General features: G+C 40.2%; 1 protein-coding gene across 1 annotated transcript; it reads left to right on the top strand.

The window, feature by feature from the left end:
* Positions 1-24,320: 24,320 nt before the first annotated feature.
* Positions 24,321-60,597, top strand: SLC30A8 (solute carrier family 30 member 8). The gene is made up of 8 exons (XM_061122842.1): positions 24,321-24,391; positions 33,146-33,345; positions 44,022-44,168; positions 47,347-47,500; positions 51,589-51,739; positions 54,087-54,192; positions 59,032-59,166; positions 60,452-60,597. Exons 1-8 carry the CDS (start codon positions 24,321-24,323, stop codon positions 60,595-60,597), a joined length of 1,110 nt encoding a protein of 369 aa, XP_060978825.1.
* The last annotated feature ends 11,492 nt before the right edge of the window (positions 60,598-72,089 follow it).

Here is a 72,089-nt window from a genome sequence, read left to right as displayed (position 1 = left end):
TTCTCTTGGTTCCTTTTAGGGAACTTACTTCTTCCCTTGTGTACCCTTCACCCTGGATCCTTCTGGTCACACCCCCAGGTCTTTCAAGAGCCTTGTACTATTTTTAATAGCAGTATGTGTTCACAACATATGTATTCTTTCATGATTGTTGCTTTCCTTTGCTCCGCAAGTAGGCATTGAGCACCTTCTAAGTGTTAGGCAGAAGACAACGTCCTTTCTCTCCCTGAGATTCTTTTTGGGCAAGGGAAACATATGCCAAATGAATAAACAGATGAAATCTTTTCATTAGCAGCAAGTAGAATGACAGTGATATGGCTACAGGACTGAAGATGGGATAAGGGTTGGGAGTCAGTTTCTAGAGTGTTGGGGAAATGCTCATTGAGGCTGTGGGAGATGAACTGAGAAGTAAGTGATGAGAAGGGGCCAGGCGTCCTACAATTTGGAGAAAATCCTTCCACACAGGAATGGCAGGTGCAAAGCCCAGGACACTGCTCCCTGTCCCTACTGCTTTGTGGATTTTAGGCTCTCAAAGATTAATGTTGTGTTATTCTAGAAATGCTTAAGGAGGGTGGGATGAATTGGGAGAGTAGGATTGAGACATGTGTACATTACCATGTGTAAAATAGATTGTTGGTGGGAAGCTGCTACAAGGCACAGGGAACTCAGTTTGGTGATCTGTGATGACCTAGATGGGGGTGGGGTGGGGGTGGCAAGGAAGAGGGTGGGGACAGAGGCCCAAGAGGGAGGGGGTATATGCATACATATAGCTGATCCATTTCATTGTACAGCAGAAACTAACACAACATTGTAAAGCAATTATAGTGAGAGTGAAAGTCACTCAGTTGTGTCCGACTCTTTGCGACCCTGTGGACTATACAGTCCATGGAATTCTCCAGGCCAGAATACTGGAGTGGGTAGCCTTTCCCTTCTCCAGGGGATCTTCCCAATCCAGGGATTGAACCTAGGTCTCCTGCACTGCAGGCAGATTCTTTACCAGCTGAGCCACAGGGGAAGCCTGTAAAGCAATTATATCCAATAAAAAAGGAATCACTCCCCCTCAAATAGAAATGCTTAAGATTCACAAAACAATGAAAAACAATTTTTTAGCTATCATCATGTTTGTCCTCCTAGAAGGGTTTTCCTTTGGAGAATTTCTCATTCATGTGAAACAGAAAGGTTCTTCTGAATAACACAAAACATAACAGTTAAAATAACAGCCAGCACATAGTGTTTTCTGTTTTCCAGACTCTATTCTGAACCCTTCATTCATATTGACTTATTCAGTCCTTGCACAACCATGTGTAGTGGGTAGCTGCTCAACATCATTTTATGAATGAAAAACATGGAGGCACTTATGTTAAATTCCAACACTTGTAAATTGGTGGATAACCTGGGAACTCTGAATAGGTAACATCACCTCCAAAGAGTTTCAGACATGCAGTCACATTCCAGAGGATAGGATTTATTAATAACTAAATTCATTTCTGCAGAATGTGCCAACGGCTTCCATTGTTTGGGAGGAGGATGCCTTATCAAGAAAATTTATTCTCGATAGAGAATGCTATAAAGCCACAGAGAGGTTTTTGACTTTTAATTATTAAACAGTGAAATAGAATTTCAGATGAATCCCTCAGATGTAATTTATATTGTAATGTTTTATATTGCTTTATGTACAGATGTCAGGAAAGATGGCTCTAAATGAATTTTATAAGATGAAAAGGAGAACCAGAGGTCTCAGCTTAGAGATGAAGACCCCTCTGGCTTTATCTCAGCAGGGAGCCACTAGCATATCAAGAACCACGATGATGAAATCTTCATTGAAACCTAAAAAGGCCAGAGGAAGAAGGAATTTCAACCTAAATATTTGGCTTTTAAGGTAAAATTGCAAGTTAATGCTACCAGCGAGGTATCTCTCATTTTTCTCTTTTTATTACATTTGCCGTTTCCTTATGAACATGAACAAGAATTTATTTGCTGCTGCTGCTGCTAAATCACCTCAGTCGTGTCCGACTCTGTGCGAACCCATGGACGGCAGCCCACCAGGCTCCCCCGTCCCTGGGATTCTCCAGGCAAGAACACTGGAGTGGGTTGCCATTTCCTTCTCCAGTGCATCAAAGTGAAAAGTGAAAGTGAAGTCGCTCAGTCGTGTCTGACTTGTGGCGACCCCATGGACTGCAGCCTACCAGGCTCCTCCGTCCGTGGGATTTTCTAGGCAAGAGTACTGGAGTGGGGTGCCATTGCCTTCTCCGATTCATTTTGCTAGAGATTACCAAATTGTGTCACTACTTTTATCCTACCTTTGTAAAGAATTTTAGCTCTTGCAAATTTAACTCAGAAACCTTCTGGGTCCAGATATTGTACCCCCTCTCCCTTTTTTCTCTCTTTCTCTCACAAAAATAAATAAATAAATAAATAAATAAAAACCTTTCAAAACAACAGTTGCTCACAAATAGAGTAAAAGCAACTGCCCATCTGTTATTATTGGTCTTAGAAAACTATAAGTTGTCTTTATAATTTCTCTTCAACTTTTGACATACAACTCAAAACATATTTTCACAGACAGTTTATGTGGTTATTTCAAATACTGTCTAAAAGCTCTATAAAGAGATTTTATTAAATTCAAAGCACAGACAACTGATACTCTTAAAATAATTGCTGCCTTAGTGATTCAACATGTGAGCCCTGCCATTTATTACACTTTTAAGTGAACTAATCTAAATTAAAATCTTCTAAGATCAATAGCTCATTTTTTTAAACCTCAGAGCATTCTCAATGCATTACCAGACTGGATAAGTCATATTTTCAGAACTTGAAAGCCTACAGCAACCCTCAAACTAATGTAGATTTGGAGTGGTATTTCACTACACATTCCCCCTCTCTTTTTTTGTGCAAACATATTAAAAGAGATCAGTCAACCAAAGTGTAAATGTCTCCAAACATATCCTGTTCATTCTCTATGCACACCTTCTCACTTGAAAGACATCATCATTTTCTTTTGATGTGTGAAACTATTTATCGACCTGGTCTTTTATTACCTGAACAACAATTTAAGTCATTCATCTTTTCACTGCTATTAGGCGATGATAAAATTCTGGTGAATTTATGTAGAGAAAATAGTGAAACAATTCAGTTAAAGTTGAAACTCACTCAGAGTTTGGAAATCAGGCAAGTACCTCTGAGGACCAAAGTCATGACAGGCCCAGTGGGGGAGTCAGAAATGGTAGAAGACAAGTATGGCCCTTCTCTTTGGTTTCCATGGCAAGTAATAATGAAGCCTTAACTTTAAAAGGACAGATCCAGTTTTGATCACCTTTATCGGTAAGAGTGTTCTGGAAAAGGTTCCAGGTAGGCTCTATTTACAAGCTAAGACACTTTATGCCAATGAAACATTTGAGACCAACCCTGAGCTGGAATTCTTTGGGAGTCAGTTCACACTGCTCTTTTCCATCTTCATGATTTTTATTTATTTATTTATTTTTATTTTTGGCTGCATTGACGCACTTGGGATCTGGAGTGTGTGAGCTCAGTAGTTGTGTTGGGTAGGCTTAATTGCTCCACAGCATGTCAGTTCAGTTCAGTTCAGCTCAGCTGCTCAGTCCTGTCCAACTCTTTGCTACCCTATGAACTGCAGCACGCCAGGCCTCCCTGTCCATCACCAACTCCCAGAGTTTACTTAAACTCATGTCCATTGAGTCAGTGATGCCATTCAACCAGCTCATCCTCTCTTGTGCCCTTCTCCTCCCACCTTCAATCTTTCCCAGCATCGGGGTCTTTTCCAATGAGTCAGTTCTTCATATCAGGTGGCCAAAGTATTGGAGTTTCAGCTTCAACATCAGTCTTTCCAATGAATATTCAGGGCTGATTTCCTTTAGGATGGACTGGTTGGATCTCCATGCAGTCCAAGGGACTCTCATGAGTTTTCTCCAACACCACAGTTCAAAGCTATCAATTCTTCAGTTCTCAGCTTTCTTTATAGTCCAACTGTCATATCCATACATGACCACTGGAAAAACCAAAGCTTTGACTAGACAGACCTTTGTTGGCAAAGTAACGTCTCTGCTTTTTAATATGCTGTCTAGGTTGGTCATAACTTTTCTTCAGCAGCATGTGGGATCTTATTAATACTTTCATAATCAGGGATCAGACCTGTGTCCTTAGTATTGCAAGGCAGATTCTTAACCACTGGACCACCAGGAAGTCCCTCATCTTTAGAATTTAGACTGAGTTTGCAAATAAGAAAGAAGACTCCTGGCCAGTGTTAGGGTTTTGTCTGCTGAAGTAACTCTCTGCATTTGTAACTTTCACTTTAGTCAAAGAGGAAGCTAAGGGAAATGTGAGGAGAATATATTCTCTCAGGAATTGTTCTACCATCTTAACCTGACCACCCATTCAGCCCTTCTTCCTTCCTTTGTATTGCAACCTTCCCTGCTCCCCACTCTAATATCACATTATCTGGTCCTAAGTGAGGTCATTAAGCCTAAGTTTCATTCTGCATGGCTAACACCCCATTCTTAAGATGCTCTCAGGAGGCCTAGTGTCTTGAGAGGTGGGAGAAGCTACAGTACTAGGAAGGCATGGTGCTATATGAACATAAAATATCAGGTGTTTTTATAGCATTGTCTATGGTATGTGGGCTTTTACTAAAATGGAAAATAGGGTATCAGAATTGCATTTGCATTTGATGCTGCTTCATTGGGTGTTTATACTCATGCTAGTTACTTTTTAGTAACTAAGGCTTAGAAGCAGTGATAAGACTGGCTTTTGTGTGGCCTACATACTCTAATTGGTTTACAGTAGGGTCTTACTGTGGGGGAAATGAGATCAAGAGACTTATTTGCAGCTGCAAAGATTGGACCCTGGCATCTTTAATAACAGGTAATATATCTTAGGAATTTGTAACGAAGGTCCATCTAGTCAAGGCTATGGTTTTTCCAGTGGTCATGTATGGATGTGAGAAATGGACTGTGAAGAAAGCTGAGAACTGAAAAATTGATGCTTTTGAACTGTGGTGTTGGAGAAGACTCTTTGAGAGTCCCTTGGACTGCAAGGAGATCCAACCAGTCCATCCTAAAGGAGATCAGTCCTGGGTGTTCATTGGAAGGACTGATGCTGAAGCTGAAACTCCAATACTTTGGCCACTTCATGCAGAGAGTTGACTCATTGGAAAAGACCCTGATGCTGGGAGGGATTGGGAGCAGGAGGAGAAGGGGATGACAGAGGATGAGATGGCTGGATGGCATCACCGACTTGATGGACATGAGTTTGAGTAAATTCTGGGAGTTGGTGATGGACAGGGAGGCCTGGCATGCTGTGATTCATGGGGTCTCAAAGAGTCTGACACGACTGACAGACTGAAATGAACTGAACTGAGGCAATATTCTAAGTACTGTTCATACATTATCTCATTTAACAGTCACAACAATCCAATAAAAATTTGATTCTGTCATAATCACTGACATTTTACAGCTACAGACTTTGATTATACCACTTGCCCAAAGTTACTTAGCTCACGCAGGGCAGAACTGGGATTCCAAGCCCGGTTTTCTGCTCCTGATTCATTCCCTTAACCACTGCCATACAGCCTTTCCTTGTCTGTATCATCGTAGCCTCTAACAGCTGGGCTCACCATCTCTGACTCTTCATCAGAGGTCTGATACCCACTAAAGGCCCCAGATGAACTCATAGTTGAGACAGGAAAATTTGAAGACTTTCATGCTCTCATTTAGTAGGACTTGGTATTAGGTTCTACACAACACTTGATCTCTATGTGCTTTCCTGAAGAGCTGTCTGATCATTCATGGAAGCCCAAGTCTCCCTTCTGACAAGTGTTGAACAAAGAGCCTTGCAGGGTCCTTGTGTCCTTAATGATGATCACAGTCTGCCTTTATTCCATAGAGGACTTCAGTCTCCATTCCCCTCCACAGAGCTCTGCTCCTCTGTACGGGAATCCTTGAGTCAGTTGCTCCCTAAATCATGACTGAGATTGCCAGGGTTTCTGACACTGTCCCGGGCGTTTGTCTCTACAGTCAGAACACATACTGTACAGCGTAGGAACTGCTGGACGTGGTCACCGCTGCTGCATCAGCAGTGAGCATGTTGCTCGGCACAGAGTTGAATTGCAACAAACATTTGTCAGATGAATGAAAGAGAAGCGTTTGCATCTTCTGTTTCACCTTAGAGGGCAGGCTCAGGTCAGGCTCCATCTCCTCCATCTTCACTATTTACTCCTTGCCCCTGCATACTTAACCACCCTCTCCTGGGCTCAAGTTTTAATATGCGACAATAGAAATGATGAGCCAACTTTTAAGCTTTCCTATTTACTCAGATGACACAGAGACTAAAGGTCTAGTCCCTTGACCACCAGCCTTCATGTTTTAAAAATAAGGCTTCCTGATTTTATGCAATGAATAAACAGACATCAGAATGAGATGAATGATATTTATATAAACAGACCATCAATATTAAAATAACATGATGGAATCTTTAAGTGTAAATTAATTAGAAACCTGAACTAATTTCATTATTAGCCACTAATACCTTGGGGACATGATCATACTTCTTGAAATACTGAAATAAAAGTTTATGGTATTTTTTGTGTGTAAAGCATCATGAAAATTTCATAACATAGAGCAGCATTTGGTTTTCAAAATTCTGCTTAAAGAAATCACATATTTCACTTCATCATGTTTAACAGATTGTTTGAGGTATGATTTATTACTTGTTTTATGTGTTCACTTCAAGGCTTTTTAGTACATTTATACAGATATGCAATATAGTCCCTTTCTATTTTAGAACTTAATGTTTCATTCTTAATATGCCTTACCTACAAGATAGTTGCTTATTTTAATTTCTCAAGTCACTTTGAGATGTAATAGTATAGACCACTGAATGGACACTGAAGACACTGGGAACTATCGATGGAGAAAATGAACAAAGAACCTGCGTTGGGTCTTATTGGCCAGTAAACCTGTATACTGACTTGCTGTGGGGAAACCTCCCTTCTGTTTATGCTTGAGAATCAAATGTTTGGTTAGTTGCAACTTGATAGGCTCTTGACAAGCAATGTCCAAAGCAGAGGCAAAGCTTGGGAAGCCAATGGATGGGCAGAATGATCCACTAATTCCCATGAACAAATCCTCCAAAAATGATGCATTTTCAGGCCTTGAGACTCAGAGAGAACATTGTCAAAAGGTAGAAACTGTTTTTGGTGCTCAGTCCCCTGAGAGTAAAATATGGTATAAGGGGATGTAGTCTTTTATTGTAGGGAGAGGTAAGTAAAGGTTGTGCCAAGCCTTTGTGATAAGAACACTGTACAGTAAGCCCCCTGCATATGAACCTTCAAGTTGCAAACTTTCAAAGATGTGAATGTGCATCTGGTTCTAGCAAGGCACCAGAACCTGTGCCATCAATGTCAGGTATGAGTGAAATTACACTTTGCCCTCCATCTCCTATTGCTGACCATATACTGTCTCCTACCTCCTCTCTTTCTTCCAGTCAGTAACTCTTCTTGCTTGTTCACCTGATGCCAGCCCCTGTATGCTAGTTGTTGTGCTATACTACTATACTTTTCAAGGTACTACTCTGTAAGATTTAAAAATGTTTTCTTTATTTTTTGTGTTTGTTTTTTATGTGTTATTTGGGTGAAAAGATCTTCATGACCCAGATAACCACAATGGTGTGATCACCTACCTAGAGCCAGACATCCTGGAATGCGAAGTCAAATGGGCCTTAGGTAGCATCACTACGAACAAAGTTAGTGAAGGCGATGGGATTCCAGTTGAGCTATTTCAAATCCTAAAAGATGATGCAGTAAAAGTGCTGCACTCAATATGCCAGCAAATTTGGAAAACTCAGCAGTGGTCGCTTTTCCAGGACTGGAAAAGGTCAGTTTTCATTCCAATCCCAAAGAAAGGCAATCCCAAAGAATGCTCAAACTGCCACACAACTGCACTCATCTCACACACTAGCAAAGTAATGCTCAAAATTCTCCAAGCCAGGCTTCAGCAGTACATGAACTGTAAACTTCCAGATGTTGAAGGAGGATTTAGAAAAGACAGAGGAACCAGAGATCAAATTGCCAACATCCGTTGGATCATCCAAAAAGCAAGAGAGTTCCAGAAAAACATTCACTTTTGCTTTATTGACTATGCCAAAGCCTTTGACTGTGTGGATCACAACAAACGGTGGAAAATTCTTAAAGAGATAGGAACACCAGACCACCTAACCTGCCTCCTGAGAAATCTGTATGCAGGTCAAGAAGCAACAGTTAGAACTGGACATAAAACAACACACTGGTTCCAAATCGGGAAAAGAGTATGTCAAGGTTGTATATTGTCACCCTGCTTATTTACTTATATGCAGAGTGCATCATGTGAAATGCTGGGCTGGATGAAGCACAAGCTGGAATCAAGATTGCCAGGAGAAATATCAATAATCTCAGATATGCAGATGACACCACACTTATGGCAGAAAGTGAAGAAAAACTAAAGAGCCTCTTGATGAAAGTGAAAGAGGAGAGTGAAAAAAGTTGGCTCAACATTCAGAAAACTAAGATCATGGCATCTGGTCCCATCACTTCATGGCAAATAGATGGGGAAACAGTGGAAACAGTGTCAGACTTTATTTTTGGGGGCTCCAAAATCACTGCAGATGGTGACTGCAGTAATGAAATTAAAAGACACTCCTTGGAAGAAAAGCTATGACCAACCTAGACAGCATACTAAAAAGCAGAGACATTACTTTGCCAACAAAGGTCCGTATAGTCAAAGCTATGGTTTTTCCAGTAGTCATGTATGGCTGTGAGAGTTGGACTATAAAGAAAGCTGAGTGCTAAAGAATTGATGCTTTTGAACTGTGGTGTTGGAGAAGACTGTTGAGAGTCCCTTGGACTACAAGGAGATCCAACCAGTCCATCATAAAGGAAATCAGCCCTGAATATTCATTGGAAGGACTGATGCTAAAGCTGAAACTCCAATACTTTGGCCACTTGATGTGAAGAGCTGACTCATTGGAAAAGACCCTGATGCTGGGAAAGATTGAAGGTGGGAGGAGAAGGGCACAAGAGAGGATGAGCTGGTTGAATGGCATCACTGACTCAATGGACATGAGTTTGAGTAAGTTCTAGGAGTTGGTGATGAACAGGGAGGCCTGGTGTGCTGCAGTCCATGGAGTTGTGAAGAGTTGGACAGGACTGAGAGACTGAACTGAACTGGGTGAAAAGTATTATAAACCTATTATAGTACAGTACTGTTTCGCTGATTGAGTTAGTTGGACTTACAAACATGCAGAACTCGTTGTATGTGGGGGACTTAACTGTATAAGTTAGAAGAGGCCAGGTAACGCTGCAGAAACAAACAAGCCGTGGATCTCAGATGCTCACAGCAGCAAAGATTGGTTTCTCCTTGTTTTACAAATCTCGTGCAGGTCAGTAGGAAAGCTCTGCTGATTCCTGTCATCTTTCAGACACAAGGCTGAGGCAGATTCAAGTTATACACAGGTTTTTATGGATGTCACAGCAGGGCAAACAGTACTGGGGGACCTCACACTGGCCTTTCAATATCTCAAACAGAAAGTAATTCATGTGACTTTCAACCTCAGCCCATTACACTGAATTATCATCCAGTCTCAAGGGGGCAGAGAAGTCTACCCATGTGTCCAGAAAGAGAGAATCAAATATCAGGAAATGACAGTAAACATCACCACATATATAGCATTATTTAATGAAATGAGAGGGGAAATATTGTAATACTAAAATTCTAGCATCAGAATTACATTCAGTAAGAAAATTCTTCTCATTTGGGAAAATACCTCAATAAGCATCTCAGCGTGAGGGCTGAGAGCTGACTAACCAGGCAACAGAAAATAATCCCTGGATTACTCCAAGTGTGATAAATTTAAGAATTTGGTATGATTCCATGAGGAAGAAGAGAAAAGAAAAAGAATAAAGAGACAGATGTCAGCAAGATGCAGAGACAGATGAGATGAGTAAATGTTCATGGAAAACCTTAAACCCTTTAGTAAGATAACTGAAGTCATGAGAACAAGATGACTACGGTTCCAGTTTAGATTTTTCACATGGCTGCAATTTAACTTCCTTCATCTTTATCTTCAGTTTTCAATAAGTCTGCCACCTTCATCTATGCACTGTATGCACAGATTTCTTCTGTGAAAAAATGAAGGGGAGTTTCTTTTCTGGTTTAACACAGAAGCAGAACCTGAAGGCAGACATTCTCCCATTCTTCCTCATGCCCTTTCTGTTCCACAAAAAGTTGCCAAAATAAAGGGAAGATTATAGATTTCCATTGGCTATGGAATTTGGGGTTAAAGCCAAATCTTTCAAGGAGCCAGGACATTCCTGGTTGGTTATAACCACATAAACTCAGGATTTTATCAGGATAAAAAATGTGGGTATTTAAGAAAGCTTTTTGTTGCATATATTGAGATTCTTGGATCTAGTCCCCAAATCTAGAAATGTAACTTGGTTTCACGGGTTATAGTTCTTTCTGTTTTACTTTTTCCAGCCTCTTAAACTTTTCATTATTCTTCTCCACTTCACAAGAAGAGACACTACCCCAGATTTTCATGATTCTAATGTGGTCCAGTGGAGCAACCAGGAGTTTATGCCACCATTTTTTCATCATTACTTCTGGAGTCTTAGATAACAGGTATATTTTAGGAGTTTCTTTTCAGTTCAAAAAAATTCACCAAATGCTGGTGTAACTGGGTATGCACCTGGAAATTGGGTGCCATCAATGGAGTGGCTTTATGGAGTAACAACTTCTATCACCAATGGTTCCCAAAACTTGGGAAAACAGTTTGGCTAGGACACTTGGAAATGCAAAGTGCCCTGCACCAGATTTTGGCAGATAGCCGTGCCCTCCTTTAATTTCAGCTGCAATTATAAGGATAATAAAATGGAAAAGCAAGTATTTGTGCAATGAATGGGAAAAGCCAATTAGTTTTGCACCAATGAGAAATAATGCAGAGTTCCTCATGTCTTATTATAAAATTAGCTCTTTCCACGTATATTTTTAAGATGTGTATATACTGTCCAAATGTACTTAGAATTTAAATAGCACTGGTATAAAGTATATTCTATATGTTCTTCATGATCTTCTCTTCCCTCTGTCTCCATCTTATCCAAAGAAAGTATAGATACATCTAAAATTTACCAGCTAGCAGTGCAATTTCAAGTTTTAATACAAGAATTGATGATTTTTAACTGTGGTGTTGGAGAAGGCTCTTGAGAGTCCTTTGGACTGCAAAGAGATCAAACCAGTCAATCCTAAAGGAAATCAGTCCTGAATATCACTGGAAGGACTGATGCTGAAGCTGAAACTCCAATACTTTGGTCACCTGATGAAGAACTGACTCATTAGAAAAAAACCCTGATGCTGGGAAAGATTGAAGGCAGGAGGAGAAGGGGGAGAGGATGAGATGGTTGGATGGCATCACTGACTCAATGGACGTGAGTTTGAGCTAGCTCCGAGAGTTGGTGATGGACAGGGAAGCCTGGCATGCTGCAGTCCATGGGTCGCAAAGAGTTCAACACGAATGAGTGGCTGAACAGAACTGAACCCTTGCCAGCTCCAATTGTTTTTTTTTAAGGCAGAAAAGTCCACTGTATTGTAGCTTTTTCCCATCCTAGTTGAAACTTGACAACTAGATTTGAAAGTACTTTGCGATGTTTTTTTCCTATTTGATAAGGCACAATTGCCTGATTACAGGCTGATTTTACATATGAAGAATTAATATGGATATCCTTTGTTTACTGAGCAATTACTATTAGCTTTATATGTGAAATTTGTTTATGATAAATAATTGACTTTAATCTTTATAACAGTCCTATGAGAAAAATTTTATTGTCCCCATTTTATAGATAAGAAAACAAGTTCATAAGGGTTATCATAGCCTGGCTAGTGAGTAGAGAGATACACAAGTCTACATGAGTTAAAAAGGTTTACTCTGGGATCGACATGTACACACTCTATATTTAAAATAGATAACCAACAAAGTCCTACTGTATAGCACAGAGAACTCTGCTCAATGTTATGTGGCAGCCTGGATGGGAGGGGAGTTTGGGGGAGGATGGATACACGTTTATGTACGGCTGAGTCCCTTTGCAGTTCACCTGAAACTATCACAATATTGTTAATTAGCTCTGCTGCTGCTGCTAAACGACCCCATAGACGGCAGCCCACTAGGCTCCCCAGTCCCTGGGATTCTCCAGGCAAGAACACTGGAGTGGGCTGCCATTTCCTTCTCCAATGCGTGAAAGTGAAAAGTGAAAGTGAAGTCGTTCAGTCATGTCCAACTCGTAACCCCATGGACTGCAGCCTACCAGGCTCCTCTGTCCATGGGATTCTCCAGGCAAGAGTACTGGAGTGGCTTGCCATTGCCTTCTCTGGTTAATCAGCTCTACTCCAATATAAAATAAAAAGTTAAAAAAAAAATAGCAGGCAAGCAGAGTTCCCAGAGATGGTATCATGTAAATTAATTTTAACTTCATCATCACATGAATAAAGAGATCCCTGGCAAAGAATCTGCCTGCAATGGAGACTCAGCTTTGATCCCTGGATCAGGAAGATCCCTTGGAGAAGGGAATGGCTACCCACTGCAGTATTCTTGCCTGGAGAATTCCATGGACAGAGGAACCTGATGGGCTACACTCCATGGGGTCACAAAGAGTCGAACACGAATGAGCGACTAACATATTACTTTCAACACTTAAAAAAAAAAAAAAAAAGGTTTACTCTGAATCACAAGTAATTACAGTACTCTGAATGTAATTCTTACTAGTATCTTTCATTCATCCATCCAGCTATTCATGCAATCATTTATTTTTTCACTCATTGATTTCTAAAAAATCTTATTATTTACCCACTCTCCCACGATATACCAGGTACCGTGTACCAAGAATAGGGGATACAACAGTGTGAAACAGCAAAGTCCCTGATTCCCCAAGAGCGTACATTTCTTGTAGCAGTAGATGGGAACTGAAATAGAAAACAAAGAGGGTAACCCGGACAGTGAGAAGAGCTCTGAAAGGAATGAAGAGTGCACTGTGAAGCAGGGAGGTTAGATGTGGCTGAGACCCCACTGCTTTTCACTGGAGGTCTGAGAAGGGCTCTCTGGAGAGGGGCTGACTGAGCTGAGACCCTCAGGATGAGAAGGCAGCATCCACGTGCATGGCCAGAAGGAGGAGTGTTCCAGAAGAGCAGGCAGGGCTGGGGAGGTGTCTAGGAGGGCCAATTCCAGGCAATGGAAGCTTATTCTTATGAGTGCCCATTTAAAGATCCAGATAACTAGTTCAATGGAAATTATCCACAATCAATTCTAAACCATGCTCTTTCCTAGAAGACAGGTCACTGAATGTGTCCTCTAGTTTTTGTTGATTAAATTAAGACCACCATTACATCTTCAGGTGTTCAGTTTAGATAACTCTCAAGCCTATTTACTGTATGTACCACATTTATTTTTGAGATCTAAGAGAAACGAGCCTCATGTGGGAGTTCTTAGGGGAAAATAATGGGCAAGTCACACATTTAATTAGTTTTTTCACATTATTTAATGTCTTTGTTACTTTTTTTTGGTAGCCTTCCCATTTCCTCTCATCTACTGAATAATAAGTTGCTGAGTGTTTGTAAACACTGTGATGAAGAGTAATAACTGAAATTCTCCATAAAAGAGATCTGCAATGCAGAGTGACAGGATAATTTTGCCCTCAGGGTGTTGGAAGAGATACTGTATCTTGTGCACTGTCATTACTTCCACAATTAGAGGAAGCCAGACAAGATTCACCTTCTTGTGACATTTCCCTGAAAGACAGGAAAATATTTGGATTCATATGACAAAAAATAAATGTTTCATTTTAAATTGTCTAACTCTTTCAGAATAATGTTATAAACATCAGTGTCTGTCATTTCAGGCTCTAGAGAGAGATTTTCTTTTCAGAGCTGTGAGCAACTGTAAGATAATGCATGATGTGTGGTATTATTTTTGACTGACAGAGCCAGATCTGATAATCCAAGAGGCTAAGATAAGAGTTGCTAATTTTTAATGTTGGTGTACAAAATGACTGGGGATGGTGATATTCACTTTAATATTCACTCTGTTCGGGTTTTGTGGAGGAGTATTTTATATATATACATATATATATATATATATATATATATATATATATATAGTTAGTTAGTTAGTTAGTTAGTAAAGTCTAATGATATATATTTATATATATAGTAAAGTCTCTCTGTTGTGTCTGACTTTTTGAAACCCATGGACTGTAGCCTGCCAGGCTCCTTTGCCTATAGGATTCTCCAGGCAAGAATATTGGACTGGGTCGCCATCCCCTTCTCCAGGGAATCTTCCTGCCCAGGGATCTAACCCGTATCTCTTACATCTCCTGCATTGGCAGGTAGGTTCTTTACCACTAGCACCATCTGGGAAGCCCATGATATATATATACATACATATATATATATATATATTTTTTTTTTTTTTTTAAGTATAAATATGTCCTGGGATGTGTTTGCTGGTTTGTAATGACTATGGTATGTCACCCAGTACTGGACCAAATGGATTGCTTTTTTAAAAAAACTTTTCTGATGTGCACTGTTTTAAAAGTCTTTATTGAATTTGCTACAACATTGCTTTGGTTTTATGTTTTGTTTTTTTGGCTGATAGGCATTGGGATCTTAGTTCCCCAATCAGGGATCAAACACACATCCCCTGCATTGGAAAGGGAAGTCTCAACCACTGGACTGCCAGGGAAGTCTCTGGATTGCTTTTCAAAGGCAGTTCTCCCCTAGATTATAAATTCTTAGAAAGCAGGAACCATGTCTGTCCAATTCACTAGAGCTTAGGATGAGCTTGGGGCTTAGCCTTTAGCAGCAGAAGTTTCATCAAGGCTTGGGAGGAAGAGGAGGATGAGATGAATGTCAGCTGTTGGACTGAACAAAGAACTGAGTTGTCTCTGGGGGGCTTCTGGCTGTCTTCTTTCACTCTTCTCCTAATGAAGAGCAACTGCTGTGAACTTTAGCCTGTTCACTTTGCTTGTAAACAAGACATGAGGTGGGACGCGGAACTGGACCTGCTGGCTCGTGGAGGTTGTGGGACAGCAGCCACAACCATCAGATTGTCTTGGTCCAGTAGGGACAGGACAGGCCTGGGAGTCTCCCAGCAAGAGCAAAAGGAAAGACAATAGCTTTATTATTGATGTAACCTTAGGATTCACCAGATAGCAATCTCATAAAAATCGGGTGAATTTGGTTTAGAAAGTGTGTGTAGGACTTCCCTGGCAGTCCAGTAGATAAGAATCCACCTGCCGATGCAGGGGACATGGGTTTGATCCCTAGCCCAGGAAGATCACACATGCAGCAGGAAAACTAAGCCCCTGCATTGCAACTACTGAAGCCCGTGAGCCCTAGAGCCCTTGTTCCACAACAGCAGCCACTGCTATGAGAAGCCGGGCACCACACCAAGAGAGTAGCCCCCACTCACTGCAACTAGAGGAAGTCCAGGTGAGGCAATGAAGACCCAGGGCAGCCAAAAATAAGTAAATAAATACATACATACAAATATTAATTTTAAAAATTAAAAAATAAAAAGGTGTGTGTGAAAGAATTTTTAGGTCAGTAAAACTGTGTATGTTACTATAATAGTGGACACATCCCATTATACATCTGTACAAATCCATAGAATGCACAACACCAAGAGTAAGCCCTAATGGAAACACTTCAGGTGTAAAACAGATGTACCACTCTGGGAGGGACGTTGAGAATGGGGGCGGCTTCTCATGTGTGGGGCAGGGGTATACGAGAAATCTGCACCTTCCACCCAATTTCTCTGTGAACCTAAAACTGTTGTAGAAAAGAAAAAAAAAGTGAAGTGAAAGTGTTAGTCGTTCAGTCACGTCGGACTCTTTGTGACCCTGAGGACTGTAGCCTGCCAGGCTCCTCTGTCCTTGGAATTCTCCAGTCAAGAATACTGGAGTGGGTAGCCATTTCCTTCTCTAGGGGATCTTCCTGAACCAAGGATTGAACCCAGGTCTGCACTGCAGGCAGATTCTTTACCATCTGAGACATTAAAGAAAAGAAATTTTATTAATAATTAAGAAATGACATGTAAATAATCAACTGCTGACAAGCTTATGTCATTCCTCAAATACACATTAATTTGGACTGCAAAAAAAGTTTATGTATGTGTGCCCATAAATGCACAAAAAATTCCATGAAGATATTCAGAATATTCTTAAACTTGGTTTATTCCCTCCTTCTTAGCCTAGGATGTTAGGTAGGAGGATTTACCATCCATTATCAATCTTCATGAATTTTAAAGATGTTTTGCTGTGTATATATATTAAAGTTAAAATATGTTAAAATTTTTATATAGGTGGTTATTAACTTCTGGTATGTTTTATTGCTTTTATCCATAAATGACTTCTCAATATTTAATGTATTTAACAATATTAAAAACTGTGGAAGTGTTTCGTTATCTCTGAAGGAAGAAGGGGATTATTTTTACTCAGAAGAGTCTTCTGAAGTGGCTTAGTACTATCATTCAACATTTTCTGGCTAGGAAATTGGGGTAGAAAGGAGCAAATGTATTCACTGACACACAGAAAATTTGCAAAAAGGATAGGATGAGAACTTGCCGCAGCCAAATTTACAAACTGGGTGCATTCAGCACAACAATATGGTCAGTGTAGCAGTGAAATCAGTTAAAACTGGGTGGCAGGGCTGGATGCAGGTGTCAAATAAGCTAGCCCTGAAGGGCAATATCTTCTCAGAAGAGGTTAATGCAGGTGAGTATATCTTACTGTCTAAGCCATTCGGTAGAAATTAAATTGCATCTTCAAAGCAAACAGTTTGAATTAGTAGGAAATGACCAAGTGAGTTACAGTGGGATGCCCGAGGCCTGTAATCTGATCAGCCGATATAGGAAAGAGTATATTTAGGCAGACAATGACTCCACTGCGTTCAAATATGAGAACTAACCAGTATACCTCATTTTGGTTGGGGGGGCCTGGTCTTTATCAAAAAGGAGAAATGACTATTTCATATTGTTGTTTAGTCGCTAAGTTGTATCTGACTCTTTTGCGACCCCGTGGACTGTAGCACACCAGGCAAACCAAACAAAAATAAGCATATCAATACAGAGAACAGAGTTTTGGTTACTAGAAAGAAAATGGGGTCAGGGAAGGACAGAATGGGTAGAGTGGAATCAACTATATAGTGCAGAATGAAAGCTAAATATGGGACAATAAGCATGCTATAGGATAGGCAGAAATAAAAATATAATATTAGGGGCTTCCTTGATGGCTCAGTGGTAAAGAATCTCCCTGCTAACGCAGGGGACACAGGTTTGATCCCTTGTCCAGGAAGATCCCACATGCTGTGGAGCAACTGAGTCCCTGCCCCACACCAGCAGAGCCAGTGCTCTAAGGGCAGGGAGCCGCAACTACTGAGTCCATGTGCTGCAGCTACTGAAGCCCTGGCGCCCGACAGCTCATGCTCTGCAACAAGAGAAGCCACCACAATGAGAAACTCATGCACCACCACTAGAGAGTGGCCCCTGCTCACCGCAACTAGAGAAATGCTCATGCAACAACAAAGACCCAGCACAGCTAGAATTAGTATTAACAAAATAATATTAAAAAATACAGTATTGTACACATGAAACTTATATAATGCTTAAACCAATGTCACCTCAATAAAAAATAAATTAAAAAAGAACTATTCCCCATTTGCTGACAGCAGCATCCATAACAATGACGATTCTAAGAAGTGATGGAGAGTTAGTACTCATTGGGACATTACATTAATCATAGAAGACATTTCTCCTTCTGTTTCCTTCAGTAGAAAATGGCCAAGGGGCATCTGAGTTTACTATTTACCAGCTCTCTTGGAAACTAACTTGTGACTAGGAAATGCAGGTTATGACAAGTTCCATTCTAACCAACTTCTATCAAAAATTCTTCAGACTGTTTTGCCATATTGATTTTTGTTGCATACATAAAGCTTAAACTATAGAAGAACATTAATTGCCATTGTCTTTGCCTTGGGTATCATTTCTGTAGCAGTTTAATCTGAATGTTTATAAAGTTTAAAATGAAATGCTTATTCAGTGAATGACGAATTATCACAATTTTGGTGCAAACTCAGAGAAAAATCTTAGTTTTAGATTCTGAAGGCTAAAGGAGAATATTATCTTAGGCACATAAAAATCTGCTGCTAAAGACAATATTTTTCAATGATGTGCTATTTGTTAGCTTGTTATAATTATATATTTTTTCTTCTTTTTCAGAGTTAGCTGACTGTGAAGGAAATGGAAATTCCCATCGTTTCTCACTGACAATATTTGGGTGAATGAATAGTGAGTCTTGGGGTGCAAAAGGTAATAGGATGCCTCAGTTGCTGTACTGGATGCAAAGTCAAAGTACTCCCACCCTCGCGATGGTGGTGAGCTTTGCTACAATTGGATTAGAAACATTTAAAAATGTGGATTCACTGCATGCAAATTCACTAATACCAAAAGAAGAGATGAGTTAGCTGAGATGCCCTGTAGTTGCGCTTCCAAGCAGAAAACCCAGCTGCTGTCCCCTGATGCACTTTGAGTTTGACGTAAAAAGCGATGGCTCAGTCTTTCAGGGGAAAGCTTTGAGGAGGCTTTTGTCTTGTCTCCTGGACTATCTCCTGAGAGGCAGGCTTGTCAGCCTTGAGTGAAATAAATCCAGGCTTCATGATTTGGAGGAGAAGATGAGTTATGCCTTTGCTCTCTTGGCATTCATCTGGGGACTTGCTGTGAAAATCCTTCTCCTAGGACGAATTATCAGCCCCTCAAGACTTCACTAACGGAAAGTAAACTGTACTCATGAAAATTAAATGGAGACATTCTGGATAATCAAAGAGGGCTCTCTTTCTTCTCCCTCTCTTTTTTTAAGATTCAGGAATTCAGTGCTTTGGTTTTCAGTGATGATCTGTGCATTTATAGATCAAGGAGCTGGAATATTAGGAAGCATGCTTTTGTTTGCCTTTCTTATTCCAACACCTTAAAATCACGGCTTAGGTCCTTGGGGCCTTCTCTTACTTGCCAACACAAATAAAATAAAGAAGAGAGACATGCACTGTGATGAGAATATGAAGCCAGCAGAAAACCGCCCCAGAGTTTGCAAGACACAATCATATGTGACTTGGGAGATGTGTTTAAGGGTTAACTAGTATAAGTTGCAGAAGACTTGGAAAAGGAAGCGTGAGACATGTAGACTAATCAATAAAATATACACTTCGTAAACATTAAACCACCTAGCCTCAATATTTCTCCCCACTAAAACACTGCTTGTTTATTTTTGTATCATTTATTTGCATCTATTACACTTAATAAAATATTTCTTTTATTGTTTTAGTATCAATATTTTATCAAGCCTTTTTTTCCTCAACAAATACAAGTTGCATTTGCACTGGAATATTGCTACAGCTCATCTCTTTAAAAATAAAAATGCCCGACCCCCTCCCCTGCCCAAGGAATTATATAGTCCCAATTTATCAAGAAAAAAAAATAAAACTCAGATGGCTTTCAGTACATTTTCAAGTAAAGTATGAAATATTGGCAGATGCTTTTTATACATGTTCACTTTAGAGTAAAATGAAAATTTCATAATGTTCTTTAAAATACAATCCAATTAAATTTCCAGTGTGTTTACAAGCTCCTGGATGGAACTTTTGAAAAACTCACACTGTAGTAATAACCATAAAACCACCTTGCTAAGAAAATGCTACCCAACTTAGAAATAATACCTTCATAGTCTGTGTGGGAATGCATAAGTCCAGAATCTTTAGTAGGTGATTATATTGATGGAGTCTGCATTTTCTCTCCTATTGTGTCCTCTTTATTGAGGACACATCCTGAATGGCACTCTACTACCACATGGGAAGGATAGGCCAGGCACAAACCTCTTATTTGAGAAAGTTCATGCTTGAGAATTTGAGGCATCTACTCAGAGTCATCCAGCTAATGGCAGGTTCAAGTTCCCAGGTCTTTTCCCCAGAAACCTCTACTTCCATTCCTTGAGTTATTCTTGGCCTCTACTAAGACTGGGGTCAATTTCTACTGGACAGCCAAGGTATTATGATTAGACATGGCCAATTACATAGCAGCTCACATCTAGATAAAATTGGTTACATGGCAGATACTACATGGAGTACTGTTATACACAGTATCTCTTTTACTCTTCATAAGAACTCTGTAAGATAGATTCTAAATAATGTCCTCATTTTACAGATGAGAAATTGAAAACCACAGAGGTCAGAAAACTTGTTCAAGGAAAGAAGAAAAGGGTCAAACCAGAAACCGAAACTAAGTCTGTCTGTACTTTTGAATAGACAGAGGGGCCTGGAGGGCTACAGTCCATGGAGTCACAAAGAGTCAGACACGACTGAACCGACTTAGCACGCATACATTTGAAAGTCCATACATTAAACCAATCTGATGCATGAATCCCCAAAACATTATGTTGAGAGAAGGAAACCATATACAAAATATTGCACACTGTCAATACCATATGATTCCATTTTTATGAAGTTCAAAAACAGGTGGAACTAATCAATGGTGACAGAAATCAAAGCTATTGTTTCTGTGGGGTAGGGCACTGTCTGGACAAGGGGACAAGAGAAATTAAAAAACAAACAAAACTACTCTATTCCACTGCCTCTACACACAAACAACAAGGATACAAACAGAACAAGAATCCACATTTGTATTTAAAAACAAGCACATTTTCATATGTCTTTGTAAAGAACAGTTATATGCAAACAATGAAAACATGAAATGTTCCTGAAATAAGAATTTAAATTTGGGGAATGCAGATTGTGAGAACTCAGTACTTTAGCATGTAGGGATGATTACAGTGCTTTCGCGTACACACATCCTTTCTGCAAGTAAAATAGCAAACCATGTGTAAGACACACATGTAAATTATTTTTCCAGATGTGTTAGCTACCACCTGTAAAATCCTATTAAGAAATTTTTGTTGACAACAGCTAGCATTGGGGAGCAGAACCAGATCTTTGGTTGAGTCAGTTATGTTCTTGTGGCTGATAGAATATTTATTCCCAGAGTTAACTGTTATAAATTGCATTTTGCCCCTTCAGTTGCTACAAGCTTGTGATGGAGAGTGGGCGGAGAGGACAACCTGTAATTCAGGATGGTTTGAAAGCTGGTTGCCTAGGAAACTGGGATAAGCAGCAAAATGCCCACCAAAACCAACTGTCAACAAGATAGGGGGTTTTCTTTTTTGATCTGTGTTGCTTTCTAAATACGTATTTTGTGAGTTATGTGGAGTGGCATCTGATTTGGGCCATTAACCCCTAGTGGTCAGTGTAGGCCTAAGTGGGCCAAAGGTTAGTTGGGGAGGGTGGGACATTTTTCATAAACAATATACTGACAACATATTGGGAGGAGGGGAATTATGGTGCAGTTTAAAAGGGGTTTATAAGATAAGATAATCAATAGGTGAATATTTTACATAACATGCATGCAATTCTTGATCATAACTTTACATCTAAATTTACAGCAGCAAAACTTACTTTTCTTTAATGTGAAAATTTTATTTGTTTTAATTCCCTGCTGTTATGCTACTTATACCAGAAGCTTTGATTTACAGTCAAGTAATTATCATCAAGGGTAGTACTTGGGAATTCACAAAGCTTTGATGAAAATAGTACCTAATTTCCCAGTACTTTTAAAGTATATGCACACTTTTTATTTTTAAATGTGTCACACATGCATACACATGCATTTTAGAAGTATGGATAGATGTGTGCAGGGTTCCCTGGTGGCTCAGACGGTAAAGAGTCTGCCTGCAATGCGGGAGACCCACACTCGATCCCTGGGTGGGGAAGACCCCCTGGAGAAGGAAATGGCAACCCGCTCCAGTGATCTTGCTGAGAATTCCATAGGCAGAGAAACCCGGCAGGCTACGGTCCATGGGGTTGCAAAGAGTCAGACACGACTGAGTGACTAACACACACACATACACACACACAAACACATGCATATATATTTAAGTAAAATCATATGAAACTGCTGGGTCTACAAAAATGGCAATTTTATATACTTCAACTCATGAGTGATCATAGAATACATTTTTTTTTCACCTGTTTTTGCTTGGATCCCTGTTTCCTCTTTTCCCACTTCCACCTTACCCTGTCTATATCAGCTCTACTCTGCCCTTCTCACATATCCCCACGCTATTCTCTTCTCACTGGCAATTCACATTCATAACCGTGTATGTATATCTCTCCATACTCATGGAATCATGAACTCAGGTCTCCTGCACTGCAGGCAGATTCTTTACTGTCTGAGCTACCAGGGAAGGCCCATGGAACCACAAACAGGTACAAATATATCTGTGCATCTGTGTGCCACCAAACTCATCATGAGAAACCTCAAACTTCCAGATTACTTTTTTCTCTGTTGAAAGTTATAGCTAAATACTCTATCTCCTGCATTTGAATAATATTTATCTCCTCTTCTTGGCACTTATCTTTAAGGGATTTCAGCCTGGTTTTATGTAGTTGCTTCACTTTTTTGATACTCATTCACTTGAATTCTCTTTATTTTATTATGTGCTAGAAACTAGTCACAAATGATTCAAGCTGTAAAGTATGGCAATGGGTCACACGATCAATTAGTCGTTCTTTCCTCGTTTCTTACTTTTGCCTCCACAGAATAACCTATTATTTTGCAAAGTTAAGAATAAGGATGTAAGAGAAGGAAATACTTTAACACCAGACCCAGAATTTCTCCTGTGAAGAAAAATGGCCTCCCAGAGCCATTTCTCTGGTTTCCATCTGTCAGAGCAAAGTTAATGATCAGGCAGGCAGGGGTCCGCATGAAGAGACCTTAGAATTCATGTTAGAGAGGAGAGTGTTCGAAATCTTAAAAGAGACAAGAGGTACAGCTTCATGGCAGATGTCATAGGAGACCTCAGCCACTCAGTGAAAGGTGACTTCTCCCCTCACTGTCTGTAGTCACTGCCATTGAATTCCACTCTCCTTCCAGGAGATAATATCGATTTAATGGCGGGAGATCTCTGCTCAGTCACATGGGTAAATCCCCAGGGTTCTGGGCCACTGGGCTACTCCAGGACTACACCACTCTGAGTTTTCTCAGTAGGGAATTCGTCTCCACAGAGGGAGAAGGAGTTCAGGACTCAGAGGTGGAGGGTCTAGGCCCTCTTCTCCACTCTGCCCTTGTCTGCCCCTATGTGCATCTCCATAGTTCTTGGGTGGTCTTTGGTTCACACGTAAAGGTCTGCTGTGTGACCAGGCTGTTGTCCTTGGGCCATGGTCCTTTCTCTTATTTTGAAAGTTCTTTGTCTTGAAATAAAAGGTCAATTCACAGGAATTTGGGGGTTGAAGTTCTCTCAAGATCAAGTGAGAAGACTCCATTTCTAAGATGGTGATGGGTTTCTAAGATGTGATAGGTTTGCCTGGTAGGATCGGCTTGGGCCTGTCTTTTAGCCTCAGCCAAGGACCCCCTGGTCAGGGAGAGCACAGATCATTCTAGTTCTTGTGTGACTGAGGGCTGTTATTTATTTAGAAGCTGAGACTGCCCTCCTCCTGCCTGTCAAAAGGGTTTCAAAGCTGCCGCACCAGGAACTGTTTCAGATTACAGACTCCAGTGACTAACGACCCGTGTCCTCGCTTCAAAAGTGAAATCCCCAAATGGTCCTAGAAGAGAAGAGAAGTAAATCCTGACAGCTGCTTAGAGGGCATTTTAGAACTAAATCCCAGGAGAAATGTTTTTGGGTTCAGAGAGAGACCTCCCCACTCCCCAGTGAAGAAAAAGATAATGAAAAGAGAGGGGGGGAAATAGTAGCATACAGAAGGTCACTGTTTGCAGCTCACTCAGGTGTGCTCTGAAGACCAACCCGCTACATCAGCAATTAATAGTTGACCCTTGAGCTCCTCTACCTCCCAGAAAGCACAACAGAATCAGATATGGGAAGTACACACACACACACACACACACACTCACACACACACTCCATATGTTTCTACCTGCAGGAAACAAGTTTCTGTGGGTGAGAGAATGAGGCCAGGTGATATTTCAAACAGAGTGTAATTTTAGCAGGTCTATCAAGAACATTGATGTGGGAGGCTTGTTACTGTAATCCCAGAAGTCTTTTCATTTTTTCTCTGGAAAGTGTGAGACTAATTGCAATGGTGCTTTGCTTCCAAAACTGGACAGTGAGCTAAAGAGCAGCAGCCGCTGACACAACAACAACAACAACAACAGCCAAAGCTTTTATCCTGGCCACCATGGAGTTTCTGGAAAGAACTTACCTTGTGAATGACAAAGCCACCAAGATGTACGCCTTCACACTAGACAGGTAACAGACATCTGACTCTGCTTCACAATTTTCTGTGTCTTCAATATTCACAAAGTCCCTAGATCCTACTGCTTCAGAATTGGAGAGTTCTGCTTTTGCAACCCAGGGGCATTTTGCAAAATTTTATCAACTGTTGATTGACTTGTATAATTTATATTCTGAAAAGGTCATACTCTGTTTAGTTGATTTGATTCCTTACATATCCTGAGTGCATGAAGGATTCATCTTATTAGTATATTTTTATCTGTAGATTTTCTAAAAAATTGATATATACAGTCTAATGATTTTTACCTTTCTTTCCCTCAATTATTCCCACTTTTAAGATGGTAAACTTTAGTAAATTATATTTAGAAAGAATTAACATTTTTTTCAACTATGTGGCAAATTGTGGTTACACTGACCTTAATTGCTGTTTCCTTAATTATATAATATCACTATTAAATATTCACACCTAGAATAAATATAGCTGAGTTTAATGGTCTACCTGGCTCTAGTTCTTTTTATTATCTTCCACAGTGCCATGTGCAATGTAGTCATTCATTTCCCCCTTATTTAGCAATTATTGGTTGAACACATCTGGATATATAATGAAAGCAAAACATTCCTAGTCACAGATCTCTGTCTTCTTGAAAGTTTGAGTCTAATGTAGAATGTGTTTGAGAAATAGGCAATTACAAAATGGCATGTGTTTATTCTAGGAGCGTTCAGTAAGAATATCTCAAGGGAAGCTAGGTCTTTGCTGGACTTTGGGAGCCAGAGAAAGCTTTTCAGCAGTGATAGACGGAGAATTGAAAAAGAAAAAGGGGTTAGAGTGAAGTTAGGGAAATCCTACATAGGAGGTAGGGTTACAAAAGTTTTCGTGATTGAGGTATTTCCTGGTAAAGATAGAGGAAAATAAGAATGAGATTTTGGGGCGTTTGGGGAATTCAATCCAAGAGAAACGTACTCAGAATATATAGATAAACGAATGAGAACCTGAAAAAAATTTGTTAGGAGTGGAATTTAAGAGAATACATACCCATAATAGTATGTTTAATGTTTTTATGCATTTCATGAAGCCAAATTCCAAAGAGTAGTGGTGTTGGGTTTGATAGCATCAAATATTTGAGCAACTGCAAAGGGACTTTTCCTTAGGATATTTATAACTCTGCTTAAAAAATATACAACAAAGAATCTAGCACATTATATTGTAAGAATTATTTTTCTTGGAAAATAATATTAGATGGAATTTATTGAGATCATAAACAATAAAGCCTCATGTTAGGTCGGCAGAAATTTTAAACAACAAATTGTTAACACTATGGACACTATTAGTAGAGCATCTCTACATCATTGAATTAATAGTATTTCCCTTCTCATTAAAATAGACCATTTAGCTCTCTGTGATGCAAATAAAACAACTGTTTATGGTTATAGGGTCTCATTCACCTCATATATGGGTACAGTTTTCAGGATACAGTGATGATAAAAACTGTCAAGCTCATTTTTGTTTTCTTTTCAAATAAAAACAATAGAATCTATAGGACTCCTTGTTTTCACTGCCAAGGAAACGTTTAGCTGAAGTAGTATCAGTCCTCTAAGGGAAAGACACGTAACTCTCTGTTCTGATGGCCTGATTCTCCCAAGGGTAGAGCCTGGTGGGGGAACTAAGATCCCACAAGCCACATGGGTGCTGCCAACAACAACAACAAAGAAACCCCAAAACACTTGAACCTACATATATCATTTATCCTAATCCATCATTTTGCCACATAGGAAAGGGAATTGCAAAGAGAATAAACACCATTCTTAAGGCCGATGTCTGTTTGATTATAGCAGAGCTGGGATGTGGACTCACACCTCCCGTTTGTGAATTCTGTTCCCCTCCCCTCCCGCTCTCCTGCAGACACACTAAATACAAAGCAATAAAGTCCTGACGTACTGAGATTTGCTATAACTGAATAAACCTTGAAAACAGCATGCTAAATGAGAGGAGCCGGTCACAAAAACTACACGATGTACGGTTCTCTTCATAGAAAATATCCAGAATAGGCAATGTTATACAGACAGAAAGTAGACTAGTGGTTTCTTCAGGTAGTACTGTGCGTGAGGAGAATGGGGATTTACTGGGTATGGAATTTCTTTTCGGGGTGATGAAAATGTTCTAAACTAGATTGCAGTGATGGTAGTTTGAGTGTGTGTTAGTCACTCAGTCCAGTCTGACTTTTTGCAACCCCATGGATTGTAGCCTGCCAGTCTTCCCTGTCCATGGGATTCTCCAGACAAGAATACTGGGGTGGGTGCCCTTCCCTTCTCCAGGGGAACTTCCCAACCCAGGGATTGGATTGAACCTGGGTCTCCCACATTGTAGGCAGATTTTTTATCATCTGAACCACCAGGGAAGCTCTATTTGGATATCAGATTAGTTGCTCAGTCCTGTCTGACTCTTTGTGACCCCATGGACCGTAGCCCGCCAGGCTCCCCTGCCCATGGGGATTCTCTAGGCAAGAATACTGGAGAGGGTAGCCTTTCCCTTCTCCAGGGGATCTTCCCAACCCAGGGGTCAAACCCAGGTCTCCCGCATTGCAGGTGGATTCTTTACTGTCTGAGCCACCAGGAAAGCCCAAGGATCCTGGAGCAGGTAGCCTATCCCTTCTCCAGGGGATCTTCCCATCCCAGGAATCCAACTGGAGTCTCCTGCATTGCAGGCAGATTCTTTACTAACTGAGCCACCAGTGAAGCAGGCTATTTCGATCTAAATATACATATATATAAGGTTTCAGTGAGATGGGTGGAAAATTGTTTTGAGTGACTAGATTACTTATTTAAAACTAAACTTTGAAAACCAGTTACTCTCAATAGCTTGAAGTGCTTAGTTAAAATACAATTACATCTATGGTCTCTCAACTTTCCCATATACAACTCTTTTTAACCTTTCCTCTCCCAGGCACTGCCCATGATACCACACAGCCTCTGTACTGTTGGCTGGTTTGCCATGTCCCGCCTCTGCTAGGACATAAAGCTTCTTAGATCAAGAGCTTTGTTTGTATCAAGGACATGGTATCATTAGCACCTTTGATGGGGCAGATGTATGGTAGACATGCAATACATTTGTTGGATGGAGGAATACATGAAGTGGTGGAAATGCCATGGTGGGACCTAAGCTTTTATTTCCTCTCCCAACAGGACTAGTGATTTGAGGTTCTGGGGAAAAGTAATGTTAAAGTACAAAAACAAAGTGATTTTATGTAGTCAACGTATAAATAAGAGGTTAAAAAATTACCTCTTTGGCCAAAAATGTTGAACAATCTATTTGGCCAGCCCGATATTACCAGTTCCACTTCAAAGGTATAGAAACAAAAATGTTTAATCTCTAAAACCAAATGAAAATAAGACAAAAAATTAAAAAAAAAAAAAAAGATTCTCCAAGGTCACAAAATAAAGCTCCACTTTTTAATTCCTTTTTAAAGGGATGAACTCAAAGTTCTAGGCTACTGATGTCAATTTTCTAATATTTCGTTATTTTTCTTCTCTGTTTCTACCTCCCTCCTGCCCGCCTTTTTTTCCCCTCTTTGATACTACAGTAAATTTCTTTGCTCCACCCTATTGCTCCTGCTTTTCAAAGCCTCAGTCATATTTGAATGGGTGGGAATTCTGGCGATTTACTCTTTGACAGATTCACATTTCAGTTTTTTATATATTTTAGCATTTGCTTTCTAGAACCTATGTTTTAAAATTCTTAGAATTTGCATCACTTTCAGATTGAGGGCCTGTCCTACATGTAGAGACAGTTAGATCTCTTTGGTCTTATGAGGTGATGAGGAATATATTTTAACTTCTGTTTTTAACTTCTTTTGGAATTGTAGACCCTTTGGGGAGTTCAGTGAAGATGGTGGGCTCCTGCCTCTCCCCATAAAATACATACATATACATGTATGAACACACTGCATCCAATTTCAGTACCACTTTTGGATTTCTGGCTTAGTGCTTCAAGAAACAATCTCAGCTCTTGTCCTTGTCTAGGACAAGGTAGCAGGATTAAAAGTAAAACCTGGCCATGTTTTGTGCACTTTTCCTCTTGTGGCATTGCACACAGGCTGTGCCCCTGGTAGGAGTCCTGCACACTCTGCCTTCAAAAATGCTCCGAGGTAAGTTCACTCACCACCTGGTTTTCTCTGCCTACAAGGTTATGAAAAACAGAAAATGAAGTACACCAGTGGTCACAAGAATGATGCCAGAACATTCGGTGACCTGTCCCTCTCACACTGCCTTCTCAGCACAAAGGAAAAGGAAATCTCCAGCATGCTCTTCTATCAGCTCTCTGGCTCCTCTGAGTCAATGGCCATTTGTGACTAACATTACTATGCTATATGATTGCTAATTATCGGTGTGTATCACATTACAAAGGTGAAAATCTATAGATATAAGAACTATACGTGTCTTTTGCCAAATGGTTCTTATTCCAATTAGATTATTTAGAACTCTTCAAAATCCTGAGTGCTATTAACATCACCAGCAAAAACATTCTGAAGCCAATTTGTCAACATCCATGAAATTCCTTAAAAATGCAGATATTTTTTAACTCAGTAATTCTCCTTTCAGGATTACATTTTGAGGAAATAATAATATATTGAGTAAAGATGAAATTTAAGGATATGAATCACAGCAGAGTTTATACAAGCAAATAATTGGAAGAGTCAATTATTCAATTTTAGGAAATATTGTGATATAGCTATACTAAACATAATGTAGTCTATATTGAACTAATGATGTAGAATATTTAATAAATTGAGAAAATGTTAATAATATATACAGCTAAAAATTAGCTCCCAAAACTATCTTTGGTGGAATCCCTAGCCCACCCGCACTGAGTTGGCAGTCACATGACCTGGGTAGAGTTTACCCTACTCTCAGCTCTAAGAGTCAGTGGGGTTGGGTTTAGCCAGTCTTCTGGCTGTAACAAGGCCTAAGCCAGTTAGCCCATCCATAATCCTCTGGCCTTAAAGGCTGGCCAAATCAGCATGAACTCAGGACTCCTGTTTAGCAGTTGGGAGAATGAACACTCTTTCTCCCTGTATAAGAAAATACAACTACACAGTCCTGATTACCTTGGGCAACTATTCCACTTTATGATAAAAATTAGCCTGTGGTAAAAGAGTAGTAGAGAACTGCAGAGCAATGGCTCTGGAGCGTTGATAAATCAGGCCTGATGCCTCTAGATGTTTTCAGCTGCAAAACCAATAATTCCCATGTATTGATCTACTTAGCATGAGCTTTGTTTTCTGTACTTGTAATGAAAAACATTATCATTAATATTGTCTCTAGGAAAAAAGTAAATCACAAAAAACTCTGAAAAATTCTTAAAGAGATGGGAATACCAGACTACTTTATTTGTGTCCTGAGAAACTTCTCTGTGGGTCAAGAAGCAATAGTGAGAACTAGACATGGAACAACTGACTGGTTCAAAATTGGGAAAGGGGTACGTCAAGGCTGTATATTGTCATCCTGCTTATTTAACTTGTATGCAGAGTACATCATATGAAATGTCAGGCTGGATGAAATCAACACTTCTGGGAGAAATATCAACAACCTCAAGATATGCAGCTATTACCACTCTAATGGCAGAAAGTGAAGAGGAACGAAAGAGCCTCTTAATGAAGGTGAAAGAAGAGAGTGAAAAAGTTGGCTTGAAACTCAACATTCAAAAAACTAGGATCAAGGCATCCAGTCTCATCACTGCATGGAAAATAGAAGGAGAAAAGGTGGAAACAGTGACAGATTTTATTTTTTTGGGCTCCAAAATCACTGTGGGTGGTGACTGCAGCCATGAAATTAGAAGGTGCTTGCTCTTTGGAAGAAAAGCTATGAGTAATCTAGACATCATATTAAAAAGCAGAGACATCACTTTGCCAACAAAGGTCTGTATAGTCAAAGAAAGTGAAAGTGTGAGTCTCCGAGTTATGTCTGAATCTTTGCAACCCCATGGACTGCAGCCTGCCAGGCTCCTCTTTCCATGGAGTCATCCAGGCAAGAATACTGGAGTGGGCTACCATTTCCTTCTCCAGAGGATCTTCCCGAACTAGGGATCGAACCTGGGTCTCCTGTACTGTAGACAGATTCTTTACCATCTGAGCCACCAGGGAAGCCCTAGTGGGTTTAGTCAATGCTATGGTTTTTCCAGTAGTCATGTATGGATATGAGAGTTGGACCATAAAGAAGGCTGAGTGCTGAAGAATTGATGCTTTCAAATTGTGGTGCTGGAGAAGACTATTGAGAGGTCCCTTAAGAAGCTGCAAGATCAAACCAGTCAATCTTAAAGGAAATCAACCCTGAATGTTCACTGGAAGGACTGATACTGAAACTGAAGCTTCAATACTTTGGTCACCTGATGTGAAGAACTGACTCACTGGAAAAGACCCTGATGCTGGGAAAGATTGAAGGCAAAAGGAGAAGGGTGTGGCAGAGGATGAGATGGTTAGATAGCATCACTGACTCAATGGATATGAATTTGAGCAAACTCCAGGAGATAGTGGAGGACAGAGGAGCCTGGTGTGCTACAATCCATGGGGTCACAAAGTGATGGACACGACTTAGTGAGTGAACGACAACAACTAAGTAAAAAAAAAAAGTGCATTTATGTATTACAAAGCTAAACAAAAAACTATCAATAATATTTGTCTCTTGGAAGTATGTTTATTAGTGATTTTTCCCTCTGTTTTGTACCTTTCTGTAATTCCAGTTTTTCTATAATGAATATGTATGTTATTTTATTCAGAAAAAATATATAATGATAATTAGAGTTATAATCATAAATATCATTTAGGCCAAAACCATCAGATCTTTTTCTGGATGGTGATAAGACCAATGAAGTAACTCTTCAAGTGGAGGAAAATAATTTATTTCCATCTTTATGCCTTTCAAAGCCATGAATGCAAAGTTCTTCTAATAATCTATGTCTTCTAATAAGTTTATTAAAACTATAAGCCTGAGTAGTTCGAGATCAGTGCAGAGGTAAAATTTGGTTTTAAGCATACCGATGTTCAGATAGAGAGGCAATGTGGGCACAGTGAAAACAAGACTGAGCTTGGAATATCAGCTCTGCCATTTCCCAGCTATCTGACCTCAGGAAATCACTGAAAGTCTCTGAATCTTAGTTACTTCAGTAAGAAACTGTATTGTCTGTTTAGTTGTTCAGTTGTGCCTGACCTTTTGTGACCCCACAGACTATAACTGACAGGCTCCTCTCTGTGGCACTGGATTAATGTCATCCACAATCTCTGCATCTGTGAAATTCTGTATGTCTATAAATGGCTCCATATTTCTATGAATGCTTTATACTTGAACAGAACAAAAATGCACTGCCTCTTTTGGGAAGTCCAAGTAGGTTTAACTCTCACTGGGCTTCCCTAGTGGCTCAGTGGTAAAGAATCTGCTTGTCAAATGCAGGAGATGTGAGTTTGATACCTGGGTTGGGAAGATCCCCTGGAGAAGGAAATGGAAACCCACTCCAGTATTCTTGCCTGGAAAATCCCATGGAGAGAGAAGCCTGGTGGGCTACAGTCCACGGGGTTGCAAAGGAGTCTGACATGACTTAGCGGCTAAAGAACAACAACAACAAACTCTCATTACAACTTTGATAGATCGGTAGAGATTTCTGCAAAACTGTGTAAAGGGTCCATATGGACTCAGCAGGAAAAAATGCTATAACCTATTAACAATGTGACTGTTGGGAAGAAAGACAGTGATGGCATGCCACAGTGAGTATTTCCATCACCAGGCTGGCTCATACACACATTACTCATTAATAATAATAATCTCATCACTGCCCTTTTCTAAATTTATAGCAGTGTCCAAAATCTTTTCAGTGAAGTAACTGAGAAGGAAATGAATCAAAATGTATTTGCTTCCTTTCTCCTTTTTTAAAATCTCTTTTAAAAAATGAATTTATATTTGGCTGCACTGGGTCTTCCTTGCTGCCTGCATGCTTTCTTTCTCTAGTTGCAGCGATCAGGGGCTACTCTTTGTTGCAGGTGCATAGGCTTTTTTTTTTTTTTCATTGTGGTGGCTTCTACTGTTGCGGTGGGTTCTCTTGCTGCAGTGGGTTTTCTTGTTGCAGAGCATGGGCTTTAGGGTGCTTGGGCTCAGTCGTTGTGGCTTGCAAGCTTAGATGCCCCACTGCATGTGGAATCTTCCTGGACCAGGGATTAAATCTGTGTCCCCTGCATTGTTAGGCAGATTCTCAACCACTGGACCCCCAGGGAAGTCCCTCCTTTGCTATCTCTTAATCAGAGGTGTGGGTGTGTGTGCCTGCTTCGTCGCTCAGTCGTGCCTGACTCTTTGTGACCCTATGGACTATAGCCCACCATGCTCCTCTGTCCATAGGATTCTCCAGGCAAGAGTACTGGAGTGGGTTGCCATGGCCTCCTCCAGGGGATCTTCCTGAGCTGGGGATTGAACTTGAGTCTGCCTGCATCTCCTGCATTGCAAGCAGATTCTTTTACCCACTGAGCCACCTGGGAAGCCCTTTCAGGGGTAGTATAGACTAAATATGAGTTTACTTACATAAAAACGAAACTTTTTTGAAACTGAGAATTCAGAAGAAAATCTTTTGCTTGTTCCTTACACTGGATGTTTCGCCTAGAAGGAGCTGTGAATTCTAAGTTCCGAGCTAGTCAGCAAATGTCCTCGTAGCTGTTCTGAGAATTGGTAGGGCTGTCAGTGAGAAGTTTGTTTGCAACCATGTTCACTTCTTGCTTCTGTCAAACTCCTCCACAGCATGGAACTCCAGCAGAAACCCTTGAATAAAGATCAGTGTCCTGGAGAAAAGCCAGAGGAGCCGGAGTCAGGAGTCATTCATCACTGCCACCACAACTGCAAGGCCACAGAGGACAGGGCGCAGGAGCAAATCTATGCCAAGTGGAAGCTCTGCGCTGCTTCAGGAATATGCTTAGTTTTCATGATTGCAGAGATCGTGGGTGAGTATTTCTCAAAACGTCTCTGATTAAACAAACAAACAAACGAAACCACCACGACATTACAGGAGGGTTGTCTAAAGTCCTTCTTTTAAAAAAAAGACTGAATATTTTCTGTATACTTAAAGTAACAATATGCTCATTGTAGATAAGTTGGAAAATAGAAAGCAGCAAAATAATATTCGTCAAAATCCCACAATTGAATGATAATCTCCAATAACATTATGGAGTATTTTTGTACTGTATATTTTCTATTCATAGCTCACAACTTTTTAAAATATAACTGAGAGCATGCTGAATGCGTTTTGCCATGCCATCAAATATTCTTCAAAAAACATTTCTATGCCTGAGCAATATTCTATAATATGCTCTTGTGATTTTCATAACCATCTCTCCATTGTTAGAAATTTAAGGAGTTTTTTCCCTGCTTATGGACAATGATGCAATGAAAAATCTTGAACAAAACTCTGCCTACTTTTCTGGTTTATCCCTTCAAAGAGATTCCTGAAAGTGGAAATTGTTGGTTGAAGAATATGAATATTTTTATTACTTCTTTGTGCACATTGTCAAGCTGCTATCTAGAAAGCTTGAAACAGTTCCTGGGTCTGCCAGCTTTGCAGAATGACTCTCTCCAAATCGTTACTAGAATTTATTTCAATCTTTTAAAAATCTTTGCTAATGTATAGATGAATATGCTTTATTTTAATATGCATTCCTTTAATTGTTACTGTTAACATTATTTGCATGTTTATTAGTGATCTCTATTTCCCTCTGCTAATGTATTAGTGATTTGTATTTTGTCAGATAATTTGTAATTCTCTGTATTGATCTCTGGGAGCTCTTTATATATTAGGATATTTAACTTCTGTTACATTTGTTATAAGCACTATTCTAATTTGTCATTTACTTTTTAATTTTGGTTTAATTTTTGGTTTGACTTAGAGAAGCTTCAAATTTTATATAGGTAATTCTATCAAACATTTCATTTTGAACTGATTTGTTTTATTATACTACTCTTTCACTATTTTAGTGCTTAGTAAGCCTTTCCTATCTACTGAGAAGATAAATATCACTATGTTGTTCAATTTTTCACATTTAATTTTAAATCAATATGGAATTATATATGCTCTCAAGATTGAAAATTCTCTAACGAGCTAACAAAGATTTCAGCATCATTTATGGAATAGTTCATTATTTCCTCCATTGATTTTTCTCCATATTACTTTTTTCTTTTTTTAAATTTATTGTTAATTGGAGGATAATTACTGTACAACATGTTGGTTTCTGCTCTACAACAACATGAATCAGCCATAAGCAGACATATGTCACCTCCCTCTTGAACTTAACAGAGTTAGGTTCTAAGGTGTTTTATTGACCTGTGCTGCTAATCTGTCGGCAGTTAACTTATTTAATGCAGATTTACGTGTTGTAATGTCTGTTGTTCTTCCCTCATTATCCTTTAACAGAAAAAAAAATATAAAGCTGTTCATTCCTGTTTATTATTCTAATTGAACATGAAAATAATTTTGTTCAGCTTCCTTCAAAATTTAATTATGATTTCATTGTATATGAATTAATTTGGGAACACAAATCTTCTTAAAATACTCAGTTTTTCCTTCTAGGAATATAGTATGTTTCTCCATTTACCCCAATACTCTACATCTCTCTTCAAGGTTCTGTGGTTTTAGTTTGCTTGTTTAAAGACATGGACAATCTATTTCTTGCTAGGTTTATAGTAGTTTTGTGTGTTTGGTTTATTTTTTCCAGAGGTGAGTGGGGTCTCCCTTTTCTCATGTCCTGCTTTCTAGATTGTTACTTATTGTATTTCGGAAAGTTTTCATTTTGTATATTCACTTTGAATTCAATAATGTATTTGAACTATTGCCATTCTAAATGTAACTCAGTTAATTTTCCTTGTTCCTGTCATCCCTCCTCCCCATCCCAGGAGATAACCCTCTTTTGTGCAAAAAATTTTATTTCTCCTTGCTTTCAATAGTTATATCTCTTCTGTATGTTTCATATTTTTATCATGTTAAATAATATGTTAAATCAAGTCATATATTCAACTATTTAACTGTTAAGTGAAATATTTCCTGAGGGGCTAAGTACTTTTATTATGTTAACAAAGTATTCTTCTTGTCCTCCTAGTTTTTTAATGGTTAACAAATAGTCAAGGATGAGTATTGTCTTTTATGAAAACCTTTTCTTTTAAGTTCATTCTGTTTTTTAAAACGTTTGACCTATTGTCGATGTGCATTATATTAAGAGATCACCATGCATTTCTGACATTATGATGACAACAGCTAATATTTATTTATGCTTACTACGTGCTGGGAGCTGCGATGAGTGCTTTCCATGAATTACCTTACTTAACTCTGATGACATTCTTGAGAGGTAGGTCCTATTATAAATTGCAGTTTATAGACCATAAATCTGAAGCACAAAGAGTAAAGTTTTGACTTTAGTAACATATCTATCAGTGGCAGGCAGTTTGAATTCCAGAGCTCATGTTCTTAGGCTCCCATATGGTGCCTCTGAACTTGACCTTGGTGGACCATCGTCTCAATGCATTGCTCAATCTGAGTCACTGATATTTTTGTTAGGATTTTTATACCTTTTCTCGTCATTGAAATTTAATTATAGCTTTCTGTTTGGAACTACTTTTCTAGGTTTTTGAATCTGAGTTATGCCTATTGAAATGAAAAATTTAGTTTTAATAACTTCCTTTTTATATAAAAAAACTAAAAGTTTATATGGCATTGTAATTATTCTTTCTTTTTTAAGAACTCCCTAATAAATTTTCTGACTTCAGAGACATTCTTGAATATAATCTTTTGATATATTTTAGCTTCTTTCTCATTCATGGACATATTAAAAATTTCTACTTCTTGAGTAAATTTTGGTTATTTATAAATCTCTAAATTGATTCATCTCAGAAATTGTAAAATTTATTATCATACAATGGAACATGGTATCTCACATTGGTACTCTCTTTAATCCAGTTCCTTTCTCATTTTAATACTGTCTGTATATTTTCACTTCTTTTCTTTAATTTTAACTTGGTAGATGTCTATTTTATTGGTAAATATTTTTATTGAATATATTATTTTAATTTTCCTTCTGTTTTCTAATTCACAATCCTTGGCTTTAAAAATATTTTTCCTTTCTCTATGTTTCTTTTGTCAGAGCTTTAGTCTTATTGCATATTTTAATATCTTAAGTTATATTCTTATTTAATATATTTGTATTCTTTTTTATTAATAACAAAGCTATGTAGAGTTAAGAACAATCCAAAGGTTTTGGTATGCTATGTTATCTTATTTATAATTTTTTTACCAAAATAATTTAAAATAACATTATAAACCACTTATATAGTTTTTGCCATAAGCTACTAGTACTTTTGGGGCTTCCCTGATGGCTCAGATGGTAAAGAATCTGCCTGCAACGTGGGAGACCTGGGTTTTATCCCTGGGTTGGGAAGATCCCCTGTAGAAGGGAATGGCTACCCACTCCAGAATTCTTTCCTGGAGAATTCCATAAACAGAAGAGCCTAGCAGGCTACAGTCCAGGTAGTCACAAGGAGTTAGACATGACTGAGCAACTAACACTTTCATTTTTCATTACCACTCTTACCACTATTACTGGTTACATTCTCCTACTGATATTTTGGCTTCATTTTCTCTTTACTACCCCAAATGGGTGCTAAATTAATAATAATCTAACGCTAAAGGAGAATTTGCTATTTTTTTGTACTACAATAGCAAGCAATCAGAATTAATTTGCTTCTTCAAGCTATTGAGTCTTCTGACCTATACACATAGACTTTCGTAGCTTTTGAAAACTGGAAAACTTGAGGAGAGCTTATTGTTCAGTCACCCAGTTGTGTCTAACTCTTTGCGACCCCATGGACTACAGCACGCTATCTCCCAAAGTTTGACAAGTTTATGTCCGTTGCATTGGTGATGCCATCCAGTCATCTCATCCTCTGACACCCTCTTCTCCTTCTGTCCTCAATCTTTCCCAGCATCAGGGAAGACAGCCTAGGCCCTTAATAAAATTCAAGATGAATCCAGAGTTGGTAAATAACTTTCTAGTCAAATTAAAAAAAATTAATCCCATATAATTTCTAGAGCCAGGGTAAGTCTTTTGAATGAATGACTTAATAACTTGATAGAGCTGCCAAGAGGTTACTTTTAGCAGCTCCAATCTGGAAATCTCCCTCTGGAAATCCATTGATATCTATACTAGAGAGGCATTCTTTTTAATTAAGGAAATTCATGACATTGTGCACAATTTTCAATTGCTTTTACAAGAGATCAACAAAATGGAAAATCTAAAAAACAGAATCCATTTGAAACATGATATGAAAAAGTGATATTCTGGAAATTCATAACCTTCTAGATAAAGTACTGGTACAACCCCATCCCATACCATCTGAGCCACCGGGGAAGCCTGGTGTACCACAGTCCGTGGGGTTGCAAAGAGTTGGACATGACTTGGCGACTGAACACGCACCCACCACCCCCATGTGAACACACCTCGGCAGGATGCATGAAGTGGCTTGTTTTCTCCACAACTGTCTTCTATTGCTTTGCCCTGAAATCACGTGGATGCTGAGAACTGACACATAATCTCCCCAGGTGATGTCTAATTAATATTCTGGAATGAGATGGTCTCTCACTCACAAAGCTCAGTTTACTCTTTGTACCTTTCCATATGCCCTGTCACTTTGATTCTAAAATGACATATTTTTAGAGGGGAAATGAGACGCTTCTCACTTGGAGAAAGCAAATCAATCTCCTCCTTTCCTTCTCATTTCTAATAATTAGTCTCTGAGTTCAAATCTGGCTTCAGAGTCAGAAGAAAGTGATGTTGTCAGTAAAGGAATTCAATGGATACTGACAGAAAATCATTTGGAATTTGAATTGTATTGATACTGAGCTAATTTTCCTAAAACATTGCTCTCTTTGTGTTAATTCTGTCTTCAAAATTCTCCAGTGGCTCACCTTTGCCATTTCAGTCCTTCACAACCTTTTCCCCATCACAGCAAGCACAGGAAATTTTACCGAGCACAGAGATAAACTGACAAGCATACTTGCAGCAGAAAAAGGCTGATTCAGGGGCCTTCCCTGTGTTAAGCTCTACTCGGCTGCCCCAGGTGAAAAGAGATCAACACATTGGAAAACTCTGGCATCCTGGACAAAGTGAAAACTTCTACTTTGGGTTTCAAGTTATTCCACCATCTGGCTGCCAAACTGACTATCAATCTTTTACTTTTACTACTTCCCTATATGACGTTTCTTCTGTTTCAGCTATTTATTCATTCTATGCAAAATAATCACTGTACTTTAAGGTCTCTGTAACCTTTGCTTATGCCTTTTGATTTATATGGAAAAGCCTTCTCATTCTCTCTACTCGTCAAAACCCTGACCATCATTCAAGACCTCAACCCACAGCTAACCTCCTTTCTAAAACCATTTTTGACCAAGTCAGAGAAAGCAAGTAGTGTTATCAGATGACTTTCGGGAATCTGGAAGGTCCTCCTGCAGGATGTGGGGTCTGAACAAAGCCCTGAAGGATGAGTAGGAATTGAAAGGTGGCGAAGAGGGAGAGGAGAAGGGCCTTTCACATTCAGGGGCTTGCATGTGGCCCAGGAGATCATAAACATCAGCTTCACCTGGGAAGATTTTAAGTGGGTAGGTCAGCATCAGGACAAGAAATCTGTATTCTTACAAAGCAAGTCAAGTGATTCTGATGTGTAGCGATATTTGGGTGCCACTGTTTGCAGTGGCCTGGAATTACCTGTCCAATAAGGTTTTCTCATAGTTATTGTCTTGGTGGCAGCTCTGGTCCTTCTGGCCCAAGCACTTCAAGTTCACAGGCACAGTGGGATGTAAGATGCCAAGCTGGATAAATCAGGGTCTCCGGGTCTTTATACAAGGAGATTTGGAAAAAAGCTCTCTCGTTTTCCTTTAAAATACTATGCTGAAATGATATAAACTCAGAGACCTACTTTTCCTTTTTTTTTTTTTTTTTGCTGAAGAGGAGAAAGTTTGTCTTCAGCAGAAAAATAAAAAACAAAAATCGGAGCCAGAGCAGAGCCCCAATAGGATTTTTTGACCCTTACAATTAGGCTATACCTGATCCAATCCCAGCCAGATTTATTCTGTTATTTGAGCCAATAAATGACCACTTTGCTGTTTAAAGAAGTTTGTGTTGGGTGTTTACGACTTAACAACTGAGAGAACCTGAGGCAGTGGTACAGGGTACAACATGGTTAGTGGAGAATGAAACTAGAATGGTGGTTGAGGGTTCCAGAAAGCTGTGTGGCCTGGCTGAGGAATCTGGGTTTACTCTGTAGGCCTTGGGGAGTAACTGACATTTAGAACAGAAGAGAACAGGTCATTGAGCTATGTTTAGAGAAAGAACTGGCCACAGGGTACAGAGCAGATAGGAAGAAGGAATTAAAGAAGGCTGCAAGCATCAGTGTATCCACTGTGAATGGGTCTCTGAACCTACTGGATTGGAATACTTTCTGATTGCTCATGAAAGGTCCTAATTGTAGAAAGGCCATTAAGCAGAGTTACACCGCATATGTAAATATGCATCCGTATTTAAGAAGACACACATACAGACACAGAGAACCCACAGAAGTAAGCTCAAGTATGGCCATTTCTGGACGAAAACGAGAGTGGCCAGGGAAAGGCATCCTGAGGGAGGACTGTTAAGAGTTAAGCAAGGATGGAGGAAGCACTAGCTTGCTGGACAGGAATACAGCGCTGGCAGCAGGCTGGGGAAGATGGTAAGTATCTCAGAGGGAGAAAAAATTCTCTCTTAGTAAGAGAAAGCCAAACCTGGGAGGTGTGACAACCACAAGCTTGATTAATAAGGGTACTTGTTTTGTACTAGAGCCAGAGTGTCTCCGTGGCTTAGGTTACTTATATTTCTTGAGGTTCCTGGTACCAAAAATTTAAGAAAATGTGCCAAAGCAAACTGTGATGTGTTTGAAATACTTTTAAAATAATGACATCATGAATTTTTGACATAACATTATATACAGCATAATAATGCTACTCATAAAACAAACACTTTTTAAAATATGACTTAACAACATATACTGGGAGTTGTCTAGTACTAGGACACAAGACTACAATTGTCAGATGAACACCGAGTTCTCTCAGTCCTGTCAGCATTTCTCTGCTCTTCACGAAAAACATCATGAGTGCTTGACACCAACTCTCCAGATCTGAGGTGAACGTGAGACCCAGGCCCAACATCTCCCCTGCTTGTCTATGGTCATCTCCACCTGCCAGGCCCCAGAAGAGTCTGTTTCCAGGAGTCAGTCCTTAGCACCTCTCCTACATTGTCCTCAGTGCCTTGCTTTCTACATTGTGTCAAGTACTCCAGGAATATGACAGTTGCTGCATCACTCTATGCCTTTGGCTATTCCTGCTGTGTCTTAACCTCCAGCTTCTCCTCGCTCCGAGTCATCATCCCTATCACTGGCAAAGATCTCCTCTTAAATAAAGACCTGAGCATGACATAACCTTGCCTCAAATCATAAAAAGATCCCTCTCTCCCACAGGATAACATTCAAGTCCTTTAGCATGAGGTGTGACACCTTACAAAGAGCCCAAGCCACCCTTCCCGTCTCATTGCCCATTATTCCTCCAACACGCCACCCCTCTTGTTGTTGTTGTTCAGCTGCTAGGTCCGGTCTGACTCTTTGCGACCACATAGAGGGCTCCTCTGCCCTCCACTATCTCCTGAAGCTTGCTCAAATTCATGTCCATTGAGTCAGTGATGCCATCCAACCATCTCATCCTTTACCACCTGCTTCTCCCTTTGCCTTCAGTCTTTCCCACCATCAGGGTCTTTTCCAATGAGTCGGCTCTTCACAACAGGTGGCCAAAGTACTGGAGCTTCAGCTTCAGCATCAGTCCTTCCAATGAATATTCAGAGTTGATTTCCTTTAAGATTGACTGGTTTGATCTCCTTGCAGTCTCTCAAGGGACCTCTCAAGAGTCTTCTCCAGTACAACAATCGGAAAGCATCAATTCTTCAGCCCTTAGCCTTCTTCATGGTCCAACTCTCACATCTGTACGTGACTACTGGAGAAACCATAGCTTTGACCGTACGGACCTTTGTCGGCAAAGGTTCACCCCCTTTTACTTTTCAACGAAGGTGCCCTGATCTTTCATTGCTCTTTGCTTTTGTTCCTGCTCTTATCTCTTCCTGAGAAACACTTCCTTTCTAGTTAATTCTTACTCATCCCTTCTGTGGAAAGTTCTTCAGGGCTCCCAGTGACAGTGGCTTTCTGATCCCTTTGCTCAAGTTGCCTGTCTTCTGGACAGTGAGCATCAAACAATGAGATCACTGCAGAGAGGGCCTGGGCTTCGTTTCACTTTGTCTTTGTACACCCTACCCCTGCACTGTGCATAGTAAGGGCTCCATACACCCTGGCTGGATGATTCAATTAATCATCAATAATATCCGCACCTTTCAGAAGCAAATGCAAACTCAGCCAAGATGACCTCTTAAACACAATTTACTCCATAAGATTCAGCATGAGGGCCCATGGTTTTCTGGACTGTTCTTATAAGAAGCTCAGATGGTTATAAAACGGTTCTCAGTTCCCGGGTCTCCATACAAACGTGCTTCTTCCAAAGTAAGTCCTTTTTCTTTCCCAGGTGCCTCCTGACTCAGCTGAGTCTGTGGAAGAACTCCTATAAGATGTCATTTCCTTGACTGAAGCTACGACTTTAGCCCAGTATACAGAGTCATCACCATCACTCATTGCTAAGATTGTGGCACGCTGCTTATCTGCATGTAGTCATTCCTCTGGGTAGAAATAATGCATTATTAACACAGCTTTATTATCAGGCCCAAGTTTGGCAGACAGAGCAACATTAGAGGATAATTGGAAGGACAGCTGATTTGTTAGCAAAATGTTGCTTTTTGGCTAATGAATCATTCCGATTTTTGCCCTGACAGCTCAGTAACAAGCTTGAAGACGATTTTGCTTCAGACCATTAAACTTTGACAAACCAGTTATTAACTACAGCTAGAGCCAGCAATCTGTGGGGATTACTGCAATTATGAACCTTATATGTAATTTTTTAAAATCATTAGTTGAGACAAGGTGAGTCTGATGATGGAGGGGCTGATGACTGACAGACTCCGTCACTTTGCAATACACAAGGCGATAAACAGCTTCTGGGAGGACTAATTCATCAGCAGAAGCGCTTTGCTGGGAAGATGGAACAAGAGCAATAAAGGTTATTGCACTCAAACAACAAGCCCTGTTTGAGAAAAGACAAGGCTGTCCTTTGACTTCTGTTTTAGAGGTTGGAGGTCTTTCCTCAACTGAGAACTAAATGAAAGTGCAGGGAACAAACCAAATAGAGAGACAACATGACAGGTCTCCTATGGTCTGGGTTCTCTTCCTATGCTTTACTGGATTGTTGCTGCATTCAAGACGATCATACCAAGTGAAGCAAGTCAGAGAAAGTAAAATATCATATGATATTATTTACACATGGAATCTTAAAAAATGACACAAACAAACTTATTTATTTACAAAACAGAAATAGTCTTGCAGACACAGAAAATAAACTTATGGCTACCAAGGGGGAAGGTGTGTGCATTAGTTGCTCAGTCATGTCTGACTCCTTGCGATGCCATGGGCTGTAGCCTGCCAAACTCCTCTGTCCATGGGATTTTCCAGGCAAGAATACTGGAGTGGGTTGCCATTTCCTTTTCCAGGGGATCTTCCTGACCCAGGGATCGAACCCGGGTCTCTTGTGTTGCAGGCAGACGCTTTCCTGTCTGAGCTACCAGGGAAGCCGAGGGAAGGTAGGGGGGAGATAAATTAGGAGTTTGGGATTAAGATAAACTACTATATACAGGACAGATGATCAATAAGGACCTACTGTATGGCACAGGGAACTCTACTCAATATTCTATAATAACCTATATGGGAAAAGAATCTGAAAAGAATAGGTATATGTATATGAACAACCAAGTCATTTTGTTGTACACCCGAAACTAACATAACATTGTAAATCAACTATGTTCCAATATAGAATAAACATTTTAAAAAAGAATCTCATTAGAAGGTGCCTGTCCTTTCTTCCTATTCCTCTCCAATATTCATTACAGTTATTTTAAGCCCAGGTGATTAAGATAAATTAATGGAGCAGAAGGAAGTAGTGAAGACTATGGTAAAATTACACATCAAACAACAGCACATCAGTGGGCCAGACTGTGTCATCTGGTTTATAGACAAAGTCCAGGTCCTCAGTCTGGAGACCCTTTCAATGCAGCCTGCACCTCTCCAGTCTCATCCTTTTATACTTCCCTTTTTGAATCCTTATGCCCAAATCTAGCTGGAATATTCTTCAAATGTGCCCCACTTTCTAATCTCTGTATCTTAGCTCTCCCAGGAATGGCCTCTCTTATGCAATTCATTTCTACATATTCAAATTCTACTCACCCTCTCAATCTCAGTTTCCTCACTTGTCAAAACAGGGAAAAGATGTAGATTATATCCAAGTTAAGACCCCTTCTCATCTTCATTTCTGTGAGTCTGAGGCATTTTCACCAAACTGTGGTTAGTACACATACGATCTGGTGGCACCATGGGGCCCTAACCCCATATCCTGTTCTGTATCCCCTAGGTGGGCACATTGCTGGGAGTCTTGCTGTCATCACGGATGCTGCCCATCTCTTAATTGACCTGACCAGTTTCCTGCTCAGTCGCTTCTCCCTGTGGTTGTCATCAAAACCCCCCTCCAAGAGGCTAACCTTTGGATGGCACCGAGCAGGTATAGTTCATCAACTGGGCATCGATGCAGAGTAATGCTGCAGAGTCAAATCAAGGACCAAAATGGAAGGGATGAAGCCAAGCTTTGTTTGAAAATCCCTTACAGGCACATCTCCGGTGCAGAGAGTGAAATAGATGTGTATAACGGACTGTGTGCTCTCAATGCTAATTCCACTAGCAGCCAGATCAACGGCGGTTACCCCGACTCCGACAGGACAACAGGAACACATGCATGATTTTAACAGCCACCTCAGCCCAAGGATCTCAGTGTGTGGTAACAGCCATGATGTTACTCATTAAATGACTTGGCATCTGGGAGAGAGGACGGGGTGAAGCTTCTGACATTTTGCAAAATAAAGCACAGAGAGCCCAGAGATTTGGAAAGACTGAAGAACTTCTCCTAGAGGGGCTGGGGATAGAATATGGACTTTCCAGTTCACACGGCATTTAGCCATTCAGTGAATGGCTCAGCTGGATATCTTGTTCAAACAAGCATCCACAACCACAAGAAAAGGAGGAGGAAGAGGAGGGAGAGGGGAGGAAAGTTTACTTTTCCTCTTTTCTTAGAGCTAGGTCTTTGATGGGGTGATGGCTTGCTCTTGTCTAGGAAGGGGACCAGGTATGATGAGGCTTTACAGTCAGGGAAATTTTTACTGTGGCTCATTTGTACAGTCCACCCATCTCTTCAACACACACTGCCTCTACTTCTCCTCCTCTGTATTATTTCTTCTGTCAGAGGAATAAGAGGAGCTTCTGGCTGAATGTAAAAATCATTTATACTAAGAGTTGTAACTCAATATTTTCACACCAGTTGAGAAAATCAATGTGAAAGAGATCTGAGGGCAGACCTTTGGCCAACATGCTAACACAGACAGCCTTCACTAAAAGGTGCCACTAGACACAGACCACAGGTTGTAGCCTGATGATTGTGAACTATGGTTTTTCACGCTTACAATGATAGAAAGTTCTAATTTCATGAGATGAGATGGGTGGGTGGCATCACAGATGCAATGGACATGAAGTTGAGCAAACTCAAGGAGATGGTGAGGAACAGAGAAGCCTGGCCTGCCGCAATCCATGGGGTTGCTAAGAGTTGGACATGATTTGGTTTGACTGAACAATAACAACAATTTCATGCCAAACAATTTATCATCAGAGGTGTTTTACACTGTCTTTCCTTTAACATTCAGAGAAAGAGAGGGAGAGGGAGAATTGAGGAAATAAACATCAATAAAAGGACTTGGTGACATTGTGATTTGAAGATGTTTTCAGTTCCTAATAGGGCTACATTTGGAAAACATGTACCTGTGACTGAGTACCCATTATTGATCCTCATAAATTTTTGCATGCATTTTACCCTTTCTGATACCATTGGTCAAAGCTGTTTTGTAAACACAGGGAGGACTCAGAATTTAGATTGCTACTTGAACTTTCTCCTCCTAGCCACGGAGGTCAGTGAGAATGGACACTCTAGAAGGCCAGGGCTGCTCAACAGAACTCTCTGTTTCAAGAGAAATGTTGTACAATAGATAGTACACTGTGGCCATGGAGCAATTTAAATGTGGCTAGTGCTAGTGAAAAACTGGATATTTGATTTTACTTTAAATTTAAACAGCCACATTGGATTGATGGCTACCATATTAGGCAGCACCTCCACAGACATATAGGTGAAAATCAACTAGTACATCAAACATATAACTTCATGGATAACTTTGTTTAGGAAGAAGCTAAGTATAAAAAGTGAGTTTAGGTAAAGACAATGTTAATACATGCACCCAATGTCCATAGTAACATTATTTTAATTTTCATGATATGGAAGTAACCTAAGTGTCCATCAACAGATGAGGGGATAAAGATAAGATGGGCATACACACACACACACACACACACACATACACACAGTGGAATACTACTCAGCCATAACAAGAATGGAAATTTGCCATTTGCATCAACGTGGATGGATGGACTGGGAGGATGTTCTACTAAGTGAAACAAATCAGACAGAGAATGAAAAATACTTTACCACTTAAATGTGGAATCTAAAAAATAAAACAAAGTAGGGGAGAGGGAAGGGGGAGGGGCATGATAGGGATACGAGATTAAGAGGTACAAGCTGTTACACATAAAGTAAATAAGCTACAAGGATATATTATACAGCACAGGGTATCTACTCAATATTACTATAATAATAACTATAAATGGAATATAACTTTAAAAAATTTTGAATCACTATCTCATACACCTGAAATTTATATAACTTTGTCCATAAACCATACCTCAATAAAAGAATAGAGTGTTAAGTGGTCCATGAGACAGTGGGCATGTGGATATAGCAAAAATCAAAAATTGCATATGTAAATAACTGAAGTCTGGGAAATGATATGTTACACTGCTCTACTTAAAAGGGGGGAAGGTCGAAATTATGGGATGTGCCTGACCACTGACTCACAGAGTGTTTCTAGAGCCTTGTAGGGTTTTAGAACTGATCTAAAAGGTTGAGTGAAAGATCAAGGTGAGGGTAAAGGAGCTTCTAAGTAAGCAAGTATGCTTTGCTCAGTGGGAAGCTTGAACACTGTCTTATCTTTAAATATTCATGTAAATGTCTCTAGTCTGATATTTTTCTTCCTTACTCTTGCCCATAAAATACAGTTAGAGTGTTGACATACCTTGGAGTTTGCCTCTGTATTTATAGTATGTTGGGGTGGCAAATGAAACTCATTTTCATTAAGCCTCTGAAACCTTCCCTTTTTACTATTTTACAGTGCTGGCAAGTTGTAAATGTTTTATGGCAGAATTAAGAGTTTCTAAACACATTTTACCCTTTGTGTCTCATTATTTCATCTCTTAATAACTTTCAATCATTTTAGCACCTGTTTAAATTAAAATCCCTCAGGAAAACAGCAAGGGCAGGCAGCAATTAATATGCTTTAAAAATTTGCTGAAAATTACTTAGTAATATGGAGCATAATGAACTGATATTTTATGAATGCAAGAAGAAAGTGTCTCATCTTAGTACTAAAATTCATCCACACTTCTGCTTTGTAAATGACTAAGTGAAGTACTGTGAGGCCTCTTTTCTTTGGTGGGGAGGTGGGGCATTAATGTCTTATGAGTCCTGGGGAGATGAAGGTGGCTCACAGATTCTTTGTGCATGGGTGTCTGTGTGCTTGTACCCCTAGAGATCCTCGGTGCCCTGCTCTCCATTCTGTGCGTCTGGGTGGTGACAGGTGTGCTGGTGTGCCTGGCATGTGAACGCCTGCTACACCCCGATTACCAGATCCGGGCGACTCTGATGATCATCGTTTCCAGCTGTGCAGTGGCAGCCAACATTGTGTAAGTAGCCCCACACGCTGCCCGTGAAGCTTGTCAGGACAGAGATCTGTGGGTTTTGTTGTTGTTACTGCTTGTTCCTAATTCCTCCACTTGTGTGGATGGTAGAGACCTGGCAGGGTGTTCACATGGCTCTACGACCAAGGAACAGGCAGCTTGTGCTAGTTAACGTGCATTTTAACATCCACTTCCAAGAGCTACCATCTTGAATGCTTCCTGTGTGCCAGAGACTGCTAAGATCTTTTGATCTACATTATCAAGCTCAATGTTCACAACACAAATACTTTACAGATTAGGAAAATTGAAGCTCAGTAAGGGTAAATAAATTGTCAATGAGGTAGTGCAGAGGAGGGTTTGAAAATAGATCCACCAAACCCAGAATTGAGCTTCTAGCCATTCTACTCTCTCATGCAAACTGACAGTTCCACATGGGATGTGACTTACCCCTCTCCTGTTTTTGTTACATGAACACATTATGGGTTCCCAGAGACTTGGGTTGGAAAGGATCATAAATTTTGTTTATTTCAGCCCCTTTCTACTTTTGAATTCCCTTTTGCAATATCCCCATAAAATGGTCATTAGTTTCATATATATTTTAACAGAATAACAGGGAATTTATTTCTCTCAAGAGCAACTTATCTTATCTTTGCATCATTATGATTGCATGAAAATTCTTCCTTAAGCTGTGTTAGCTAAATTCTCTCTTTAGTTTCCATCTGTTGGTCCATTCTCTTATCCAGACAATCTTAAATCATTCTCATAGGACATCCATCATTGCCATATTGGTCTGGTCTTCCTAGATGAACTGCTTGATTACTCATGACAATGGGGAGTTGAGGCCAGGACTTTTACCCTTTTTGGTTGATTTGCTCTTTCTTATTTGATAGTCTGATTTTGGGTAACCTTACTTAAAACTCTGTTATCTATCTATCTACCTATCTATCTACCTACTTACCATCTATGGTAGACACAATAAGGGCCCACCAGGGATTTCCACATTCTAACCCTTGGATCTCCTGAATATGTCAATTTACATGGTAAGAAAAACTTTGCGAATGTGGTTAAGTTAAGGATGGATCTTGAGAAGGGCAGATTATCCTGGATTATCCAGATAGACCCAACATAACCATGAACATCCTTATAAGAGGGAAGCATAAGGTCAGAGGGGAGAGAAGATGATGCATTGCTGGCTTTGAAGATGGAGGAAAGGGCCTGGAGTCAATGAACAGAAGTGACCTCTAGAAGCTGGAAAAGGTAAGAAAATGAATTTCCCCCTGGAACCTCCTGAAGGAATGTGGTCCTGCCCACTTTCTGACCTCCAGAACTATAACATAATACATTTATGTTGTTCTAAGCCACAAAGGCTTTGTGGTAACTTGTTATGGCAGCAATAGGAAACCCAGATACCATCTATGTATCACCTATCTTGCAATGTGACATAATACATGCAATCAGGTAGGTTCACACATAAAAGTGAAGAAGACACTGAGAGTAGAGTGGCATTTTAAACAGTGTTTTTTTTTTTTAAATTTTAGAGAGGGTACAAAGGAGTCCTTGGAATTAGAGGACAACCTGAGCATGCACACTTTGAATAAGCTCCTCTAGATACTCTCATATCCTGACCTTGTACCTACTTCAATTCCTTACTTCTTAGTTTGGGACCCACTGCTCAAAATCTTTAAGATAAAACAATCAGAAGAGTGGTATTTGATCTGCTGTCACTGATGAGATCCCTAATTCCACCCAGTTAACTTGAAAATGCATTTCACATTGTCAGGGGGAGAAAACGTATGGAGAGATCAATACAAGTCTATCACTCCTAGGAGACAAATAAGCCAGACCACATGTCCTGCTGATCGGGGGTCAATGTCATCATCTTTGCATAAGAAGAACAATATGTCCCCAGGACAGCAGTAACAATAAAAATATTAATAATTTCCCAAGAGTCGTTGTCACATAGGCTGTGTCCATGCTGACTAAAGATGAAGATGCACCCAGTTAACTACCACATAAATCTGGCACCTTGATGATTGAGGCTGACTTTCTAAATAGATACCATCCACATTTTCTTTTTACTGCAACTGTTTTCAAACTCTGGGCGTAATATTGCAGGTGATTTTCATACTTACAATGACCAGGGAATTGAAAAGCATTGACTTCCCTGCACAAGGAGGCAGTTTTTATGGATAAACATACTGAGTGACTAAAATGTTTACTTAGAGAACTGGGATTACAGATTTCAAGTGCTAGATGCTGCATTGTCTGACTACAGAGATATCTGAACCATAATTTGGGAACAAATCTATTCCTTGGGAGCCCAAAATCAGGGCAGAATGTTCTAGCAGAAGTTGCTAAGGGATTCTAGGATGAAGGTTACTGATAGAGCCTTAAGGCTAAGTTTTCTGTGCCTGAAACATTTCCTCCTCTCCTAGCCCATTTAACTCTAGTATAACCTTTCAAACCCAACTCAATTGCTTTGTCTAACTAAATCAGACTCCCTTGTTGTACTATCTGTAACACCAGTTCTTAATAGGCTTAGTATAATTAGAATTTTCCATTTATGTGTGTCTTTTTAGAATTTCTGCCATCTCCATCATACTTAAAGTTATAATGGGGAGGGGTCATGTCTATTTTCACTGTTATGCTCCAGTTATTTAACAGTGCCTGGCATACAAAATCCCTATATAAGTTTTTTTTTTAATTAAATATAAAATGAAAGTAAAAGAATGAATGACAATGGGATGAGCATACATGGCAGGCCTAGAAAGTCTATTAACTGCCAGGCATACATGGCTGTCTGAAGAACTTTAAATGGTAGCTTCTAATAGAAGGTGAATTTCTGCTCAAACACTAACAATATAAAACCTTGTGGATTATATAATGATCAAATCTTGATGAATAGAAGTCACTCTGCTTGTGATGATGGCCTGAGATTTAATAGACTTTACCTGCAAATAGACTGTGGTATGTGGCACTGAAAAATTAGTTTTTTACACTTATGTTCTAAAATGCACAGAAAGTGTTTCTAGGCAAAACATAAGAGATATTACTCCTAGTTGTAGATAAACAGAATTGGGTAAATAATTTATAGGGCCCACTACTAATCTCTTGAAATTGGATTAGAGATGTTAAATTTTGCAATATGTTATATACACATAAAACATTTATATACATGAATATATTGCAGTTTTGATAAACAGCTACATATTTACACAAGCACATTACTTTCATCATTGGCCATTAGGGAATCATTCACATTTCAAGTTCTAGTGGAAATGAATAAAATCGAGTAAAATAAAAGTTTAAAAAAATTCAACCTTGATGAAATTCACTGCTTATTTTGTTGTATTGCTTTCTGCTGCTTTTTGCATTTGAAACCAGCACATTTAATTAAGCTCCCACCAAAGCTCAGCTTTAAGTCTAGCTCGGTAGACACTTGATAAATGATATTTCCCCTCCTCATTGTCAAATACTTGGCATTTACCTAACAGATGTTACTCTCTAGTTTTAAAATGAAGCACAGCATTAACTGGGCTTCCCTGGTAGCTCGGCTGGTTAAGAATCTGCCTGCAATGCAGTAGACCCTGGTTTGATTCCTGGGTCAGGAAGATCCCCTGGAGGAAGGGATAGGCTACCCACTCCAGTATTCCTGGGCTTCCCTGGTGGCTCAGATGGTAAAGAATCTGCCTGCAATGTGGGAGACCTGGGTTCAACCCTTGGGTTGGGAAGATCCCCAGAAGTGCATGGCAACCCACTCCAGTATTCTTGAGAATCCCCATGGACAGAGGAGCCTGGCGGGCTACAGTCCCTGGGGTCACAAAGAGTCGGACATGAGCAACTAAGCACAGCATAGCATTAAATAGAAAGAGAAAACTGATGTGAATCTTCAATGTCTGTCCTTGTGTGAAAATTTGAAAATTCTGTGATACCCCTTTGTTCAAAATTACTCCAAAATAGTCCATTATAAAGCAGTAATGTTTCAATCCATTGCCACTTTGGATAACACAGGCTGCCGTCAACTCCCTCATGATACTGCAAAGATTTTTAAGGGTTAATCTCATGTGTGCCAAGGACATTGTTTTTTCTTTCAGACTAAGTGTGATTTTATACCAGAAACGCCCTGCCCACAATCACAAAGAAGTGCAAGCCAATGCCAGTGTCAGAGCTGCTTTTGTACATGCCCTTGGAGATCTATTTCAGAGCATCAGTGTGTTAACCAGTGCACTGATTATCTACTTTAAGGTGAGTATGTTGGAGTCTACTCACTGTTCCAGTGACTTTATAGATTAGGTGGTACATGATCTGGCCCTCCATTATTACCTTACATGGGGGTGGACAGCCGATTTGCCTACACAAATTACTTTTCAAGGTGTAAACAAACAAACATTCAAAGCTTGAAACCTTAGATTTTCCAAATTCATAAGGGTTATGTCTTTAACTATAGGGCTGCCAGTCTTTTAAGAAAGCAGTTCTTTTGTCCTGGGGTTAAGGTGGACAGCAACAGAACCATGAAAAACTTAGGGTTTTGGGGTTATAAGCAACAGAAAACATCTCTAGCTCACTTAAGCAAAACATAGATTCACTGATTGAAATTTATTAGAGGTACTCCTCTAAGAAAGCAAGGTAGAAAGAAGGGAAACTTTTGGTATTCAGATTTCAGAAACTATCCAACTTCTGTCCCAGGCACCATGATGAAAGGAATGTATATGTGTGCGTGCATGCTCGGTCGCTCAGTGGTGTCCAACTCTTTGCAACTCTATGAACTGTAGCCCACCAGGCTCCTCAGTCATGGGATTTTCCAGGCAAGAATACTAGAGTGGGTTGCCATTTCCTCCTCTAGTGGATCTTTCCAACCCAGGGATCAAATCCACATCTTCTGCATTTGCAGGTGAATTCTTTACTACTGAGCCACCTGGGAAGCCTGAAATGAATGTGATTTAGCTAATTTTTTTCCCCTCTTCTTGCCACTCTGCTGAAAATTCATGTTTCTGGGAAATGGAACACAATTGATGTAGACTGGGTCTTGTTTCTTTTGCTTGGATGGGGCGGGTAGAGCCATTGACTGACTCTTCCACATGGGAGGGAAAGAACTTCTTTCCCAAAAGAACTGTATTAATGGAAACCTGGAGTAGATCTGGGTGAGCCTCTGACCCTAAACAAATATTCACTATAGCTCTCTGTTTGGTAATAACAAGAACTAAAAGAGGTGGGTGAGGGCAGAAGTACAGGCAGGCGGGTAATGGAGGAGAGGGGCACTCATCTCTGTCCATTTGTGTCATTACTGTCCATTTAGCAGGGACTCTATTGTTTTACTAAAAAATTAAAACATGTAAATAAAAAAGAATTCAAAGGAGTAAATCCTCACTGAAAGATTTAAGTTTAAGGCAAAATTGTTCAAGTTGTACAGGTGAGTAGAGTTTGAAAGTACTCTTATGAAGGTCACTCTGGCTGAGTTTCTTAGAAGTAATGAGGCACAGAGTTTTCTGTGGCATAGAACTTCATCAAGGGCAGAATAGCAGATGTTTCACCCTGAGGCCAAGGGCACCAGTGGTGAGAGAGCATGAGAATGAGGCCTCAGTGTATACTTTTTGGACTGTATCAAAGACACCTACCTTGAGTCTGTAACATACTTAAGAGAGAAAGATATATACTGACCCCATCTGCCAAGACCAAGCTCTGGCTGTACCTTGGTCACATGCAACCTCTGAGCAGATGATTCCCTTTCTTATCATAATTAAGGCTGAAAAGTCATTGAATGCTTTGCCCATGTGTGCATATTTTCATCCATCCTCTCTACTTCTATTAATTTAAGAGACATTAAATAAAGCCTTTTGAAGGAGTACTCAAGGATGTCTCTCTTCTTACTTCTTTTTTATCCTCATTAAAAAAAAAAAGGCAGCACTGGCTTTTTCTCATCTGAAAGAAAAGCATTGAAACATGTATATAACCATATGTAAAATAGAGTGCAAGTTTGATGCATGAAGCAGGGCATTCAAAGTCAGTGCACTGGGACAACCCAGAGGGATGCGGTGGGGAGGGAGGTGGGAGGAAGGTTCAGGATGGGGGGACCATGTATACCTGAGGCTGATTCATGTTGACGTATGCCAAAAACCACCACAATATTGTAAAGTAATTAGCCTCCAATGAAAATAAATAAATTAATTAAAAAAATTGGCAGCACTGGCTTTTCACTGCAGTGAGCAGGCTTTCTGTAGTTGTGCTGTGTGGGCTTAGCTGCTCCAAGGCATGTGGGATCTTAGTTGCCTGACGAAGGATCAAACCTTTGTCCCCAACACTGGAAGGTAGATTCTTTACCACTGGACCACTGGGAAAGTCCCCCTCCTTACTTCTTAAATTGTGAGGAGAGCATGTCCTGTGGTCTCCCTTCTTCAGTCACTGAGAGTTGAAACCTTAGGTGAAGGATTACGTCTTTAGGAAGTCTTGTCTCTGATTTGGATGGGAAGTGTGAGGAGGGTGAATGGGTGACAGGAAAGGAAGGAAGCATGGGGGTTTACTTATTTTATCAATCAGACTTTCTGCATGGGAGGCCTGGATTCAATGAACTGAAATTCCTTTTTTTTTTTTCTAGCCAGAGTATAAGATGGCAGACCCGATCTGCACATTTGTCTTTTCTGGCCTGGTTTTGGCCAGCACCGTCACGATCTTAAAGGACTTCTCCATCTTACTCATGGAAGGTAGGAGTGATTTTCATATTATTTCCAGCATGTGTATTTTCTTTTCCCTATAACCACAAAAGGAAATGATCTCAAGGCATGCTCACTGTGAGCCTGCATTATAAGGAAAATGTAAACTTATAAGGAACTTTTATGAATACAAGTACTATGAGTTTTATTCATACGGGAATAAATAAAAAAGAATTGGCTTCTATTTCTTCCCCAGCAACTATTGTATCATATGGCATAGTATAAAAGCAATATGGACAAATACTAGAGATAAACAGTGAGGGAGAAACAGCAAAATTATACGTTTATTCCTAAATACATGGAAATTACCTAAGAAAGATTGTGTAACTCTGTCTCTTGGGCAGCATTGTAAGTACTATGATACTGAAAAGGTAAAATGTTTGTTAGGCCAGCAGTTCTCAGACATTAGTGGCGTCAGAATCACTTGGAGGGTCTGTTAAAACAGACTGTGAGGCCCACCGGACAGTTCCTGAGACAGTAGACCTGGATGGGATGGGGCCTGAGAAATCTGAATTTTAACAAGATGTTGATGCTACTGCCCTGGGGACCATACTTTGAGAAACACTGGACTAGTGTTTTCATACCACTTCAGAGGTTCCTCCATGAGGGCACGGGGAGCAGTCCTTGGAAAATCCAATCACAGCTAGAGGTTTGCATCCTACCAAACATTCAGATGATCAAAACCACCCAGATGTTGGCTGAGCTGCTCTCTTCTGTCCAGCTCACTGTGATCAAAGGTGGGCACAGTCTCAGAGGGCAGCTGCCTCCGCAACAGTTCATCCTCCCCTAGCTCAGCCTTCACTGCAGAGGACACAGGAAGGGTTTTGTTCTCAGCCGGCACTGTAACCATTGGTAGGTGGCTGTGCCGACCACAGTGAAACAGGAAATGGAGTCGAAAGTCCTTGTGTGGCAAGTGAACGCCCTCACCTGGCAGGGGACTGGGTATTTGTTTAGGTCCCAGATGATTCTACCTCCTGTCCTGGGGGCTGAGAGCCGGGCTGCAGCTGTTGCTGCTTTTACAGAAGCTATCGAAAAGAGACAAATGCATATACAATTTACGATGACTATATTCAGTGTTCTCTCTCAGTACAGCTCTTCTCTCGTGATTATCTTTTTTTATGTAAGGAAAAGTGTAGCTAATTATTGAAACTCCTATCAGATAGGCAGGTAACTCCCATATGAAATATACTTATTTTTAAATTAGGTTAGCATAAAATAATATTTGTACTTGATAAAATTTAAATATATATGTGTGTGTGTGTGCTGTGTGCTTAGTCGCTCAGCCATCTGACTCTTTGCAACCCCATGGAATGTAGCCTGCCAGGCTCATCTGTCCATGGAATTCTCCAGGCAAGAATACTGGAGAGGGTTTCTATGCCCTGCTCTAGGGAATCTTTCCAACCCAGGAGTTGAACCAGGGTCTCCTGCATTGCAGGTGGATTCTTTACCAGCTGAGCTACCAGGGAAACCCATGTATATGTGTAGAAAGGCATACATACACATATACGTGTAAATGGAAAGGCATAAAATGATAAGACTTCTCCCCATTTTTTCACCTTTAAATTCTCAATCTTCAAGCCTAACATCTACTAATAAGGTAAAAGGTGACATATATCTTTCCAAAAACAATGTATTTACACATATATGTATAAACATAACACACACACACACACACACACACACGTGTGTATGCTGTTGTTACTTAGTCGCTAAGTTGTGTCTGACTCTTTTGCAACCCCATCCTGAGCAAGAGTACTGGAGTGGGTTACCATTTCTGTCTCCAGGGGATCATTCCGACCTAGGGACTGAACCTATGTCTCCTGCTTGACAGGCAGATTCTTTACCACCAAGCCACCAGGGAAACCCTAAATATGTGCATACATATGTGTGTATATATACATGAGTATGTGTGTGTGTGTGTGTATACAGTGTGTGTATATATGTCTTTTTTCATACAAACAAGATTATACACGTATTTTGTTCTGCACCTTGTTTTTTTCAACTAGAAATCTTTCCATATTGGTAAATACATAGATAACCTCTTTCTTTTTCATGGGTAAAAAGTATTCTATTGTTAGCATCCACTTGCTTATTGATGGACATTACAAATAATGCTTCAATTATATTCTTGGCACTTGAATCTGCGGAATAATTCCTAGATGTGTATTGATGTTTCAGAAGTTATAGACCTTTTAAAATTTGATAGATACTGTCATTTCTACCAAAGAGACCATATCAGTTTCTTTCCCACCAACAGAGTATGAGAGTGCTCATTTCTTCCCATCTTCACCATCACTGGATATTATCAAACTGTTGATTCTCCTCTAATCTGATAGGTGAATATATTATATCTTATGTGAATCTTTAATTATGAAACCTATTGAGTAATTTTTCATATGTGTATTAGCCTGGGTAATTATTTTTTTGAACTTTTTCTGGATGCATTAATATTTTTGCAGGCTCTCCATCAGAAAGAAAAAGATTTCTAGGATGTGATGAATACTGAGGTTAACAGGAACATATCCTCTTGCTTGTCAATATTATTTCATAGAGGAAAATAAATAGCCATAGACGTGCATTCTCCATAAAAGTAAAGTGATAAAAGGAGGCAAGAGAAAAAGAGATAGTAGGATCTTGACTTCATCTCAAGAGTCCCAGATGAATGACAGCAAAAGGTCAAAGGAAACTCTCCAGGGATGATACATTAGGCATAATTGTCATCTCTGGGTTACCGTACCTGGGGTCTAATGTTTACATAACACTTCACACCCAGAAGAGGGATCTTAGAGTCTGGCATCCCACTTACCCATGTGGCCTTACAAATTCTTAATCTTTCTGACTCCCAATTTCTTCTCCAATCAAACAGTTCTAACACTGATTAGATCTTAAAGTTTTATAACTATTAAATAAGATCATTACTATAAAGTGCTTAGCACAAACCTTAACCTATAGTAGGTTCTTAATAAAGGTGCTAATATTATTAATTATTTTATTATTGTATAACATTTTCACCCATGACTATACGCACATTCTATGGCTAATCTGAGACAAGAACTTCTTTAATTTGTTTCTAGTACCCTGAGCTTTGAGGAGCTCATAGAGTAAAACATCATGTTGACCAGCTCTTTGTTCTATGGAACAATATAAAATGTTTCATAAACTCAAACTGTACTGTATTTTAGGTTAGCTCCAAGGAGGGAATCCCTATGAGCGACGTTCTTAAATCCTGAAAAAGCAGGGCTAAGGATTCCCCATTCCCTTTAAGAAAGTGGTTCTAAACTGGCAGCTTATTACAATCACCTGAGAAGCTTTTGGAAAATACTTATGCCGAGGTCCTAGATGCAGAGATCTTGATTTAATAGAAACTGGCTCTGATTTATTTTTTTTTTAACATGTAGGCAAGCTTGAGAACCACTTCAAAGTAGGGCTGCCCAGCAGCTTTAAATACTAGTGCAATGGTTCTCTACTTTGACTCTGTTAGAATCAACAAATGAGTTAAGAAAATACTGATGCTGGTCTTATCCCCAGAAAATCTGATTTAACTGGTCTTGGGTATAACCTGGTCATTGGGATTTCTTAAATATCTGGTGACACTAATGTGCATCCAAGGTCAAGAGCCACTCTGAAAGCATATAGATTTCAGAGCCTCATCCATAGATGTTTTCTTCGGGAGAATTTTAATGGAGCCAAGGCATATTTATTTATAACCAACATACCAGGTGTTTCTGTTGTATGTATATAATTGAAGTGGAAGCCAAAAAGTGTTCATCCTTAGAAATCTTTTCCACAGAATCCTCTTTGGATCATCTTTAGTTGAGAGAGATTTACCTATTGCATCAAATGGCTTTACCACAGTGGTGCTGGTTGAGTTGATTTTAAAAAAATTCTTATATCAACCTGATACCTTTTATGATTTTAACCAATCACTGACTTGGTATTTAGCCAGCCAAACCAAGTGCCCTTATGTTTTCGAATCCTATCATCTTCTATGTGACAATCCTCACAATGTTTGAAAACAATGGTTCTACTTCCCTTCACCTTCCCATCTCCAGGTAGAGACACTCCAGTTCTTTAGCCCCAAAACATAGCTGACTGGCTGCCAAACTCCCCACCTTCCTGCATGTCCCACAGTATTCCTCTAGAAACAATGATGACAATCAAACTACTACATTCTGCAGCTTGAATAGTAAACCCTTACTAATGAACTTAAAATAATAGAAATTCTACAGACAGAATAATGAGATGGTATTATAACATTAGAATCTCCTATTATCATAGTTCACTAAGGGACTGGTTGGATAACTAACACTTGTATAGCATTAGAGTTTACAAAGGACAGATGTTTTCTGAGATGATTTCAGAGTCCCCAAAGGACTCTATTAACTACATATTGCTTTTATCATACCTATTTTACTACAAATATTCCGAGGATTAGAGAAGTTCCAAGTGCTGGGTAAAATTTATAATAGTTGTAGTCAGAATGCCAACCCAAGATTATTCAATACCAAATCCCATGAGATTCCACTTTGTTTTCCAGATAATTGCAAATGTAATTGGGGGAATAATACATTCTAAGAAATGAAGGATGATGACTGTTTTGATGGTCACAGAGCAAAATCTGCAAATGCTCTTTGTGAACCTGTGGCTGATGGCAAAACCTTTGAAACAGGTGAATCTGCTTTTTGTAAACATTTGAAAGGAGAAACCATAGGTGGAGAGGGCAAGGTAGCATTTGAGTAAGGACTTTGCAGCCCCAATTAATCTTTGCACTGAGCCATATTTCATGAGATAACCTACTAACCCCAGCCTCCTGTTCTCTCCTCTTGGCAGGTGTGCCAAAGCACCTGAGCTACAATGGTGTGAAAGAGCTCATCTTAGCAGTGGATGGGGTGGTGTCTGTGCACAGTTTGCACATCTGGTCACTAACAATGAACCAAGTGATTCTCTCTGTTCACGTTGCTGCAGGTCAGTGAGTTTGGTAAACATCCTGGACAAGAATTCAGTCTTATCCTATAACATCAGTAATTTCCCTCCTGTTGGTAGAGCAGCCCTGGGTGCCTGTTGCATGCCCAAACAATTGCAATGTGTTTCGTGTGACCCAGGGCAGTTGAAACCCCCTTCCCCGTGCCAATGTCGTCATGGCAACAGTGCTACTTATGACCACCCTGCAGGTCGATGGTAGAGGTTTAGAGAGTAGAACAAAAGGATAAAATGCCACCCAAGCTTCAAGGCCTTAAACTTTGTTTGACTCGATGTCCTATTGGTTAAAGGAGTGGAATGAATTTAACAAGAAACCTTCACTGATTATCTTTGGTGTGTGAGATGTTTTACCCTAGCATCAAAGAGAGAAAGGTGAAGGAGACACAGGTCCCATCCTTAAGATTCCAAAAAGGTAAAAGATATACTAGTCAGAATTAATGGTGATTCCTTTACTGGATGGTTAGCAATTCTGTAACCATGTGAGATAACTCTTAGGATGTGAGGTTTACCCTAAAAAACTACTTTGTCAAGTAGAAGGTGATTTTGCTCAGGATACATCCTAGGGCTGAGAAAATGGGCAATGGCTTGGGAGACAGCTCAGACCAAGGATGATATATTAGGCTGCTGTGAAATAACTCATGAAGTTACTTAGAGGCAGGATATAGGAAGAGTCATTGGAGGACTGTGCTTTCTCAGACATCCTCATCTCAGCTGAGAGGCTTGGATCTGGCTGCAGGGAATTTACAGCCTCCACTACACCAATATTTCACTGCAAATGGAAGGATCTAGTAAACACTCAGGTTACCATGGAGGGAACTTCACAGCCTCCTGATACCTTTTGGGAAAAGAGAAAAAGACGGCAGAGAGGGTTGCTGCTCTAAATGCTTCCTGGTTCTTGTCACTATCCTTGAGATAAATTGTGATTAGATATAAGGGTGAAAACTCAGAGAACTCAGGGAGCCAGTGAGCAGGGCTGTATAAGAAACAGTAGCTCTGACTTGGCTTTTTCCTGGCTTATCTCCTCTGTCACACTCAGCCCCTAGGGACGCCAGACCCCAGAGAGGACTGTGGGCAGGAAGTCCCCTTAGCGACAGGGCGCTGCAGCCGTGTCTGTGTCCGCGTAGCGGACTGTCAGAGCCATCACGGCTCCTTCCTAGCGCGCGGCCTGTGCCCTACCCCAGCTGCAGAGACAAAGTACTTGAAGCCGGAGATGAGCCGCCGCCCCTGTGTGTGCAATCAGTGCCAATCTCTCTCGGTTCTTTATCAACAGCAGCCCGCCGGGACAGCCAGGTGGTTCGGAGAGAAATTGCGCGAGTCCTCAGCAGCCGCTTTCCCGTGCACTCACTCACCATTCAGATGGAGCTGCCAGCCGACCAGGATCCCGACTGCCTTTTATGCGAAGACCCTCAGGACTAGCCAGTTGCTCTGCCAGCTCCCCACGTTTGACAGGCCACGGCGTGCTGCTCCACAGTTTCTAAGAAACCAACAGAAGAAGTCTGAGAAACTCGTGATACAGTACGATCGATGCACACTGTACCCTTGTTTATTTAGCTCCGTCCACCATAAATGAAAACGTGCTTAGATTCATCAGTCAATTGGATTATCCACCCATCAGTAGCTGTGTTCATTCTAGAAATGTATGTATAGATTAGTCCTGACTGGGGCTGAAATAACAGCTGTTTGTAACCACAGGTAGTAGAAAGTTCACCTCCCTTCAGTAATGCATCCCAAGGCTGAGTGGGCAAAACTGAACTCAGGAAGGAGTCTTACCAGGAATCAGTGGCAAGGAAACAGTCACAAAAATTTTTCCAAAACATTAAAAGCGGAAGTAAGGAGAGCTGAGTCAGGGGTAAAAGCGGATCTGGAGGTCCAGTATTCTTGCCTAAAGAATCCCATGGAGAGAAGAGCCTGGTGGGCTACAGTTCATGGGATTGCAAGAGCCGAACATGACTTAGCACATGAGTATGTATGCATGGCTCTTTAGATATGTCCCCTTATTTCATTCTAATGACTTTTAAAAAGTGGAAATTAATACCATCATTGTATATAGATAAAGCCATAAAGGTTAAGTGAATCAACCAAAGTCATTTATTATTTCATTTAAAAATCTTTTTCAACACAGGCTATGAGCAGAGCACCGGTAAACCAAGCTGACATGCTCTCTGCCCTCACAGAACTCTTCCCACTTTGGGAAGAGACAGGCATTATACTAATAAACACCACCAAGAATATTCTACAAATAGCAGCAAGTGATAAGAAAGAAGAGAGGCTGATTGAGGTTGGGGAGGTCAATGGAAGGCGTCTCTGAAGAGATGGCACCTAAGTTGAGACTAGAATGAAGAGGTAGGTGATAGCCAAATGCACTGACCAGGAAGCACATTCCAGAGGAAGCAAGAGAATGAGGGGACACCGTGAAGAAAGAAGTGGGTGCATTTGAGGAACTGGGGAAGGTCCTTGTGGCTAGAATGTACTAAGTAAAGAGTGAGTTAAAGGATATGAAGGACCAGAAGCTGGAGAGGGACTTTCCTGGTGGTCCAGTGGTTAAGACTTCGTGCTCCCAATGTAGGGGGCAAGGGTTTGATCCCTGGCCAGGGAACTAAGACCCCACATGCGACATGGCATGGCTAAAAAAAAAAAAAAAAAAAAAAAAAGGCAGGAGAAACAAGCAAGTCCAAGTAAGAAAGTAGCTGAAACCAGATCTATTTTGACCAAAATCCCATCTATGCTTTCTCTTTGAACACTTTTTCTTTGTTTTGGGTGGGGGGCTGTTTTTTTTTTCTTTTGATCAAGTGATCTGCATTGACAGTCAGTCATTATTTCAGAAGTGCCTACAAAAGAGGAGCCTATGTTCCTCAGAGGAATGAGATGAACAAACTGCTGTGTTTAAAAGTAAAGGCCTGACAGGTGCTTCTGTAATAAATCCTGTCTTAAGTGGTACTAGGACTGTGCCACACAGGAGTCTGCTAAAGAAAGAGGAAACCTAAAGTAATGGAAGTGGTTGTGGGCCAGCCTCAACCCTGGAGACCCTGAGTCATGCCAGTGACGTGGGACATGAAAGGGACAGAGGAATGAGGCGGTGGAAACAGGGGACTCTGTGGTAAGGAATGAACGTTAGAAGGAATGAGAAATCTGGTCAGTCCCTTCTGCTGCCTTCCAGACTGTGACCTTCCGCTGCCATTTCATTTCTCTGAGCTTCAGATTCCTCATCTGAAAATGGGAATTATATTTTCATCAATGGGTTTCTGTTAGAACTATGTGGGGTAAAAATGTAAAGAACAAGGTTCTTTGTGTGGTAAAAATTGAGTACTCCATAGATATTCTTCTCAATCCAGAGTTTCTCAACCACAGTGGAATCATTATTTGGGGTTGGATCACTCTTTATTGTGGACGGAATGTTACAACACAATGGCAGAAAGTTATTCTTATGCATCAACTGGGCTGTACCTACTAATTACTGCTAGCACTCTCCAACACACACACACACACACACACACACACACAGAGAGAGAGAGAGAGAGAGAGAGAGAGAGAGAGAGAGAGAGAGAGAGAGAGAGAGAGACTAAATGGGGAAATGGCAGTTGATTGGGGCATGGAGGTCTTGGCATTCAGGATGACTCAGAAGTGGCACTTTTAGGCACTGCTAAAAGTGCCTTTTGACCAAAAGTCAGTGGGATAAGAGGAAGTAATCTGAGGCCGCTCCTTACATGCCAGGTCCACTTCTGTGCACATTGCAGACTGTCCAACAAGGGGACAGGAGTATTTAACATGACTCATCTGAGGCAAGAACATTCTTTGGGCTGTGGTTTTCTCCTAGACAGGGTTCCTGTGTCTACAGCCACAGACAACTGATCTCATTTTTCTCTCCTTGCTTCCCTGGTAGATAAACCCAGACAAAAGTATCTCCTTGTTCCAGGCCAGTCATGCTTCTCTCCTTTTTTTTCTTTTCCAACCCCTCTGAGCAGAGAGCTGAGTAGGTGACTTAGGCCAAGGCCTTCAGTGCAAATCTGGCCACCCATCTCTCCTCCCCAGCCCACTATGTCTTTGCAGAGAGGACTGAATGTGCTGGTTTCAAGATTCAGATTCAAGCAGTAAAAAGGAAAGGGAAGTCTCACTTCAGCTTCCAGCTGGAGCAGTGTGTTCTAAACTGGGAGGCACTTCACTGGGTTACTGGGTCCTGCTTCAGATTTTAAGGATGTGGAACTTTTATTTGTATTCTGCTATTATTCTCTGCGTGTCTCTCACCTGTGGAGAGTAACATGAAATAAAGATGTGCAGGCCTCAATGGGTCTGGTTTGGAACCTGAACTTCTGTATGTTTTAACATACCCGGAGATGATTCTAAAGAACAGACAGAGTCTAGAAGAGCCTCAGCCAAAGGAGGTCACTAAGTGGGGGATTCAGACACACACCCGGGGACCTACAATGATAATCTTAAGTTGCAACCATGTGGATGGGGTAGGAAGGGAGCACAGAGTGGTGAGGATTGTGGGCTTGGCGACTGAGACTTCACGTCATTAAGCTGACAGCCACACTGGAGTTTGAATGATATAGGAAGGTTCTCCAGGCAGAGTAAGAAAAAGGTCTTCTAGACAGAGAAGGCTACGTGTAAATCATGCTTGTGTTTTCCTGCTGGTTTTTAATTTGAAAAGCAGAATATATGTGGCAAAGAAAATGATCAACTCTGTGATGTTTACAAATGTAATTTTTGGTACTTTATCATTATTAACATTGAGGAGAACAGGAGTTCTGCCTTTGATGATTTTTCTGACATTGTCAGCATCTAGCAGGGTGCCGGAAACCTAGCAGGCATTAATAATTGCTGAGGCAATGACTCTGGGGCCTTGTCATTATTTTTTATTTACGTTTGTGTTTTTCTGAAATTCTGAGGGCCAAGGAAACACTGACTTTGACTGAGGAGGTCACACGTGTACCATCTCTGCAAATCAATCCACACTGCCGAAAGACCTACTGGCATTCTGCTGAGGGCTCGCCCTGCTCTGTGGAGACAGCCAGGCATGTCCCCACCTCGGGACACAAGCTTAGGCAACCAGAACAAGAGGTTCTGGGGTTCCTAGTGGCTTCTGCCTCAGCTGGCTCTCGAAACAGAAGGAATGGTTCGTGCCAACTCAGTCTCCCATCTCAAGGGCTGCTGTGTGGTTTTGCTTTTCCATACTTTGTAAGGACGGAGCTCTAAAGGACAGACGACCTGGCAAACACACTAGTTCTAGGGGCACTGTCTGCTCTGCTTTTCTCTGAAATTGTGTTAATATTCAATTTGATGTCAGAAATACATCAAATGCCAGGTCACCCCGAGGGAGATGGACTTGTACGTCAACCAAAGGCAGGGCCTCATGGCTCCCAGCCATTTCTGCTCTTTCCCTGAAATTCTCCTTCTTTAGTCAACTAGATTGAAAATTCTGAATGGTAGATGTTTTTGTGTTAAAGTCAAGACAACTTGAAGTGAGTTTTTTAAGGATTTGAGATGAAAGAGCAGCTACCATCAAGGGATTTCATGTGCCAGGCATCAGCGCCCAAGGTCTACCCCTCTCTCTCTGCCCCCCCTCCCTGGCACGGTCAGAACTCCAGGCCATTGAACTTACTGCAGTTGTGCAGCAGAATTCTTTACTTTGTGGCGTGGTATTTTCTCTGGCTACTGAAACATTAATGATCTTTCATGTCTTTCAAAGAAACAGGCTTTATTCTGCAGAATACTAAAATCAAGCCAACTCCACTGGCACCCTCCATCCTTATTATGCTTCACTGTTATTCAGAATCCACTCAAGATTTATCTAGGGCTCTGTGGTGAGGTTCGGGCCCAGAAAAGAAATGTATATGTTCCATATGTTTGGTTACAGATGGAAAATGGGAATGCTGAAGGACATGAAGGAAAGAATGCTTATCCTTTGAAGAGCAGTTCTGTCGATTGCCTGAGTCTGAGTCTTAGCCCTTCCCTTCATTAGCTCCGTGACCTCCAGCTAGTGATTTAAATGCTCTGGCCCTGTTTCCTGATCAGTAAAACCTCCCTATTGGGATGCATAAGAATGTCATAAACAAGGACTCAAAGAGGTTGGATTTGTGTATAGTGGAGAGTTAGCACTCAGTATCTTAACTATTACTGTTGTTATGTACAAAGTGAGTCTGTACGTATGTGTCACAGAGATTCATATCATGCCAACTTTTAAAAGGTTTTGAGTCATCAACACACTCCCACAAGAGAGTGCCCAAATTATTGGTGAGAATCAAACAGCCCTTTCTCTCACAGGGAGCGATTGAGGCTTGCTGAGATAAAGGCTTATCTGAGAGAGCGTTACCTAGTAAGGGAGTCCTGGAATCATTAAAATAGTTAAGTCCCTTTCTGACATGCTCTGAAAACTTCTACTTTTATCTTTGAAGTAAAAGCTGAATGAGGCATCCGATTGCATTTATTAGCACTGTTTAACTGTCCAGTTCCATGAAGGCAGTCAGAGGACCCCTCCCCCGACCAGAGCTTGTACCCTGCTCCTATGAAACATCACTTTCTTGGTTTTTTGGTGTCTCTTCCTCTCATGGAGTCAAGACTTGCTCTTGCTAGGTGCATTTCCTTCTGTTGGTCTCTAGATTGTCATTGCTGTATTTAGATCATTTACTTACCTGTTAAATTTTTTTAATTAATTAATTCATTTTAATTGAGGGTAATTACTTTACAACATTGTGGTGGTTTTCACCATGCATTGACATGAATCAGCCATGGGTGTACAGGTGTCCTCCCATCCTGAACCCCCCTCTCACCTCCCTCCCCACCCCATCCCTCTGGGTTGTCCCAGAGCACCAGCTTTGGATGCCCTGCTTCATGCATCAAACTTGCACTGGTCATCTATTTTACATATTTACCTGTTAAATTTTGAAAGCCAACAAAGGCTTTTAGCACTTTAGTATCAAAAAAAAAAAAAAAAAAAAAAAAGTGCGCCGGGGCATACACATTTTATAGGTTCTTGGAGAATGTTGCTCTCCAGCACCATCCCCACCCAATGAAATGGGAGCCAGAGAACCCTGCAAAGAGACAGACCTCATTTTCCACAATTAGCTTTCAAGTACCTTCAGGAAATGATTTTCTCAGCTCATCTCCCTGTATTCCCTGTTTGGGATCACAGGGCAATCTGCTTAAATGACTAATTACAGAAATCATTAAAGGCACCAAGCAAATGTTGTCTTTGAACACCCACATCCCCAGTTTTACAAGTCCTGCCTGGCCTGACAGTGATGGAACCACTTAACAGTCCAGCGCAGGCGGATGTTAAGGGAAAAAAAAAGGTGACCATCTGTGGTTCAGTTTCCTAACTTTCAGATTTCACACTTCACATTTGTCATTCTGTTACTGGGCACCTGTTTAAATTCTATTTTAAAATGTTAATGTATATTTAAGACAAAATGAGGAAAGGGAGAGTTTGGATTAAGTCGTCATCTTTTGATCACTAAAATCATGACAGGAAATATTTCTCGTGACACCAGTCAGGACTGTATTGAGAGGACATAAATGTCCACTCTCAGTCTTTTAATGGAGGGAGGAATGCATTTGAGGAGCGGACTGGTCTGAGAGAGATCAAAGGTGATCTAAGAATCAGAGGCACTTTTGAACAATGCCGGTCATTGCTATGAAGCCCTGGTGGGTGTTAGATGTTGGTGGTCAGAAGCTATGGTAGCCCTTGACAGTTGTTAAAAATTCAAACACACTTGAGCTTCTTCCGCCATAAAGGCCAGGAAGTGCTGTGACAGATCAAGCACCCTTTTCAGGTGGGTCAAAAAAGCCCCAGGAGACAATGTATCAATATAATTGCCCTACATTTCCTTTCCTCAAAGGGGTGCCCATTTGCTGAAAACATAATTGTCCTATTTGCAGCCATTAAAACCATGTGATCATTGTACACAGTCCAGTGGTACCCTCAAATGTTATGTCCCTAGACCTGTAGAGTTTCAGTGTTTGGGGTTATTACAGAAGAAGAAAGGGTGCCAGCCGTACTGAAGATATTCTAAAGCATGGTGAGTTAACCTGTACAATAAAATCAGCATCAGATGTGATTTGGGGGTTTTGTTTGAAGTTGAACTGCATTTTTCAAATGGAATTCAGTAGGAACTTCATCAACTAATGCCCTGTTTCTTTTCCATCCCCTCTCGTATTTTCTGCAGTGATGAATAGGGGATTTTCTTTGGCCTGAACATGGGATTTATCAACAATAATTTCTGTTACTGTCCCACTCTCCACTCCAAATGTGTCTCTGACATGGCAGAATCCACAACCAGAAAAATATGAGTACCCTGTGTTGACATTTCATTAGCGGAATACATTCTATGAATAATTAATAGACCAGAAAGATGAAGCCTCCTCTTCTGGTTTCTACTGTCTCATAAAGTTCAGCACCTTGTATGAATTTGGATGAGGAAAGGACAGTTCAGATTTCCCTGGCTCAGTAAGCCCTGAATTCATAAGTAAGAAGTAGATTCTTTTTCCATTCAATCACCATTCCTTTATAAACAGAAAACCATGGAGAAGATTTTTCAGGATCTTGAGATGAGATCATCTTTAATGTTGACTAAAGAGAAAATTCTGAGGGAGGCAATTATTTTTCTTCTTATTATCATAATTAATATTATTTTGATAGCTTTTAAATAGCTTAGACTTTACCATTTATACCCCAACTATGGACGGTGTTTTATGTGGGTATAGACATTTGCACAACATATACTTCAGTATACAGATTTTAAAGAAAACTTCTAATTCCACCCTGAAACTATTTATTAATTTATTAACTCATGTAATCCATTTTTTTCAACTGATTTTACTAATATTTATTGATCGAACACACGAGGCATAGTGTAAGGGAGTATAATATTGCTTAGATGCATAGTCTAGAAGACTTTTTTTATATTGAAGATTTAGAAACGACTGGATAAACCTCAGAGGTCCTGAAAAACATCTTAATACTCATATGTTAGACATCAACTCTGAGAAGTAAACATATCTGCATTCTTCCTTAAAAAATGTATTTTATAGAGGCATTGCTCAGGTGCAATCAAATCATGAAATCAGCCCCATTTCCTAATGAAATTTTACTGATGGCTCTAAAATACTTCATTTCTCTCTCCAATTACTGAGATATCAGTGCCTCTCACTGTACAATAGAAATTACTGGGCAATGACTTGAGGATTAGATAAGCTTGGAATGTTAGAGCCGGAATATATAAGAATGAAATACTTAGTAATAAATTTATCTAAGGAGGTAAAAAAAAATCTGTATATTGAAAACCATAAGATACTGATGAAAGAAACTGAAGAAGACACAGATAAATGGTAATATATCATGTGTTTATAGATTGAAAGAATACTGTTAAAATATCTGTATTACTCAAAATTATCTACAGATTCAATGTAATTCCTATCAAAATTCCATTGCAGTTTATCACAGAAATAGAAAAAAAATCCTAAAATTCATACTGAGCCACAAAAGACCCTGAAAAAAATGACACAATCTTGAGCAAAACAAAACTGTAGGCATTACACTTCCTGATTTCAAAATACATCACAAAACAACAGGAATCAACAATATGGTACTGGCATAAAAACAGACTATAGACCAACACCACAGAATAAAGGCCCCAAAATACATCCATGCATTTATGGCCAACTGAACCCCAGTAAGGTACCAGGAACACACAGTTTGGAATGTATAGTCTCTTTTATCAATGATATTGGGAAAAGTGGAGATCCATGTGAAGAAAAATAAAATTGTATCTTCATCTCACACTGTGTACAAAATCAACTCAAAATGGATTAAAGATTTAGAGGGAAGATCAAGAATTATAAAACTACTTGACAAAAACAAAGGGGAAAAAGTTTGACATAGGTTTGGGCAATAACTGTTTTGGATATAACCCTGAAGGCGATTATAATGCAAATTTGTAGGACCTGACAAAATTTGGAAGGTGTTTAAAGTAAACTGCATTGAGATCATGCATATAAGATGCCTAGCATAGTGTCTCGTTTGCTAGGTCACTGGCCCAGGTAATAAGTGTAAATTCCTCTCCTATTGTGCACAAAAATAGAATAAACTGGGAAAGTGGGGACATGGGATGAAGAATGGGATACAGTAGACAGAAGGGTAAGAGGTTGAGGATAATAGTAAAACTGATTCATAAGTTACTCATACCTTGGATGGAGGACACTGAAATAACTTGATGCAAGTATAGTAACAGACAGCCATTTCCCTCCATAACTAGCAAAGCCAACAGAAATTGGAGCATTTTAATACTAATGCCAGGGTAGGGCAGAATTTAAGTCACCCTAAAACTGATTTTGCTTTTTAATTTACTTGTTTATTTAATGAGATTTTAACGGTTAACATGTGCCAGGCTCTGTGGTAGACATGAGGATCCAGGGATGGTGATGGACCCATGTTCTAGTAGGGACATGGACAATAAAGAAATAAAGATGTAAATAAAACATTTTCAGATGGTGCCAAGTGGTAAGAAGAAAATGAAAGCAGATGATATGGTACTGACTGGTGTGGGATATCTACACAGGGTGATCATGCAGGTCCTTGATGAGTAGATGACATGTGGGCGGAGCCCGGATGTTAGGAAGGAGCCAGCCATGCACAATGGGGGAGTGAAGGGGAGGCCGCATGTGTGAAGGCACGAGGCGGGAAGAACTGGGCCTGTCTGAAGAGAAGAAAATAAAGCCAGCGGAAGAGGGACACACTGGGCTCAGCTGGACAGAGGCCTGCACACCGCAGGGAGGAAAGGTGGAAGCTTAGTAAAAAGGGAAGACCTGCAGCGGATGGAAGGAGGAGTTACAGCAGAAACGCGCTGTGTGCGTGCTTAGTCGCTCAGTTGTGTCCGACTCTTTGCGACCCTGTGGACTGTGGCCCGCCAGGCTCTTCTGACAACGGGATTCTCCAGGTAAGAATACTGGAGTGGGTTGCCATGCTCTCCTCCAGGGGATCTTCCCAATCCAGGGATCAAACCCAGGTCTCCTGCACTGCAGGCAGATTCTTTACCATCTGAGCAGAAACATGGTTTGTTACAATTCTGTAGCTTTGTTGTTTTGGCAAAATACATTTTCAAACAAATTCATCAAAGATTTACCGAGTATCAAAAAATCCCTTGTAAAGAAATGCTTTGGTTTTTAAAACATAAACACACACAGACACAGATATGCCTTAAAAGTGAAAATAAAATGAAACAGGGGAAAATAAAACCAAGTGTGGGTTTATTTTATTACGTGTGTGTGTGCTTGCTAAGTTGCTTCAGTCGTGTCTGACTCATTGTGACCCCGTGGACTGTAGCCCACCAGGCTCCTCTGTCCATGGGGATTCTCCAGGCAAGAATACTGGAGTGGGTTGCCATGCCCTTCTCCAGGGGCTCTTCCTGACCTAGGGCTCAAACCTGTGTCCCTCATGTCTTCTGCATTGGCAGGCGGGTTTTTTTTTTTTACCACTAGCAGCACCTGGGAAGCCTTTATTTTATTATTATCTTATTTAAATAGTGCTGATGGCAGACAGCACAAAAGCTCCAAAGGGCAGATGCATCTCAGGAGTCTGCAGGTTCACTAGTCACCTATTCAATCTGGCTTTCACCTCCACCTCATGACCCTCCTGACACTGGTCATGGGCTGTAGTTCCCTGAATGTGAGTTTAGCTTACTCTGTGTGTGTGTGTGCATTTTAAGGCATGAATTCCTCTTATGGGTCTGTAGGAGTTGTCCCCTTTCCCCATGCAACCACCAAGGAAAAGTCATAGTACCCATACAATCCCCACCATTGACTTCAAGGCCCATATCCCATCCATACCTGATCTGGGACAACTTGGCCTTTCTCCAGATAAGGAATTGTGAAGTTTATTATTTACAAAACTTATTACCTTTTAAGAAACTACATTCTGAATATATTCATCTCACACAGGGTTAAAAACTAGACTGCTCGCTGAGGTTGTCTGGCCTGATTTCGCCTTCCAGTTTCAAATATTATCACTGTTCACAAGTATTCTGTACTTGTAACACAGTGAGCATCTCACCTGTTCATGAGCAGGCCATCACAGTTCACAGCTCTGGGCTTTGGCTCATTTCCCTTCCTGAGAAACCCTCCCGTCCCTTTTTCTCTTCCTAAAACACTCATATTCTACAGATTTCCAGTTATAAAAAAACAAGTTCTGGGGATATAATGTACAATAGGGTGACTATATGTAACAATAATGTATTATACATTTGAAAGTTGCTGAAAGAGTAGATCTTTAAAGTTCTGGTTGTAAGAAAAAAAAAGTGACTATGTGAGATGACTGATGTTAACTAAATTATTGCGGTAATCATTTTGCAGCATGTACATATGTTAAATCATTATGTTATACACCCAAAACTTACAGAATATTGTATGTCAATTATATCTCAGTAAAACTGGAAGAAAACCAAAACAACAAAAACTCCTATTCATCCTCCAGAGTCTCGCCAAAGATTGACTCTGAAGTTTTTCTGCCTTATTCTCTCAGAAAGTTAGTTCATACACCTTTCTTTCTTATTTGACAGTTTGTAGGCACTTATCATGGAGAAGGCAATGGCACCCCGCTCCAGTACTCCTGCCTGGAAAATCCCAAGGACGGAGGAGCCTGGTGGGCTGCAGTCCATGGGGTCGCTAAGAGTTGGACATGACTGAGCGACTTCACTTTCACTTTTCACTTTCATGCATTGGAGAAGGAAATGGCAACCCACTCCAGTGTTCTTGCCTGAAGAATCCCAGGGACGGGGGAGCCTGGTGGGCTGCCGTCTATGGGGTCGCACAGAGTCGGACACGACTGAAGCGACTTAGCAGCAGCAGCAGCAGCAGCAGGCATGTACCACATTCCACAAAAAATATTTATTTACAATTCTGACTTTCCCAATTAGATT

Source organism: Dama dama, chromosome 21 (assembly GCF_033118175.1).
Source record: "Dama dama isolate Ldn47 chromosome 21, ASM3311817v1, whole genome shotgun sequence".
In the NCBI taxonomy this organism is placed as follows: domain Eukaryota; kingdom Metazoa; phylum Chordata; class Mammalia; order Artiodactyla; family Cervidae; genus Dama; species Dama dama.
Note: the sequence above shows the minus strand (reverse complement) of the source record. Positions and strands in the feature narration are given on the sequence as shown.

What these genes read in the sequence shown, in the direction of transcription:
- SLC30A8 (XM_061122842.1), top strand. Translation starts at nt 24,321, where the DNA reads ATGGAGTTTCTGGAAAGAACTTACCTTGTGAATGACAAAGCCACCAAG. An exon ending in CTTTGGATGGCACCGAGCAG is followed by an intron (nt 44,169 to 47,346) that starts GTATAGTTCATC and finishes TTGTACCCCTAG; the next exon opens with AGATCCTCGGTGCCCTGCTC. An exon ending in CACTGATTATCTACTTTAAG is followed by an intron (nt 51,740 to 54,086) that starts GTGAGTATGTTG and finishes TTTTTTTTCTAG; the next exon opens with CCAGAGTATAAGATGGCAGA.